Below are 64,299 nucleotides of genomic sequence, written 5' to 3' on the forward strand. Positions count from 1 at the left end.
ACTATACACCTAATCATTGGTATCCTTCACGAGTTGTCCAATACAAATTCTACAGCTTATCTTTAGCAACTACGTAGGAACAGCGTTAGTATTTCACTTCTTAGTATAATCATATCAAATAAATATTGTTTTCTGGTGTAATAAAACTTCTAATTAATCTATGGTTGAACATGGTTTCTTTTTAAATTATACAGTATTTTACACCTATGTTACACGGTTGTTAAATTTATACTTCCATAGTAATACATTAGAGTAATACTTCGAAGCCAATTTTATCGCATTGTACACATTTTGCGCGTTCTCCTTATTGCATTAGTGAAAATGACTTTATCGCAAATTCAGTAAGTCATACAATATTAAGGTAAAAAAAAAATGGTTTAAATGTTTTACTCTAGTATTACATCATATAGTCAGGCACGCGACTATATTTAGTCTTATATCGACTTATATTTATACATCGAACCTAGGTAGTGGATGTACTTAAAATGTGTGCAACGATTGAGTATTAAATTCAATATGCAAGTAGTTATTGGTAGGTAGGTAGGTAGGTAGGTAGGTAGGTATGTATTAAAATATTAATTTATTTAGTACCACAATATACCGAATATGTTATTACTTATTGTACAATAATGGAATAACTAATAAGTTTGAGTACAATGCTTAAATAACAAATTAAACTACCTACTACTATGAATTATGATCCATATTTTATATGTGATGAATGTTTACCACATTTGTACAATATTAATTATTGTCATATTATAAATTTAAGATAGTAATCATAATAATAATAACAATAATAATTTAATATTATAAATTTAATTTATTATAATATTGTTATTTTACAATAAAGTGCCAATCGTAGGTAATTCAAACATAAAACGGCAAGCTAAAATTACTAATATTAATATTAAAATAATATTAACTAATATTAAAATTATTATATTTGAATAGTATGAAACTATGATCATCAATTATCATCCATATGGCTTTAAATAGATTTCATGCATAAGATCGTTCTCTATTCTTCGTTGGTACCTATTATAAAGTAGTGTCTCACTATTAATTATTTCTTGAGGAAAATGACCTGCCTTAGACCCGAGGTCAACGTTTTTTCTTTAATTTATAAACATAAACATTTAATACGTAAAAGACTAGGAAATAAAACAAAGTGACCATATTATAAAATATAAACAATGTCCAAACCTGGTGTCAAGGTTGCTTTGGTAAACAAACCGCGCTATGAACTATGTAGTCAAATTGTTTTAGTCCCGATAGTTAGTGTAGTTGTCTCGGTGAGTTAGTGTCAGATAGAACTGATTTTTGTTGCAACAGAATTCATAATTTTACCACCATGTGGCTAAATTTATTTTTAATAAAAAATTAGTGTTTAATTTATGCGTGAGTTATCGAGGAAATACATGGAATTCAAAAGTAACGCCGGCGGTAATATATTGCACTCGATGTACTGCAGTAGGATAACTGATTCATTTGATGTAAATATGGGCAAATTGATTATTAATACTCGTGACTTTTTACTTGTTTTCGGGTCTACAGAGATGAGAGAGAGGAGCAGAAATGCGGCAAGGACACGTAGGGAGAACGAGAATGCCGAATTCCTAGAGTTGGCCAAACTCTTGCCATTACCAGCGGCCATTACTAGCCAATTAGATAAAGCTTCAGTCATCCGGTTGACCACTAGCTACTTAAAAATGAGACACGTCTTCCCTAACGGTAAGAATAACACGTGATTTATTATTATCTATATTCAGAATTAGTTTGCAATGTTAATACTTAAGTGCTAATAATATTTATTACACTTATATCATAATTTAGGTTTGGGTGACGCTTGGGGTGCGGCGACTCCAGCAAGCCATGCAAAAGAAGCTTGCATTAAAGAGCTTGGGTCATATCTACTACAGGTAAATATATTAAAGGTAATTAGATGAAACGGGTAAAAATTATATGTATGAGTGTGTGACGATTCAGAATTCAAATAACAACGTTTTGTTTTTAATGTCCCGATTATTTTATGAAGCCATTGATTGAACCTGTTTAATCAATGACCAAGCAAATAACAAATTAGATCATACAAATATTTAACAACACTTTTTTTATTTATAACAATACAATTGATCCATCCGCTTAATGACACCGGAAAAGCTATTGGCATGTGCTTTTCAGAAGCCACATATTCAACCCAAACATAATAATTTTTTTTTATTGATACAATATCCTCGGTGACATAGGCCATTGGGTTTACAAATAATATAAATCGATAACATATTATTATGTGTACTATTTCTAAATATTAATATTAATTTTAAATTTTGGTTTGAAGATTGGTGGCTGTGATGACATTGACTATGGGTTTCGGGCAGGTTGTAACTATAATTCTGATGTTGTGGTATATTCCGCATTCAGTGAGAATGTGGTTGATGATGACTTGGATACCTCAAGTTGTGCATATTGGGGTTCTTTTTTAATCTATGAAGAAACTGTGGAAGATTTGAGTATGTCCGATTCTGAGTCTAGATAGGGAAATGTCCAATTTTCGGTGTTATGTTTGATGTGATTCAGTTTAGTGGTGTAGGATGTCCATTTCTGGTGCCATCTTAGTTGGCATTTATTTGTTATAAACATTTGTTAATAATCATCAACTATTATATTGTATAGTTCATATTATATTTACCTGTGATTTTATTTTTAGAGTCTTGATGGTTTTATATTCGTCGTAGGCGGCGATGGTAAGATCATGTATATATCCGAAACAGCTTCTGTTCATTTGGGGTTGTCACAGGTATATACAATATATTATTGTTACATTACAATTTAAATTTATAATTTGAAAAAAGATGTTTCTAAAATACTTTTTCTTTAATCGCTATTTTAAATAATTCATTTTTAATGTCAATTGGTATTACTGCTTTAAGGTGGAATTGACTGGTAATAGTATATTTGAATATATCCATCAAGCCGATCACGATGAAATGATATCAGTGCTTAGTCCACCTCTTCCTCAAAATCTTCCAGCGGAGAACATGATGATGAGTGAGTTATTATATAATACACTATTTCTTCAATTAATTAGAAATTACGGACACTAATAAAAAAAAATTTAGATTCGACAGTATTTGAACTTCCACGTGTATTTTTTTTACGAATGAAATGTGTATTGGCAAAACGGAACGCTGGGCTTACAACAGGAGGATATAAGGTAAATTTTTATTACATAATAATATATATAATACATACATAGAGTTATAATTTATAAATAAATTATAATAAAAACTTAAACAAACAAAATTGGCGATTGGTATTATTGTATTAAAGTCTGATTGCTTGTATTATCTATGTCTAATGACAGAAGTCTGTAAATTAACTTGAAATTTCAGTTCTTCAGTTTTAGGACAATATTTAACTCGTTAATCAGTTATGTGATATAATAGATTTTATCACATATTATTAAGCCTTAAATATAAGAGTAATATTTTAAAAAGTATTTAAAATTTCATGTTTATGAATTTACAAAACATTTATTTTTAAAAGCTTAAAGCTTGAGAACTACCCTATGATAATATTCTGTAATATACTTGAACATTTAATAACTATCGGTAATTTATGGTTTATTAGATAATCACATACAATAGTATTAGTTAATAATTAATATAGGTAGATATTTATTGAACAGAGAGATTAGGTTGGTAGCAAAATGTTATATTAAAGATTATATTTTTCCATTGTACCCAAACTTAATAAGATGTAACTCTAATAGAATATTTTATTAATTAATAGTTGTATAGTATTATATCCACTACTTATTTGAATTTAAGCTAATATGTTTGGTTATTATTTTGCGCCATTTTATCGGTATATCTCAGTTAACAAAGCATTGATATCGTTCGTATTATTTCCTGTTGGTAATATGTTACGATATAATAGGTAATAATAAATAAATAATAGTAGGTTTATTATTATCATTGATCTAAAGACAAGATGCAAATTTAATATTGTACTTTCAACTATACAATTTTAATAACAATTATACAAAAGGTACATTGGTCGACATTAAAAAAAAATATTGAAATAGCTTCAAAATATAGTTCTTATCAATTTTCGAAGGTATTTCATCAATTTCGTACTTTTATCATATTTTATTAAAAATGAAACTTGCATATTAACACGTAGGCGATGTAGAATTACCTATCTTTGGTGTAGGTACGTGTGATAATGATAAGAAAAAAATAAAACAATGTAACATGTTATTTTTTTTTTATCATAAGGATAAAGAGTTTTAAATTATCACGACAAACACGAAGAAATAAAGCTACCTATAGGTTAATGACATTTAATATTATTGTTGTACTGAATCACTAACTACAGCCTAAACAATAAAACTATAAAATGGTCTGGTGGCAGTTTAAACACTTACTGCCAATACAAAAACCTGAACGTGTTTACTTTTAAAATTTACTATTCAGTCATCTTGTACATACTCATACATGATTGTAAAAGCTAACGAGACGAAAAATCAATATTTAAATTTATTAAAATAAATATTTGAATTATAAATAACCGCATTGCAGTATTAAAATTTTTTTTTTCGTTAAACTAATGTATATAGTAAAAAAAAATTATAATTTGTTTGAATGCAACTTTGAGGAACACAGTTTAAGATTTAAATAAATAACATGTGCATGGTTTATGATGTGAAAATGTGAAATTATAATGTAGTTATGTACAAAACATTATCTAATTATCAATTAAGAATTAATGTTTATAAAATATTATATTTTATTCATAATAATAATAAGTAAAGTTAAAAATAGTTTAATGTGTAAACAATAATAAAACGTGTAAACAATGTAGAAAATAACCTTCACCATTATTATACATTTAAAATAATTTTATAAATATAAGAGTTTCATTGTTTATTCAACTAAAAAATTTAGTGATATAAAAATTTAAAACGTTAATAGTTGATTTTCATTTGTTTTTTAGTCATTTTTAAACTTTATAAAATAACTATATAAAATAAAATTACATTGAGTAAAAGTGTTTTAAATGTATTGTTCAATAATGAATAATGTTTATGGAAATTCCAATGATAAAATGTTTTGTTTAATCGTAGTAACCAAATCTTTAGACTCAATTCATATTATAATTACTGTGATCAAATAATAATTATTATGAGGTTTTGCACAATCATTCTACACCCAGGGTACCTACTACCTACTACCTATAACTAAAAATAGTTTTGCTAAGTCTAATTTGTGTACATATTTTCCACGGTGCGTATAAAAACACAAATAAACTAAAAAAAATTGGAAAAATTTGATTTCGTTTAACACATATTCTATATAATTTATTCAATGATGCTGATGGATATAATTAGCTTATTTCCTAACAGAGGTTCAATTATAACCAATTAATAAAATATACCTATTGAGGAAACGCGAGTACCCATCGATTCAATAAACGAGCAAACCTATAATAAGTAATAACACAAATACGCTTAATAAGAAATGAGTGTGTTAACTTGCCTAGCACTTTTTCTTTGAAACAATTATTAAGTATTGTTTTATGCGTGTAGGTGTTCAGCATTTTATTTGATACGATCGGTTCCCTCAACAAACTATCCAAGTTCACCATCCGGAATACAAACAACCACTTATGTGAAAACGCCAATATATTTTGAAACGTCGTTTACTTTTGATATTACTACGGAAATAAATATTTTAGATTTAAATTCCTGGTGTTTGAATCTGAAAAATAATGAAGGCATAACACGGGGCGTGTTAAGAAAATATTTGTATCTAATTTTTCCGTGGAAGTTAAACCTAAAACACAACTCAAATAAATTCTCCACTTAAATTTTAACTTTAAAAAAAATGAATACTTATAGAATTCTGAAAAGTATACTGCAATCTATACTGTAAACGTGTATTATCACTTTTCAATCAGTGCAATCAACTAGTTTATGAAAATAATACTACGTAAACAACTATCTAATTGGTACTTATTAAGTCCATACCTGCTTGCTTATTTATTCTTAACATAATGATTGGGAACGTAACGATTAGAAATTAAGAAAATTATTAACACTTCAATTAATATTCACAAAATAATATTTTTTTTACATAATAATGTTACAACAATATTTTACGTCCTGCGGGGTTGTATAGGTGTACTATACAAAAAACATTAATTATATTATAGTATATTATGTGAGAAAAGGAGTTCTTATTTTGTTTTTTTCAGCGTTCTATTCAGACAAAATAGATATAGGAATCATGGAATACGCAGAAATATCTTTAAAAAAAACAATAGTTGGGTTTGAGACTCTGTACGTTATTTTCGATTTCTTATTACGACTATATTATATGGTCACTTGTATAGTTTCAAAATGTATTTTTTTACGCCGAGACGGTAGTATAAATTAATATACTTATAATTAGTGTATTATATGAGAATGTGTTAAAAATTAAAATTATTTTATATCGTTGAAGTTTTTATTATAAAATAGTTTATCATATTATGTATCGTGTTACCTGTATTATACATTATTTATACGTATATTATGGAATATTTTATATCACGCAATATACGTATAATTTGAAATACCCCATGCCGTATATTCTGCACGCGGTCAGTTCTAGGATTTATTTAATATTATACACATCCAATTAGGATAGCACCATTATGGTAGCTGAGCATTGGTCGTATACTATATATATGTATACAGTTATATATATATATATATGTATAGGTAGGAGGTATATATGTATTATATTATTATACAACATTATACGTTTTTCTTTCCCTATATACATAGAAAAGTTTCATATATTTGATTTATGATCTATATATGTACGTACGTATAATATATAACAATATATGATGTACATTTTTTTGTTGTTGCGGACGGCTTAAGTGTAGGAAATAAAAATCACTCGTGTGCCCTGGCGTGTGTTCGTGCATACATTACGGAGCTAATGCTCGCGCATATATAGGCTCATATAACAAACGGGCGCGTATTGCTGTAGCATTAAAATAAATATATATATATTATATTATACATGTATAATTATATAATCACACCGTACGCGCACGGTATAATATTTGTGCCGTGTCGATTGTTATAATATACGTAATAATATAGGATGTACAATATACGTACTAGTGGGCAGGAAATGGGATGAAAGGAGCGGGGAAAATAAAAAGGAGTAAAATAATAAAATACAACGGGCGGCGCCATGTTGCGGGGGCCCAGGTGTGCGCGCGAGTGAGTTTAATCGCCGCCGTATTTACCTGTATTTTTGGCTGTCCGTTTGCCATTGGTCGCGCTCGCCGCGGGCGTCCTTGCAACACTCTTCTAGAGTCCTCCTCTTTTTCAATGTTTTTTCCTCGCTACTTCTTTCTTCTCAGGACGATCGAGCTCGCGCTCCAGGATGAATGAAAAAAGCGCGAAACATCTGATTATCTGGCCGTACCAACTATACAAAGGCTGCGTATATTGCACGGCGGTATAGGTGCATGCCCTGCTCCAGGGTGGGCCAATAGGATATCGTATAATATTACATAATATTGATTTATCGAACACTAGATGAAGTGAAAAATCGATGGTTCATCTGGTAGCTGTGATCTGTATATGATAATGCTTGTATATAATAATAATATATAATAATTAAACATCATAAATACTTTATTGGACATCATAATATATTATGTAGTATAGGTACATGACGTTGGATTACCTAGATTCTTTTCTTCGTTTTTATCTACAGTCATTCCCGATTCTGTGGTCAAAATGGGAGGGCTAGACAATTATTCTCCAGAGCGGTCTGTTCCTGTTATAGGAAGACATTAAAACTTATAGTTTTCTGATCATTTTTGGGATGGATTGTACCTATATTTGTATAATATAGAAGACTTCAGTATGAATGTAAGACGTATATAGTTTATTGCAAACTTTAATGCAGGTGATCACCTGCACAGCATGCATACAAAATTACAAACACATACATTACGAAGATTATTATTACATAATCTATATGACTACATAGGATAAGAATAATTCAAAAACAGTGGTTTTCGTCAAAGACATTGTGTATTTGCGTATTATATTTTCCGACCATAATTTGTAGTTCATAGTTATCTACTGCCACAGTGCCATATATGATATTATTATAAAATTATAATGTATGATATTATGAGCATGTTTTCAATATTTTAAATGTATTATGTAGGTAATAGCTGGTATGCGTATATAGTACATATATGTATACCTACATAGATAGGTATAATAGCCTTGAAAATATCTACTAATATCAGTGTAGAACTGTTGTTATAGTTTTTTAATTTGTCTATGTATTATCAAAAAGATTTTCCATCACTTATATATTTTACATCGTAGATATATAGGTATTTATCTAGTATAATATTTTTGATTACTGTTGTAAATATATGGATGGACTACGCGTGCGGTTAAAATAACATATAGTACTAGCCAGTGGCTGCTGAGTGCATATTATAATGTAGCTTTAACAAACATTTTGTCATATATTGCTAAACATATACTCGCTAGTTTTCATAACATATTTAAGTATTGTATTATAAACGTATCATCACTGTAATCACAAAAACGTATAATTTCATATTATATTATATCAAATATTAAGATATTATGTTTTTAATGTACATTATAATCTTCGATTCTACAACTGTTTTAAACTTTTAACTAAACCAAAAATATAAAATATTAGATCCTGCGTTTTTATAAATACTGTGATCGGAATAAAAGCGTACTTGGAATTTAGATATATGGTATTTAAAAATGTCTTTCTTTTTAATTTGTTAAATATCTTAACATTTATAAATATTGTATGTCTGTATTGACTATTTGTTCTAAAACAACCATACAATATAATTCATTTAATTAATATAAATATGAATTTCTTTCTTTGCAATCGTTATTTGGTATACTTTGTTCAGCGGCGGAGGAAAGGCAGGGCAGATGCGCAGGCCCCCGCCATTTTAGGGCATTTTTTTCATGGAATTTGATGATTTTTAAGCCTATAATTTTGCTTTTCGAATTATAAAAACAAATCCCGTCTGCAATGGCGGCTTGTGGGTTTTTAATATAATGATTGGAATACCTATAATAAACCAGTGAGAGTAAAAATAAAATATAATGCCGACAACAACGTCCAAAACAATTTTGATGTTAAAATCTTGAAGTTTTTTTAAATTTTTGTGTAACACTTGTATTTAGTGTAGGTACTTAAACATTTAATTTTTAATTTGTACATATTTTATTTTAATAAATATTTAAAAAATTCTTACGAGTACCTAAGTACTAAGACGTGCCAAAACATTTTTTTTTTGCCTTACGAAAAAAAGTTTCTTGGTCCCATGAAAAAATCTACCCCCGCAAAAACTTCTCGCCGGCACTGACTTTGTTAGATAAATGAAAATAAGCAGATTTTACATATCACAGTACCACATATACACATACATGGGCAGTTATGCTACATTTTTTATGATAAGATAAAAGTAAATACTATTAAAGATTAGCCCGGATCAGATAATGTTGACGGTGATTAGGAGGAGTACAATAGTATACAATATGCAAAACTTTCTGTTATGACAGGAGTGAGAAATTATAGCAACATCGGCAAAAAGATTGAGCACGCTTACTTAATAGTATATAAGGTAATATAAATATTGTTAGTATTATAGAAATGTGATATAGTACAGTAAAATTGTGTACCTACTGCCAACATAGAATATAGATACCTATTACTTCTGTACTACAATGTTTATACACATAATATGTTATGAGTTATGACTTATGTCACTTATGTTCCCAGTACAAAATTTCATGAAGTATAAGAATTTTTACTATTTGCAACTATTACAAATTAAATAATTATATTATCATAAATATAGATTATAGAATATTTATACGCTATGTAAGTACTAAGTGGACGTTTATGCTACAAACACATCATACGTTTTCCGTCTTACAAACCCATAATATAACAAATTGAACTTTTTGAATAATATATTTAACTATATTATGTTTGAGTGAACAAAATTGACCTATCATCAAATATAAATGTAAGAATTTTATCCAAATAAATGGATTATCCAAAACTCGCAATTTGCTATTTTATGCGTTTGTAGGATTACGGAGTAAAGAGACAACGCACACGGTTTAGGGTCCTCTTAATAATGTAGTATATACAAATAACCGTATATAGTATAATATTTATACGTATAACGTATTGATAGTATTGATACATACTTGCAGGTGTAACATGTATTTATGTGCACGACGCACTAACTATACACGAAAATTCGAATCGCAATAGGTAGTCACGTTCTGGAGAATTATACTTCAAAGTAAAAATAACGTACAGGAATTTTCAAATCCTTTCTATTGTGTAACATAATATTACGAGCGTCCTCGCTATAGGTGAGTTTTCCGAAACGTGTCCAAGTCCAGGCATGTCGAATGCTGGAGTGAAAACGTTTTAAAACAACCTATACACTCCACATGTGGTGTCGATAGCCGAAGATTGATTACGCGAACCGGTCTCATTCGTCGTATGTACCACTACACAGTACCTACATATTATAATAGTCTCTAATCCCGTCCGCTTATTGATACCTCACGATCGGCTCCAACGTGTCTGAGCCACGGAGAACACCTATGATTTTTATTACTATTCAGAACCTATTGTCCCGGGTGCCGAAGGTACATTTTGGAATTTTTTGGGTATATTTTTCGAAATGAAAGACACAGAGAGGTAGAGGTGAAGAAAAAAATATCTCACACCTGTGAAGAGACCCGTATTTAATTTATTCTAATACTTAAATCTCGTATTTTTGGTTGTGGTCACGTCTCGGCTATTATGAATGGACTTCTTGACACCTTCTCAACGTGCACATTATATTACCTAGCCTATTATAACCCATGTGACTATATGATGCAGCTACGACCTTTAGAACAGGTCTTATGTTGTTGTTTTTTTTCGTATACATATATAATATAATATAATATAGTATATATAAGTAAACTTATATATATATTTTATAATGGTATTTTTTCAACGGCATAATATAATAACACACATTTTACACACACACACAATATATATGTATATAGTATTATTGTGTTTGTGAGTAGTGACTAGTGTATGCTGCAGTAGGTACCTACCTATATATATATATATATATGTGTATATATATTATACGACTCTATCAATGGTCGTTTTTGTTTAGACATGTAAGTATACATCCGTTTCGATATTGTCATATTGAATTTTCGTCGAACACCCAAGGGGATCATATTTCTAAAGTAAATGTAAACTATATTCATTTGCCGTCATATACACGAAAAAAGTATCATATATTGTATACACACACGACACACATCCATGTCATAGCGGTATGTGCGTGTGTGTTGTGTTCGATAATTGGCCTTAAAAAATGAAATCCTGATATGTTTGTTGTCATTTAACTGTATTTAAAAATTGATATTATTATCTATATAGGTAGTTCATCAGTTATCAACTATAGTTTAACTTGCATAAGATTATTATTCTCAATAAAGTTCATACAGTATGAGCTATGAAACTATGAATGCCATTTTGATTCCATATTGAGTCTTTATAGTATTTTATACTATAATATTTAAGTATTCATTAAAAAAATAAGCTACTATATAACGTATTTTACGATAAATATTTTTCAGCCAATCCATGATTATTATCTTTATTATAGTCTATATTACTATAATTATAATTTATAACTAAATTATTAATTACACCATATGTATTTATTTTGTTAACTATGTATAGGTTATTCACTGTTCTGGTTACTTGAAAGTGAGACAATACCCAGCCGGAATGCCTGGGATAGAAACCGTTGGCCTAGTTGCAGTTGGCCATTCGTTACCTCCACATGCCATCACAGAGATTAAATTGCATTCGAATATGTTTATGTTCCGTGCGAGTTTGGACTTGAAGCTCATATTTCTAGATGCCAGGTAAGTCAAGTCAGCTATTTTTAAAATCCCGATTAATAATAATATTTTCATTATGTCTATAGATAACATAGACTTTTGTTTTCATTTATTTTTTTACAACTAATGATAGCAATGGTTAAAAATATGTTATTAGACATTTTCAACGCACGCCTTTTGTTTGATTTTCTATACCTATTATTTTACATCGTGTAACTTTGTGTAAAAATAATGGTATTTTATTTCATTATTAAATTACAGAGTGTCTCAGCTGACAGGATATGAACCTCAGGATTTAATCGAAAAGACACTTTACCATTACATACATGGCAGTGATATTCATAACATGAAACTCTCGCATCACACGCGTAAGTACTAAAAACAAATCATTAAATTTGCAGTAAATTATAATTATTTTGTTCGTTCCAGTGTTATTGAAAGGCCAAGTTACCACGAAATACTACAGGCTGTTGGCCAAAGACGGTGGTTGGGTGTGGGTTCAAAGTTACGCCACTATAGTCCATAATAGTAGATCTTCGAGGCCTCATTGTATAGTTAGCGTAAATTACGTACTGAGGTGAATAAATTAAATATTTAATTGAAAACACAATTGACGGAACCATATAATATTAATTTACGTGATTATTCTTCAGTGAGTCCGAAATGAAAGACGTTTGCTTGTCCGTGAGCAACAACGGTTGCGCGACATCTCAGAACGGCAATGAAGACGCGGCAATACAAAACAAGCCCAGCAAAGCGCAACAAAACCAAAGACAATCGAATCAAAATCACAGGTATCACAGGCCACCAGTGGTCACCGACGAAGAGTACAGTGATTCCAGTGGTGGACTTTACAATGACTACGTGAGCAGTAATAGTGTAAGTGTGCAAAACAAAAAAAACATCTTAGTTATCGCCCGTTATAAGTTATTATAGGTATCGGTGAATAGCACTGTTTATGTTTTATTAGGACTCTCTGGCAATCGTGGGTGTCATAATATTAAACAGTTATATATATTATAGTGTTATACAATGACGTGATTCGTGATATATGATTTGTTAGTATTGCTACACGAGCGTATGGTATAAAATAATATGTGTAATGTATTGAAGTATAGGCATAAATATATTTTTTAACAATACAAGACCCTCAGTCGCATGGGTCATTGGGTTTAGGAAATATAATTAAATAGATAACATAACATAATGTGAACTTATTCTATATGATTTTAAATTTTGGTTTGAAAATTGAAGATTGGTGAAATAGGGATATTGTTGTTAACCTATATAGGTTCCGTTAAACGGCGGTTTATAATGACTATACATCTTAAACCAATTTGAAAGAGACTTGTGCAGTTGTGCGTCATAAACGCTGAGACGGATAACATTATCTTCTTTAATATTAGGTTGATTTGAGAATTACATTTTACATTCATGTATATATATATATTATATTATGTATATTTGTATTGTATACATCACATAAAAATTCAACTAAAATTTGTTTGTGACTCCGGTTTCTGTAGATTCTTATGTGTAATTGTAATACGATTTTATTATTGTTTATTTTTCCTACACAACCTTTACACAATAAAGTTATTTTTAATCTTGGACATTATTTATATGCATTAGCATAATATTACACCGTTACAAAAAGGGTAATGTAGTTTACGGTAATACCACAGATTATATAATAATATAATATTATATAATATAATATAATATAAAAAATAATAAAATAATAATAATATTATATAATCTGTGGTAATACTGTATACAACATTATAGGTATGCACACTTGAAGTGTTATCTTCATCTTTTAAAATGTGACAACATGTATTTACATATACCTATGTGATACAATATATTATATCTTGGTACATATTATGCAGCTTAAAAGAAAATCCTATAAAAATGTATTATTTAAATATGTTGTAGGTAAGTAAAAGATTTAAAATTTTAAACATACATGCGTTTTAAACTATAAATATTATAGCAGTATACAAACAAAATATAAGATCACCGTTTGTCGTTTGTGTAACGTGACAGCGATTTATATTCAGACATAAATCGAAATCATATTCGATTCGAGTGGAACCATATAGGCTATAACTGACGCCATGGACAAATTCTTATTAACTAAAAGTTATTAGATTCTAGTAAAGAAGACCCCGGACGGCGGACGGGTAAAGTTATTGGGTATTTCAACCTGCTTGTATCAATTAAAATTACAGTTAATATGTATTATCTACAAACTAGGAGTAGTGAGTGTCCTACGGTCGAATACTCATTCCATAAATATAATATTATAAATCATAATATATTTTATGAGCCTATATAGATATATTTGTACCTATATGAATATACGATATACCCACAACCTAGATTGATTATACACACAGCCAGTGACCGGTATAGGCGGTACCATATCATATTATTTTACAACGCTTATTCGAACAAAATTAACAAAAATAATGTTTTTATACAGCGCAGTTTTCCTCTAGGTATAAAAACAAAAATAATACATATTAGTATAGGTACTACGGATTAGGTATTAGTGTATTACGTGATATGTATTATATTATAAATTATAATACCATATCGTTAAAATTAATAGGCTACGTTCCTGTTGGTTTTTAAACATTTTGACACAATACGTATTACAAATTGTATAGGCACCTATATTTAAATGTAATGTCGTAATCGTCGTCACCACACTACCTACTATAGTCATGCCGCCACCGGTGATCCTCAAAGCGAAAATTCGTGAATGGAGAGCGTGGGTTGGAGGGTTGGGAGGAAACTACGTTGTTCGAGAGACAATATACCCTTCAGCGGTGACATTTCACGTGCTTATATTACAGGAGTTTCTAACAATTATGTTTTGGCGTTATACAAGTACGCACGTTAGAGACGCATTTCCCGCCCTTGTAATGGCTTGTACATAAACATAATATTATGTGCGTTCAAGTTTATAATATAATATTATGTTCTCGATAGTCCATGTTTCTTATTGTTATACGTGGAGCCCGTAGAGGTATATCATATGAAAAGAATAGTTGAAGCACGATTTCCGCACGTTAAGAAATTCCCCTACCCAGCCTACCCAAAATATTTAACATAAACTGTTATCAATTATACGGATACCCATTAGTTTTTAGTAATTGTTAAGAAATGGATTATTTTCATTAGTTGGATTTTGATGAGCCAATGCCTTTATTGAGCCCCAACTATATAGTTCTCATATAGTATGAATTATGATACAACCTACCATACAGACGACACTTTATAATACCCTGCAGTAATATGTACACCTATTACCTACCTTTAGGTTGTGTACAACACACATGCCAATGTTTTCAATATTTTCTAATCTTTTTTTCAAAAACATTACATACTAGGCGATTAATCGCCATACTTAAACGTATCATAAGTAAATAATAATATTCCAACACGCACGTCGTTTATCATATAATATTATATCGTAAATATACGTAATTGTACCTACATAATATATTAAACGATAATAAATGAACCGTTTTGCGTTTCTGATGCAGGAACCGCAATCGCTGGTCAACGGTCCCGTCGGCGGCGGCGGCGGTGACGGCACGGGTCACCATCACCCGCCTCACCTGAACATCATTCCCGCGGCCAACATGTACACGGTCGAAGAGTACAACATCTATCCAGAACTCTTCTACCCGTACGACCAGACGTGCCCGCGGCCGTTCAGCTCTGCCTCCAGCTGCTCCAGTTCGAACGAGAGCGACCGGATGCAGCTGGCGCATCAAGCCGGCGGCGGTGGATATACGCCGCCCGCGGCCATGCTCATGAGCGCCACTGGCCACCACGACGACCATCACGCCGCGGCCGCGTACCAGGCGTTAACGCCTATCGGCGCCTCGCTGCCCGTCACTGTCGTCGGTCACCACCACGGTGTCATCGTCGATAACCAGCACTACACCGCCGTCAACGAATACGTCCACTGATCGCTCGCCGCCGGACGTACACACTCAAAACGTCATGACACGGAGTAGCTGCAGTCTTTTCGTTCTAACGCGAAACGGCAGCGACTAAGTATAGGATATTTATATGACTATATATATAATATGTAAATTGTACATATATAATATATATATATAAAGTTAAACATGTATGATTACATACAAATATATATACCTATATATATAATTTAGCTTAGGTAATATAAAATAGTAATAATTATGTTGTATAAATAGGTATATTGTACGAGTAGAGCGATGGCGTATGAAATATCGCTATCGGACACTCTTGTTCTTGTACCATATACCTAAAATATAAAATAATGATGTGTTGTGCGCGGGATTGTTCGATCGGACGCCGCGGGCAGTGTTGTCATTCGTGTGTTGTAGGCGTGTGCCCCGCTCTAAGGGTTGGACGGGCAGTTCTGCTGGTTGTTCAGAGACCATGCGTGTTCGCCGCATTTATAATATTTCGAGTTCACGGCTACATGTGACGCTCGAGGCGTATATATGGTCATACCTATGTCGAGCAGCCAAAGACGTGACGCGAGCTATAGACATTTAATGTACAAAAATAACACCACGAGCACATATTTTTGTGCATAAATTATCTTCGTGCGTGTTCTATCATTCCACCACTTATAGCCAAGTCGTATTTGTGGGCCCATGTCGATTATATGAAATCATAAAAGTATAATCTACCTGGAATCGGGATTGACGTGTCAAAGTCGATAATAATATCTGCTTACCCACAAAAGTCATACCTATATATAAGATATTGTGTATCCGAAAACAACTTAAACTTTTTTTTACTTACCAAACATATACATTGAAATTTTTCAAAAAACTCAATGCCAGCGAGCTGGTATACTAAATTAATTTGATTTATTGTAAATTTAACTGTACATAATCTTTGCAATGACAATTGTACGTCATGATTATAATAATATTTACGGTATCGTATGAATAAGTAGATTTATACTTATTATTCCTGTTAATTCTGTAGAATATTTATTTATTATTTATTTGTACATTTTATGATAATTTTACCTGTATAATTTATTAATATAGACATACATTATAAAATATATATATATCAATATTGTGTTTGGTTGATATTTCCTATAATTGTATTATAATATACATTTCTTTGCTAATTATATACATAATATACAGGCACGGATTAAGGGGTGAAGGCCGCGCAGTGGAAGCCACGTTTACCAGCTAGGTCTTATAATGTTGTCAGCTTAAACGTTTATTAAGTGGTCACTTATTTTATTATTTATATTCTAAATTTAATAGAAAAAATATTACAACTTACATCAAGAGATAAACTAAAGAAAAAAAAAGGTGGGCAAGTTGATACCGCTTTGCTATAGGTTCATAAGGTGCCATTATGTGCTGCAGGATCACTGTATGTGTTAAATTTGAAGAAAATTTTTTTTTTTTAATTAGTATACGATTTTGAGCAGACTGTCTGTAACTTGTGACCCTATATTACTAAATACCCATATTATATATAATATATTTATATTGCTATCAAAATAATTTATTTTACTAGTATAGGTATATGTACAGTAGATTCATTTCATTTTTGTCGAAAAAATTGCATTTGAAAATGCCATTGTATGGAATATAATATTACTTATACCTTAAATTTTTCAAGTACCAATAATAATATTTTTTAATTGCAACTAAATAACTGAAATTATTATTCTTCTTCAAAATATCTAAATTCATTCAAATTTGAACTTAAAATATCTATGTGACGGATGTAAGTTTACAATTACTATGAAAAAATCTGATTTATGTATCTTTAATATTTTTTAAATGCTATAATTGAAACTTATAAGAATCATTGTGTAAAATTTGCCAGCATATTAAGTCCGCAATTTTTTTTTCCAAGGAGATAAAATCCCATATGATTTCAACGTTGTAGGTCTATATAATGAGCTTTATGAGATCTAAATCTGCAATTTATAAAATGATGTTATTACACCTATAGTAAAAAAAAAATTTTAAAAACATATTGCGTATAAGAGTCTGCAATGAAGTACCATACATTTTATGTCTTTGCTGTCCTTGCTATCATATGTAGCACATATCTAGGTAATATTTATAGAGTAATTGATAAAAAATAAAGACACGACTGCTATTGGTATACAATTTTTTTTTATTTATTATTTTAGATAATATTTATAAATTTTTTATTTTCATATATTATTAAAAATAAGTTTTCATTATCATTTACATTATCGCTTGAAGTAATACTCAGCAGTGATCGATGATGACTGAAGTATAGGATACGTAAGCGAGCGTCTGTACATTGGATATGTTTCTCGTGAAGATGCCATCAACACACGTCATATTTCGTGTCGTGGAAACGTCTACGGAATTATTTAGAGTACAGCCAAATGTTTCGGTCATAAATTGGCGGAAGCGCACGCCATCCTCTGAACGAAAGTTTAGCGGTTTCGTATCGCTTTGTGTAACGTAACGTTTTTCGATTCTATGTGCCGAAGCAAAGACATAAAATGTCAATATGAAAACTTAATCTTGAACAATCATAATGAACCCAATAAAGGTATCCAGAATTTACTCGAATGTTTAACATGGTGTCAAAATTTAACTATTTTATATTATGTACTCAATAGTTTAAAAAAGAGAATACATAAAAAGATTTTCAGGTAATTAAACTAGCACGATGGTCGGCGCATATTTTATACTTAATATAAATTATAATACATTTTAACAATAATAGATAGTTACACGGTACACCCATGTTATTGGTCCACGATAAATAGCAATACCCTCTATTTTATTGTAAATAAATCATAATAATAAATATATAACTGTATAGGTGGTAGGTACCTATGTATCATAATTATTAGCATTTTAAAAAATCATACAAACGCGGTGCTTTTACTTCTTACAGACTTCACTGAATACGTTTTCGATTTGTGAGTTGAAAAATGTAAATAATTGCACGATTTCGTTTTATTCTTAAGTATTATTTTTCAACATAGGCGGTAGGCATAAAAATTTCTATATTTTACAACTCGTGAAATGTCCACCTCGTTCTCTCTCAAAACATTTGGGACCCAATCACCCAAACATCCCGAACAATTTGTTTAATGCAATCACTGAAAAATAAATACATCAATGTATTTATAATAAAATAAATATATCTCATACTTTTCTTTTAATTGGTGCGCATAGCTATTAATATTATTGTGTAGAAAAACAAAAAAAATATACACGGCGCACAAACCGACTCCGCGTGGGCCGTGGGAGAAATCGAATAAGAGAGCCGTTTCGTTTTAACAACAATAATAATAATAATAATTTGTAAGTCGCGTGTGCCACAGGGTGTTTATAATGGGAACAATGTCAGCGGGACATCGTGTATAATTGACCGTCAGCGTCGGTCTGTCTGCACACGCGTTTTGACTTCACAGCGTGTCAACGCGAACAACATTACTACAATACGTCATATTCTACGTATTAAAATAACAATCATAATAGCGTGTAATAGCGGCAACCCTTTTGGATTCTGCAGCATTACAGATTCGCCTACACAATATAGTCGCCTCTGAATAGGGAATTTTTACAGATAATTGGAATGGTCGCGTATACGTATATGGTATAGGTATATTTATTATAATATTTGACGAATAATATAATCTGCTGCATAGTGTGTATACTTTTATTATTCCAATAATATAATTAAATATTTTTAATTCGTCTGTTTATAGGTATAACGTGTGCCATGTGCGAATTATTTACAGACCGCAGTTCATCATCGTATTCAATTAATGAAAATTATTATGGATTATTAAATCACTACATTCTGCTATGCAAGATGTATCCTAGTCGTACACTGGTTTTTTTATGATTATAATCATATATAATATGCATCGAATATCGATAATGTAATGCAATTTCAAAAAATTGGAGAAAGACGTATCATTATTTTAACCAGTCTTTTTTTATCCCAAATTCAAAAGTTTGAAGCACGCTGTTGTACCAACAGCAATATAAACTTTTTTTAATGGTACTTAACAACCATATTATGTTTAATAGATTTTGATAGAACTTTTTTTCAGAACATTTTTACGGTAAACTTATAAATTTTAGTTCACTTTAGTATATTAACTATACGGTCTTCTAAGGTTTAGTAAATTCATTAAGATGACGCTACACGCCTACCCCCGCATGCGTTGTCTGTTTTATAGACGCATAATTATAATAAATTGTACGTTCTGAATAATCGATTTAACTCAGATATTTTAACAAAAGAGCAAATTGACCTATTATTAAATTTAGAAGTAGGTAAGTGTAGGATCTAGTGAACATCAATGGTTTTTTTTAGATTTTAATTTTGAATCCAGTTATGAATATTTTAAAATGCACAAACAATTTACAATTTTGAAATACTCCTAACTTGATTTAAAATTAAAATATATAAAAAATCTTTGGGGTTCATTCGATAATATTCTTACTTTTAAATTTGATAATATATCAATTTGCTACAATATTACAATATCAAATATAATAGAGGGACAAATCATAAGAAATGAATTATTCAGAACGTACAATAAATTGTCCATGTTTTGAGTTTGTAAGACGGATGTACAGCGCATGGCGATTGTAAATATTTTTTAAGTGACCAATAATGGTCATGAGGTTTTTTTTGTTTTTTGATTTAGCATTATTGACATATTTAATTAATTGATAATATCGCTCATCAGTTAAAAATACACTATTTTTTAAGCCACATGAGTACATGACCCTTCAATAACTCTGAGTTAAAACGATCTTTCATATCGTTCTCTCGATTCTCCACTCACGACATTTTGTCAAAGACTGAAATGTGAAATGACTATAGTTAGGTATATAAGTATATGACTATGATAACGAAATGACAACCCCATTATCTGTCTACAGTAGAAATGTATTGATATTACTGCAGATTACTGATGGCTTTATATTAGTCGAAGTTACATACTATACATTGTCAAATATCAATAACGATAGGATGCATTTAATACATCACCTTTACATATCGTTTGTTATTTCATATAATGCTTAGCCTAATATATATATATATATATATTATTAAGCAGCTTAGGTAATTTAAACAATTTTACTGATTGCCGGCTATAGCATATATAAAAGAAAGCCTTATTATTAAGGCTTTCTAGCCTATAGTTGGTATTACATAGAGTTCCTATAGGCTAGAGACATTTTATGAAATACAATATTATACACATTGTTAAAATATTTCACTAAAAGTGATAATTTACAATTCGTGTGGCTGAGTATTACAAAAGGAAAAAATCATTTTGATAAATTTAATTTCATACAAATATTAAAAAAAAAGTTTTATGAAATGATCACATCGTGTATTAAGCTTCTTGTAGGTACAAAGGTTCAATAGAATTACGAAGTGAGGTTTTAAAATATAACTATACAATTTTGAATTTTTATAACAAAAAAAATTATTACATATTTAAAAAACACTTTCGTGAGATCAAATGTACAAGCCTATATAGCCGTATAGGTTTATTTCTTTAAATTATAACACCATTTTCAAACAAATTATTTGTCAGTAGTCGATACAGGCCCGGATTAACACACCGTAGGCCCTAGATCCACGTGCTAATACGTTCCTGTAGTGTTCAGTATTTAAATGATTAAGATACCTAATATTTGGGAGAGGTAGTGTTGAATCTCAGTGTTTTAAGCCTTTAAAAACGAAAATATTTACAACATAAAAATCATCATGATATTTTACATTTTAAGCACATAATGAGTTCTATTATTGTTACATAGTTATGTTATTATTAGTTATTACTTAATATTAGAATAGAAATATTATAAGTTTAAAAACAAGTGTACCTCTCATAAGTGGCGTCTCCCAATAAGCCACGAAACGAAGGACTATATTTAATAAAAAAAAAGTAATAATAATATTGATTGTGTGAAATGTTGCAACCCAGAAAGTTCACAAAATCGAAAATACACTCTCGACGCCCGACGGTTTCGAATAATAATAACCAAAAAAAATTGTTTTTAGCGAAAATGAAGTGAATCTACTGTAGTACTATTTCCTAAAAGTGAAATGAATTACTTTAATCATAGTAACATCATCAAATATACCAAGTAATATCATGGACTGATAGACCGTCTACGCTCAGAATAGTTTTTCATACACAATGATTTTATATCATTGAATTCAAATTCAACATCATTCATTACAGTGACCCACTTGGCACTTGTGACCTACTGTACAACAGAGCGATATCTCCTTACACGCTTTTTGAATGAATATAACAAACATGATTTTTTTTAAACAATATATTGATTATAATCTATACTTTATTATCACCGGTTTCATAATACTATGTACTATGTAGGTAAGGTGTACTTCTAAGTACACTTTGTTTACATTTAATATAATAATATATTAGTCATAACTCATAAGCTATATCCACAGATAAACATTTAATATATTACCTGAGATAATTCTTTAGTTCACGTTTTCACAAGTTGTAATTAGGTTTAATAATATGTCAATTAAAGTAAATCATCAATCAGATATTTTTAGTCTTGATCATACAATCAAAACGTTTTGTTTTTTTTTTTAATTTTAAATTAATGCATTTATAATAGTATTTATTAGGGTTCCTAATATGTTTCTGGCCGATACAAAATCAACACAACATCGTTACGACATATTTGATTAGTACAAATTATTTTTATAACTAGGAAATTATTTTCACGTATTAATCACTACCCACTAGCTAAGCTACCTTGAACTGTCTACCTGCGCACTGCGCATCGTGTTCTATACATTCCCAGTATTAATTGTTGTACCTATCAATCTATCATTGTACGCTGTTAAGTCATATAATAAAATATGTCTACCGTGGTCGAGGCCCGAGACCATTTTTTGATTCAAATTGTTAGGCCTGGCCTTCCCTTTCATAAAGCTCATTTTAAAAATAAGTTTGGAACTTTGTTACTTTATGAGACACCCTTGTTTGAAAATTTGTTCTCTTTCACGTATGTAGCTAGGTACCTGTATAAAAAACGGTGGTGAAATCAAAATTTGGTTAGGTTTCAGTTATATGATGTTTGCTATTTCGCAATTTTTAGGCATTCTCTCGTCACTCTAGCTTAGGGTTGCCATACGTCCCGGTACACCGGGACATGTCACCAGTTCATGACTTCGGTCCCGGTCGTCCCACTAGACCCTACAAAAGTCCCGGTTATGTGTAAATAATATTAGTACCAATAATTATATTAAATCATGTTTTTATAAAAATTATATTTGTATTCTAAAACCATTAATTTCACGTCGAATTTCATACGTATGCTACGGGAAAACTAGAGCTATTGAAACAGGTGAAAAAGTCAGGAAAATATAATATTTCAAAATAAATAAATAACTTTTATGGCAACCCTACTCTAGCTAGCTTACCGAGCCTATAATGAATATTTCATATTCATTTTTTTTCTAAAATGTATGTACTTTGACGAGTTAAGAACGTTGGTGCAATCAAAATTTATTAATCGAACTTAATCCCGAAATTAAAGGTTAGTGATTACAATGAAGTTTAGATTCTGCGATTTTTACGCATGTTTTCGCATAACGCTTTAACGCTCTATATTAATTAATTATTGTCATTATGTTATTCTATTTCACTACGTTATTATAAAATTACTATTTTTGAAATTATTTTCGGGAAGACAACAGCTATAATAATATACCTATAATAATATATTCTATTCGTATTTTGACTTTAATGGAACACGTGGTTCAGCCAAACAGAAAAAATTATTTTACACGATATGAGTACATGACACGGTATAGTGTGAACAAAATGTTCACAATAAAATAAAATAATAAAATATTGGGTGTTCATGGTGTATTGGTGTTATTACGTATTAGTTGTAGAAGATATTCTCTACATCGTTGTATATAGTAGGTATATTAACGTTGGTGCAACAGTTTACTTAAAAAAGTTTTGAGCTCCTTGGCGGCTTTTTAGCCAACAACTACCATGGTAGAATAGATAATGTATTTTGTTGATAAGTGATAACTGATATGGTACAGACTGATGGTGATTGAATCGTCGAGCGGCTCGAACTTAAAGGAAACTTAGGAAACGAATGCCTCGATTGAGATTTTGGATTTTAGAAATAACGAATTACTCGAGTTGACGAATTGTTTTTTATTTTCGTTGTTTAAGATTACTAAAAAAGGGTGTGATTTTTGTAATATAATATAGAAAACATCATGGATGGAATACTGAGAAATTTTTCTAAATTGCTTTCAGTGCAGAGCCCAATTCATCAGTTCAATAGGGTAAGATTTTTACATTTTTTTTCATTCAATACATTTCTTATTAAATTAGCACTTATATATTATGATGACAAAAACATTTAAAGAGTTTTTCGTTCTACTAGTATATGACTTGTATGCATAATTAATATTTGTTAATGATATTTTTACTAGACTTTAATCATACTTAAACGGCGCCATCCTGTTCAGTTACAAAAAAAAAATTCCAAACATAAACCTATCTTGAAAGGAAGACATTTTGTCTATGATATTGTGGAAAATCCAGAAAGAATGAAACAAGAAAAAATTGATGTAATATTAACTCAATATGTCGAAGGTAGGGACAATTTTATCTTCTAGCAAACATGTATTGAGAGGTAACCATACCCTCATGCGTTGTATGACATTCTTACTTCCAAGTTCTAAATTCGGTAATAGGTTAGTTTACTCTAATATTAAACACAATATAGTTAAACTAATTATTCAGAATGTGCAATTTGCTATGTTATGGGTTTGTAAGATGAAGACAACGCATGCCGGTATTTTGTACTCTTAAAAGATATATTAATATTATGATATAATATAGTTTATTAAAATGTTCTTATTGACTTAGGATTAGGGCATCAAGGTGAACTAGTTAGTGTTCGGCCAACATATGCATATGATCAATTGCTTCTGCCTAAATTAGCTATTTATGCTTCTCCTGATAATTTGGAACGTATGAAAAATAATTTATACCAAACCAAAGACGAAGAGAAACCTAGTTCTATTCATGCTCTTCAAGTATTATAAATTTTATCCTATTTCATTAATCTAAATAGAAGTTAAAGAAAAAAATGTAATTTTTATTTCTTAGACTGTGAAGTATTTAAAAAAAATGGTTGTAAGTGTAAGCATGAACAAAGATGAGCCTTGGACAATTGAACCTTGGCACATTAGAGTATCACTACGAAAAATGAATGTACATGTATTAAGTGATGATTCAATAGAATTGCCAGAGCATCCAATTAGTGGACCTGATTTCACTTTAGAAGGAAAATCCTTTGTTGTGTATATTACCGTGAGTTATGCTTAGTTTTCTATTATTTTAATTCTATTGTATAGAAATTAATTTTACATTGTTTTTCCTTACAGATAAACAAAAAAGAAAAAGTGCCTGTAGAATGTAATCTTCATCATTGGAGTACTAAACTTGCTGATCGATTACCTCGAACAAAATTCTTTACTAGAACTCCAATAGCTATTCTTCCTGAGCAGACTGAACTTTTAATGTCAATGAGAGGAGATACAAAAAATAATTAAATTTATCTAGTTTAATTTCTTAGTAGTATCTAATGTATTTAATTTTAGATGAATTATGATTTTTAAGATTATTATCTTGTTTTATTTAATTTGTATTAATTCAAAATTGTCCATTCTATATCAACTTTTTCACCATAGTGAAATTGTCCCCCTTTAAAAATTAGAAATCATGCAATGCATTGTATATCATTTTTAAAAATTAAATAAACCCAATTATAATCATAATATTATATTATTTAAATATTAATCAATTGGGTACTTAAAAGTATAAACATATGATTTTTCATAATTAACAATATTAATAATATCCTTGAGAACAAATCTTTTTTTAATAAAATTTGAAAACTGATAAATTAATTATCAATGTGTAATAAATGATTAAGTGACTAAGCCTATAATCATATGAGATTTAAGTTGAACCAAACAATATTAGTGATTTATTATGAGAATTGTAGCCTAAGCCATAAGACTAAAAATTTTTTTTCGCTTCTGACAAAAAAAATAAACACCTCATAATACTTATATGTTACATAGTAATAAAAAGTATGAACTTTAATACTTTTTTATGATATTTTTGTCTAATACAACTTAACTTAAATAACTAATAGAGTAATAACCATTTAAGTGTTCTTTCCTTGTGCTTAGGGGCAGTAATTTGATAAGGTCTTCAGTAGAGTATAATAGAAACTGTAAAAATATACTGAAACTAAATTTAAAAAAATTGCATTTATAAGGTATTCATTATAATTTATAATATTAGGTACAATTGATTTTATAAAATTACCTAGTAAAATCAATGATAGCACCTAATCGTATTCATATAGTAAAGCAATTATCCAGGTATATTCTATTGTATTTTGTTTTCTGTTTATCGGTTATCTTATCCATCAGAAATATATTATTTAGGATTTTTATGGTTCTCGAACATAAACATAGTTCGTTTTACTAACAAGACAAAGTGCAGTTACATTGTGCTTGTGTAAGAACCATAGAGTAAAATAAAGAATGAACTCTACGAACACCGTACAACTTTGTGGCCATGATTTTGTTCAGTGTCTAGATCAGTTGTAGATGTGTTTTTGTAGTTCACAGGCATATACAAATATATTTTTTATGTATTATTTGTATTAATATAATATATGTACTAAAAATATATTTATATATATACTAATAATGTATTTTTATAAATCTACAGTAATAATCTATTATCAGTTAGATACATTACACAGAAGATAATGTTCTTATCAATTGTTATCAACCACCTATCGGCTTACTTTTCTCAAAGACTCGAACACTAAATAATAAGCGAGTTCATTCAGGTTAAATATTAGATTCTTTTCTCAATTCTCCGTTAAACTATTCAACTTTCATCAAATACGATGTACAAATTACCTCAATTAAATACCGTAAGTGCAACTGTTGGATGTTTAAAATAATGTGTAGGGATTACAGTATAAGTAGTACAGTATCTAAAATACCAATACTTCTTTTCAGATCGGATCAATTTTGGCTAGGCAGAAAGCCTTAAATTTTAAAACTTTAGGCCATCGCCTACAAGCTATTAACACATCAACCAATGAAGTCAAACCCAAGTAAGACTTGACTAGGACAAAATTTAACCAATATGAATAGTTTAAGTTGACTTTTGATCATTACTTGCATTTCAGATCTCGATTTCTATTTTATGTAATGGGCACAGTCCTCACCGGTGTTATGAGCACAGCGGGGATAGTTGTCTACTCAAAAAATGATCCTAAGTTTCGGGAGCTTTTAACAAATAATGTGCCAGGTGCTGACAAGTTTATAAAAATCTGTTTATATGAAGACACAGAATTTGTTGACAAAAGCAAAAAAATAGGAGGCCGTGTGATTTGTAAGGTCGCTCAGCAAGTAAAGTCAATCAAAGAGAGGCAAGTCATATTTTAAATTTAATAAACAATCTTGAATGGTCATTATTCTTATAGTTTTTATATAAATGTAAGGTACACAATATGAATATGATTTTTTAAAATATTTTACAGTATCGGTGTTGATGAAAAACATAGTTTTGTGGACAAATCTATAGACCAAAGTAAGTCCAATCTTCATTTTATTTTTAATTAATAAATTATAACCAGATTGTTACAAGCTTATAAATATATAAATTTGATTTTCAATTGTTCTTTAAATAATATAGTTTGTTTTAATAAACAAATCGTAGATTATGGAATACTAATTTATTACTTTTTCATTTTTAGAATACAATCACATATCATTAAAATTGTATTCTTGTATTGTTTTTTTCTAGTTAAATCAATAACCAAAAGTTTTCCATCATCTGTTATTATGGATTCAAATAATGAACAAAGTATACCAAACAAAAAACAAGGTTATAAGTTAATATATATTACAATTTACTAATAACTAGGTGATGGGACTTATTGCGATAAAAGTCTATACAATTATTAAAATATGCAACTATAATAATTTTTATTTGAAAAACTCCAGAATATATAATATATTAATGTTAAGATGTCAACAAATTTTGAAATTTAATATTAATTAAAAGATAATTTATGAATTAATGATTTGTTAATATGACTATTATTTGACATTTTAGGCATTTTTATACAAAATAAATAAACGTAGATAAAAAAAAAGATTTAATAACATAAATAGGGTAGTTCCTAGGTACACATTGTAATTGGATAATATGATAAATAATTTCCATTATACTCAAATACCAGAACACTTACTGATGTTTAATTCTTCATGCAATATAGAATGTAGATGCCATTTAGGATTTAGATTGCCATTACAATACTCGATAACAATGTCGTTTAGGAATTATTTTTCCTAAAATGTTACATTTATTAAAATAATTAAATACAAATTATGCACTACCTAATATGCTAATACATTTTCAAACACGGAGTTCTCCTAAAATGTGCAAATTAAAATTGTATTTAATTTTACCATTTTACAAAATCAATTTATATCTTACCTAGAATAATCTAAGACCACCACAATTAAACATGCAAATGCAAGAAGTCCTGAATCCTACAATATTAACTAAATTAAATATCAATAATTTGGTATTTTTTGTCTGCAGAACCCCAACAATCTAAAAGCCAACCACAGGAGGACCCCGTCAAAACTAATTTTATACAGACTAAGCCTGCCGGTATATTTTTTTGGTTTTAATATTATAGTCTATTGTAGTTAATATATTTTTGCCCTAGTGCCTTACACATACATTCTGTCATGGTATTCTATTTTTTCAATTAAAAGCCTTATAATTTTTGTAGAAAAACAAGAACTTCCTCCAGCACCACAAAACGTAACGCCTCACCAATATACATTAGAAGAACTGGAAACTGAAATTCTCAAAAAATCTTCTTTGGGCACGAGTTCTTTAAAAATTGCAACTGCAGCAATAAAAGGTATAATATACTAATATTTGGTTTTCTTCTAACATTAATATTTTTTATGTGTTAACTAGAATATTCTGAAAATGTTTACAAACTTATTGATAATACTACAGAAAACATAGATCCTAACTTAAGTGTTAAACTACAAATCCTTGAAGATAAGAAAAATATTGTATATAACAAGGCATTTGAAGATGCAAAGAAATACAGGTAATAAATTTCACATTAATACATCATTAATAGTTTTGGCACAGGATGATTTCAAGATGCTTATGATTTAGGAAAGAAATATCTGATAATCAAAAATTATTAAGCAACTCTACATTTGAGGTAACTCCTGATAAATTAGCCAAGACTATGTACAGAACTAATGAAGCATTAGAAGAACTGAATAATGCCCGTGTTATATTGGAAAATGAAGAACATAAGTTGGGATATATAAACAAATATAAGTCAAATATCACTGAAGCACAAGCAAACTTGATTGTAATTTTTTTATAACTAAATATGAAAACAGTATTTAAATACTTATATTACATATTTTTGTCTACAGGATGAATTTGAATCATTGTTTCCTGGTTCAGACATAACTCAACACAAAATTAATGTTAACAATAATGATTTTGATGTATTTCTCCTGTATGCGTTGAAAAAACTTAACCATTATAAAGACCATCTTTCTAAACAAGAAGTGAATATATAAATTAAATTTCAAACTATTTAGCTGTGTAAAAAAGTTTTTTTTAACATTATATTTTTACTTAGGCAACTCTTGATCGTAAAATAAATAATGCGATGAATGCAGACTTTTTGAATGTTGAAACAATAAATGAGATAAACTCCCGTTTAAATTCAGAAATACATAAATTAGATGAACAATTTAAACATCAGGTTTGAACAATATATTTTTTTATCTTATTACTAAAAAAATAATTATTGGTTGACCGATAATACTGTTTAAAATGTAATTATGTAGTAAATTGTTATTGCTATTTAGAATTGTAAATTGTTGTGTTGAGAATTGCATATTGCTTGTAACATAAATTAAAAACATGAGTTTTTTTCTAGGCCCCTAACAATTTATTATTTGGATTATTTAAATGATGTTGTTTTATATAGCCATCTTATGATGATAACAAAGTTAATTTAGTCAACCTTTCACTGTACTCAATATGTCAATTTTAGGTTAAGTTGATCACTATTGTTTTGTGGTTAACTCACTATACTAATTTATATTTTAGTTAAATCAATTTAACACCAAAGTTGATGAAGACTTAAAGGAACAATTGAAGACACATAAGAAAGCACATGCAGACCTTATAACCAGAGCAGTAGACTTCACCAAAGAAGAATTTGAAAATAGAGTACGCCAAGAACTATCAGCTATAGAAAAATTAGAGCGTCAAAAGTACCAATCACAATTGGATTCATTGCAATCTGATCTTCAAAGTGTTGTTAATAATTTAAAAAGTACTTAAATATAAAATAACTTTTGTCAAATAATGTTAAAAGAAATTAAATTTGTTTATATATTATAGGAGAAGTTGAAAAAGAAAAGAAACTATTCGCTAATAAATCAATTTGGGAAGCAAGCAAATTTCTAAAAACTTCTCTTGGTAGTTCAGATAATGAACAACCAATCAACATAAAAGATCAAATAAATGCTATAAAAAAATTAGGAGGTAACGATTAAACTTTATTTTAATTAATTTTATGTTAATCATAACTCATAACACATAAGCTTAAGAGTTGAGTTTGTGGTTTGTGTTGTGAGTTATGTTTATGATGTATTTTTTAGCTTCAGATTCGATTGTGGAAGAAGTAGTGAGTGCTGTTCCAACCAAAGCTCTTGAAATTGGTGTTTTTACTAAAGGACAATTAAAAGAAGATTTTAATCAAGTAGAAAAAAGAGTATACGAGACTGCTCTTATACCGGATGACAGTTTCAGTTTACCTTTGATGGCATTCAGTTATTTGGCTAGCCTCTTTGTTGTCCGTCATTCACATATTTCACCCAATGAAGTGAACAATGAAGAATTTGATCCCCTAGAATTAAACACTTATGAAATAGTTGAAAGAGCGAGGTACATAATATGAGCAATTTAACAATAAATATTTATAAAACATTCATATAATATTATATAAATAAACTTTATTCTGCTGCAGGTACTGCATTGATAGGGACAATATTTTGCAAGCATTGAGATATTTGAACTTGCTGACAGGTTGTTCAAGAGTCGTTGCTAAGGAATGGATAAAAGAAGCCACAGTTTTTTTGGAAACAAAACAAGCTGTTGATCTATTAATGTCTTACACTACAAGCATATCGTATTCATCTGTACATGGAAATTGAAATGTATTTGTTGTTTTAATGCCTCCAGTAGCCGAGTAATTAAAGAGCATAATAATTAATGTTTGTTTGATAGGCTAATGTATTATCTATTTGTTATCAATTTCTGTTTATAACTTCAATCTGCGCTCTATGTCAAATTCCAATGTAAATAAATATTTTAATTATATAACACAGGAAAATGGTTACAAATTATTAGCTACTTCAATGATGTCGTAAATATTTATATTGTTCATTAAGTATTTCGAGTGTCACAGTAATGGATGTGCTAAATTTGAATTAATAATTTGTTGTTACAGCAAATGATTCTGAGCAAAGATGGTTCATATTACTAATTAAATTTTATGATATTATTGTGATTAAAGTAACTTATTATTTTATTATTAGGTTTAAGTACCAATGTAGGTACAAATGTTCAATTAATTTTTAGCAAAACAATTGCATGTCATAGTGTGTTTACTGTTTACTGTATACAATAAAGTAATGTACTCTTAAAGTATCAAGTATCCATAAATAATATTTTCAAGTTATAATAAAATTACTAAAATCGTTGTTCTACAGTTTAAATCAAAATTTTGTCCAATTTGAACTTAACATATCTGTAAAAATTAGCTATTTACATTTTTCAGATCATCAGACATCAAAAATGTATTTAAAGTTTAAAATTTTTTCTTATAAAAAATAATAATGCCAATGGATCTTTAATATTTATCAACTACCATTATAACAACTTATAAGGAACTTTTTATTACATTTTCAAGCTTTTTGACCCAACAAATACAATTGTATTGTTATTTAAATTAAGAAAAAACTAAAAAAATCTAAATTTCTATAAATATCTCAAGACGTGTCTTGAATCATGTATCATGTGAAACAAATGATAAAATGAAAATTTAAAGTGCATACAGTTAATATTTTTTGAATAACTACAACATTTTTAAAATTTTTGCAATTTACGGGTGAGTATGCAATGTTAACTTCAAACGCTCTTAAAAAAGGTTAACATATTACATATTTACAATGATATTTTTCACCAACTACCATGGTATTTGATATTGCAAACATAAGTACTTAACAATGAAAGAAAATATTTAAATATTACTGAGGAGTGAGGGAATTTCAAACTTGTCAGTCATAGCCTGTCAGTGGCATGGCGTAGGGAGTAATCCAGTGTTGCCCCCCTCCTGGGGGGGACAACACCAACGGGGTCTGGGGAAGGGTTAGGTAAGTGTAGACCCTAAGCATACATAACATCCTAACCTAACCTAACCTAATAAGTAAGTAGTAACAGGTGACCTATAACCTGTTATAGGGGTTAAGTTAAAGTATGTCAAGTAGTCGCTCCCTACGCCTACCAGATCTGGTCGCTAAACTTGAGGTCCAAGGAGGTCCCGAAAGCCCCCCGGAACAGTTAATTTACAAAAGAAGAAAAAAATTTTAATTTATTCAAACTATAGAGCGTTAAGGTTATGTGTAAAAACGGAAAAACATTAACTTCAAAAGGTTATAACTTTGAAACTAAGTTCGAAGACAAATTCTAATTGCTTCATCGTTCTTAAATAGTCAATATAGGTAAGTCCACCCCCTCCTAAATTGACGATAGTAAATTAAATAATTTAAAAATAAACAACCACCGCACACCGTAGCGTCACCTTAAGTATTTTATATTTTGAATTTGAACTATAATATTAAATAATAACAACCAAACCGGTCTTAATTAATTAGACATTTTTCAAACAAGTTTAGCATATTTAGCATGTTTATATTAATTTTGACTTACTGTGGGTGTTAAAAAATATAATATATAATAGTTATTATTAATTTTAGGAGTTTGTATACAATTTTAATACGAATTAACAAATCATGCTTTGTTAAATTTTATTTTTATTTTACTTATAAGTTAAATCATTTTTGAATTTTGAGCACCCCATGACAATTGGAAAACCGGAGCCCATGTTAACTAGTATTATAAATTCATAATTTTTAAACGCAACTTTAAAGCCAAGCTAACTAGCTTAATAAAAACCTAAATACAGTTAATCCTAAATTAATGTCTACCACAAAAAAAAAAAAATATTAAAATGTATGTAAAAATTAGTTAAGGTTGAAGGTAGATATTTATATAGGGTTTTTATAAGGTTTTCAATATTTATGAATCTGGAATCACTGTAAATAGAAAATGTATGAAATCGTAAGTTTTATTTTAAAATGTAGTTTTGTGTTTTACAATACTATTATGTCAGTGTTTGGAACGAACGTCGTTCATGAACGCACGTTCACGCGTTCACATTCATAAATAGTGAACGATACGTGAACGTCACTCGTATTTTTAAAATAGAACGTGAACGTGAACAACGTTTATATTTTTAATGAACTCGATCGATTTTTAAGACGTTTAATTTATTTACCATTTAATAAATATATTTTAAAAATATTTTAATTAATCATTATATAATAATATTTTCTATTATTGTTCCTATATGATATCGAATTTAAATTTAATTAGTAATTACTGGAGGAAAAAAATTAAATGAACGCCCAATAAACGCGTTCATTTTTTGAATGAACGTGAACGCGTTCGTTTGAAAAAAACAGGAACGTGAACGTGAAAGAGTTCATTTTTTTATTGAACGTTCCGAACACTGTATTATCTTAAAACACCCAAGGTTCCCTCCCACTTTTATATTGTACCTACTAAATCAATTTTTTTTCCCATACCTTCTCAGAAAAAACAATACAGAGATATTATGTTTATGTTTTTATTTGTATTTACAATTTTTGGTTCGTAGGTAATTCTTAATTGACTGTTGTCTAGTTTTAGTAAGTACCTACAACATTATTTGAAACTTTTTTCTTCTTAATTAAAATGAAAAATTAATTTTGTTTCCTCTCATTTTTAGTTCATTATTTAAATACCTATTATTTTATTATATTTTGATTAACTATTTGTAGTGCATAGTCAAAGTCTATTATATTTAATTGTAGTTAGTCTTTTTTGTTTGTAATTCAAAGTTGACTGCATTCTCCAGCTTATAACACAATATAATTTTAAATTAAATATTATTTTCTTTTTCCCCAGATTTCTTTCCATTTAATTTTTTGCATCCTCACCTCTGCATTCATTGTTGTACCTTTTTTAATACATGGAAGCATTGGGGATTTGGGGACCTCTTAACTAGTATTTGATATGTAATTCAAAGATATTACGTTTCTGGCTTATTATATAAAAAGTTTACCGGTTAGTCAAACATAATTTTTGTGAGCGTTACGTTATACGATTTTCTTATTTTGTTGTTATTCAAAAACTATTAATTGTAGTAGGTACTTGAAATTTTCATCAAATGTTTATTTTATCAGTTTCTATAATGATCGAAATAGTTTGAAGTTATTAATAGATACATTCAATTTTCAATTTTTTCAATTTTTTATTCTATAAATGTCAGTCAAATTGTATTCGTTGGATCAAAAAGCTTGAAAATGTAATATTTACCTACATGGTTTCTTATGAATTATGATAATAAAAGTAGATAAATTTTATAAGTATTAGTTTTTCATTTTTTAAGTAGGTAGGTATTTAAATTTCTATATTTTACAAAATGTTACAAGTAAATGAAACTGTGTCGAATAAATTACTAGGTACTAGTTATTATAGTATCTATATGGCCTACAACAATGTTTTACGAAAAAGTGTTAATCTGAGCCTTTCTTTGAACCTCCCCCTCCCATTTAAAAATCCTGGAAATTTGGGTGTAGGTATACATTTTTATAACTCTGACATGCAATCTCAGGAAGACCATGACAAAATATATGTATATTTTGTCATGAGGGAGACTTTTTAATAAATGTAATAAACTAATTATCGTGAATAGTTTTTAGGGTTTAAAAGTCTAGAGATATAGACCCCAATCTTCAGCTAATGTGCAATGTGGATTTAGGTACTAGGTAGATATAGGTACTACATATAATAATTCTAGTTTTTTGCTTTTTAGAATGTTTTTGCTTCTGGGCGCTCCTAGGTCAATTGGTTTTAAATTTATTAACCTCGTGTTAATTTTTTTTGTATAAATTGTTTAACGTTGGCACGCTAATACGCCAGGGAAACCTCTGCAGAATAATGATTCTTTAAAAAACTAATTGTTGATAGTAATTTTTTTAGAATTATGAATCTAGATATTATAATTTACTGCAGTCTTTAGCTCTTAATTCTTACAGATTTAAATTATATTTTTTTGATTCTAAAAATGCGTTTGTCTGCGGGCGCTCATGTATTCTCTTTACAATTTTTTTTTTATTATACAACTCAAGTTGATTTTTTAAACTTTGGCCGACTACCTCAGGAAGTCCTCTGAATAATGATTTTTTGATTCATTATTAGTAATTAAAGAAATGTAAGTAGGAACAAAAGTTAAATTTTGAAATCAATATCATTGGAAGAAGTTGGCTTGGAAAAAAATTTGTGGAACAAAAGGTAGTGATCCAAATATTATGTTCTTGAACCTTATCAGGCTGCCTACGTACGACTATACTACAACAAAAGTGATGAGATAACACTGTTGACTGACGGGCCACAGGCGACACTGCCAGCGACGGCGATAAGTACGATTTCAATTTTCAACGAACGTCGAACAGTACTTTACTATATACTTTCGTAGTTACGTGTTACGTCTTTCGTAGTGTCCGCGCCGTACTGAATAGTAAATACAGTCGTTAAAATTTCGACAGTTCGAAGGTCGTAGACCGTAGTTACGATTGATGTTTGAACGGTTCTAACTCTAAACTCGTAGTTCGTACTTCGTAACCGTCATACGCTTTAACATGACCATCATAATAATTAATTATGACGACAGATCAATAGATTTTAGAGTTTTCAGCTACGTTTTGGCGAGCTCCATTTGCTATTAGCATCCAGTCGAGTGCTTTCACTTTGAACTAATTCTCCCAGCCTTGCCGTATGATAATTTTTTTTTTATCAAACAATAAACATCAGTAGAATATTAAATTATATTTCATATATGTCCAGCGAACTCTACTCGCCACTATGGACGAAATCGGACTCGTCGCCTCTCCTATACTTGAGGAAACATTTTATGCATTGTCCAGGAAGCAGTACACATACAAGGTGTCGCTGACGAATGAAGGTCTGCATCTAACCAAGAATTGTGATGACGGCACTGAGAAGACCGACCTGATACACATTCGTGATATAATTGGCTGTAAGTGCATGCGAAATACTGGCAAGTCCGGCCACTGTGCCTGTCGTCCGGCTAAAGGAGGCACAGTGGAATCTGCCAGAGAAGCCACAACAGAAACCGACGAGTGTCAAGTGCGAGTGCCATATGTGGAGGCCGGTGATTGCAGTGCTTACCTATGTGTCTACGCTTTCGTGCTGAAAAATGTTGGGGCTAAAAACGAAAAGCGTGACAAGATGACCGTTACATTGAGGTTCCGCAACTGCAGCAGTTATGATGAGAACAGCCGGGTAGCGGCCAAGTGGAAATCGGCCATAAAATCACTACTGCAAGCCAGATGCGAGGATGGGACTATTGTTGCACCATCAGATGATTATTACCTAGGTAAGCACTATTGAATAAAGTATTCTTTAATCCAATGTGAATAATGGGTGCATATTAAGAAATTTAGAAAACCCAAAAATATTTGCTATAAGATGTTATTCAATGCTATTTTATATAATATTTTTCTAAACTATTCTGGGTTCCATATTTTAATTATTAACGCAATATTCTGTTTATATGAGTACCTATATTTTGATTTTTCAACAATATGCGAGTATAGGTAGTCAAATTAATAACTTTTATTTTAAGTTGCAATACATTTGTGTTCTATTTTCATAATTATTATTCCCTTTATTATTTATTTTTAATCATTAACCTAATAATTATTAGGAACTTTTTCTTGTGTAATTTTTTGTTAAACATTTTTTTCAAATATTTATATTATGGCATATTTTGATGTTCATTGATGATTTATGAATATTTTTCTTAGTTTTAAGAAAATATAGAGAGACTAGTTGTGGGATTGTTTTAGAGCATATTAGCAACATATAGACTTTAGAAATTTTAGACTTGTTTTGAACATGATAATTTGGATCCTACTCATAGGCATGTACAGGAATTTGGTATCGGGTGTGTGAAGCCACTTTTCCTTAAATGGACTCAAAGTTTGTAGCTTAAGTCTTTGTGTACACAAAGTCCCAGAATGCATTAAGTCGTATAAAAAGCCATAAGCCACGGGTATGCCACGGAAGACCTGGCACATTCTGTGCTCACTCCTATGATCCTACTTCTAAGGTTATCCTTAGTTATGTTTTTCCCTTAGTTTTTCCAGTGATACTGAATCAAAAATTTATTTATTCATTGGGTTCACTCTAACTAAAATGTTAACTAATATTTCAGTTGAATGATCTCAGATCAAAATGGAGTTTTCGGAAAGTTTAAAAAAAGAACCTAAGTACTTATACATTTTGAAGAAATTTTTACATTTTATCCCTAGTTAGGCTTGAATTTCAATTAATTTGCATATTTTTTCTATAATGCTGGACAAATTCCTTTTGTTACCTTTTATGCTATTATTAAACTTTTTTGGCTCATTTTTTGAGGTTTTTGACGTTTAAGTGCATTTTCGAACATTTTTAGGGAGATGTTTATTTGTTAGGTAATTTTTAAACTTATTTTTAGTACCCAAAATTAAGAGAAAATAACATAAAGTAATCTGGTTTTTACATAAAACTATTCAAAAATGTATCTTGATTTCTGAAGAAATCCGTGGTCCATTTCAAGTTTTGGTAGGGTCCTCCATTTGAAAAAGTAAGTTGCATTGCACATGGGCACCAAAGGGTTAAATTGTTGACATTTTCTCAAAATGTTTAGTTTAGTACTCTCAAAAACCCTATTTAAATTTGAATCATCCAATTGACATTTTTTTGTGATTGCTCTTAGCATGAATACTTGTATTATATTAGTTATAACAGCATTAACAAAAATATATTGAATAATATAATATAGGTATTTATTTGTTTCAAGTATATGTTGTTTAATTGTTAAACTGTTTTCAATTACCTTTATGAAAATTTAAAATATGTAACGTTTCTATTTTAAGTAGGTACTTCTGAAATAACTTTTGACCTTTGATAATAACCTGTTTAAAATTTGTACTACTGATTAGTTGAATAAAAGTTAGTTAGCAATTTATTTTTAACAATTCTAAATCTTCAAGAAATGTTTTTATTTTTTGAAATATTAAAATAAATTTTGTTAGTGAAAATGTCAATCAGTAAATCTATAGATTGGAAATCAAACACAGATTCTACTAACTATTTTCTACATTAATACCTACTTGTGTTAATGTATATATATATTTTTTAAACATAGTATACAGATATTAACTTATCATCTCCCACACTATTGTATAGATTATTATGATCATATGAATAAATACAGCTTCATTACAGAAAACTTCTTCTTAACTGATCACATATTTTATCATACAACTTATCAAGAATGACCTCTTCATTGTTAATAATGAGGTTAATAATTACCTATGATTATTTATTTTTATTAATTACCTAGCTTTTTTATCGTATGTTTTACAAAATTAATTACTATTAACTTGATTTTATGTAAATCTTGTTGTTTAACACCCTAAGAATTTAATGGATATTCATCATCAGCCTTCACTTAATTTAAATCTAGAAAAAAAATCCCCTTTAGCAACTACTTGACAATATATGAAAATTATATACCTATACTCTATAGGCTATTACTACCTTTCAAGATATTCAGTTGATTATAAAAAAAAAGTTAGTTGAGTCCCTTCCAGACGTTTTTTAAACAGCCGTTGATTGTTAAATTACTATTTTTGTTTAGTTTTTTAGTCTCTAATTCTTTTAGATAGATGTTAGTCATTTCATTGATTTACCTATAGCTAAGTTAAGTTAGCACAGATCATAATTATATTTAAAAAACAACATATAATAACTAATAAAATGTAGACCATGATACCTACCAGATAATCATTTTTGTATTTTTTCAATTCTATATTTTATTGTTAATGTAGCAAACATTATTTTGCAAAACATGTAGCTAATGTAGCAAACATTATTTCCAGGGATTTTTTGTTTTTGTTTTGATAACCTAAGTAGTGCTAATTCATACCTCATTAGCCAATACTTGTACAGGGTGCGGCATAATGAACTCCCACATTTTTAAGGTGAATTTAAAAAAAACTACCCAAGATATAGAAAAAAACATTTTATTTTTAAAAACTTTATTATACAAGGTTATTTAAAATTATATCGTCCAAATGATTGCCTTGACAAATGACTCACATATGGAGCCGTTCTCAAAAGTTTTCCATCACTCTTGTCAACATATCGAATGGAATACAGAAGATTTCTTGACGGATAGCCTCCTTTAGTTCTTCAATGGTTCTATGTAGATTTTAAGTTTTGTACCTAATTCAAAATCATTTCCTGATCAGGGACACTTTCGTTTGGATTCAAATTGAACCAAGTGCAAAATACTCTCTGTCGCAGTCACATATGCAGTGTTTCTAAAAAATGCCTTGATAACGAAATCACGCTGTTCACCAAAACACAGCATTGTGACGACTAAAAACCTTATTTATAACCTAATTCAGCGAAATAAACCGCATTAGTCTAATCAGTTGGATTACGTGCTAATGAATAATGATTATTTGAAATATGGGAGTCCATAACACCGCACCCTGTATTAGTATTATTTCTTATTTCTATAAAATATTGATTAATATCTATTACCTATTATTTATTTTAATAGTGTAGTTTTGCAATTTATTGTTTATAGTACAGTGGTAACTGAACTGTCTTAGAAGAAGTTGTTAAAGTATTTTAGTGTAGTTAGTAAGCTAATAGATACCTTAAGTTATAATGACACATATTTAAATGTAATATCTAATAATTGGCCTGATTTTTATCTATTAATTTATATACCTACTTACAATATTTACATTCATTAATATCATGGATTAATGATTATTATATTTTAAAATAAAAAAAAATATATTAATAAATATATAGATAATATATACCTACATTTCATTGTGTGAGATGATTTTAAGTTCACGCTTCATATTGATTAGTTATAGAAGTATATAATTGTATCTTAAAATGAGTACATAGCATATTTAGTCGTTTAGAATCAGAGATTGTTTCAAATAATATATTTTTCAATGAGTACCTACTATGATTGATTTGTGTTATTGTGTACCATAACAAATGACACCAAGTAATAAATATAAATCAGTACAATATGTTTTTGATCAATCTTAATTATGTGTGGCAACTAATTAATAAAGCTCAAAGGTTATGATGTCTAGTCAATTTGTAAATTAGTATTGATTAAAATCCTCTTGGTTTAAGTGTTTGAATTATTGATACCTCCTTTTTTAATGTATATGTTATTTAGAGTAGAAAAAATGCTTTTATATTCAATTTTAAATGGTAGTTTATGGTAGCAAATTGGATCTAGTTGGTACTTTTGGTAAGTCAAAATTGAAAATTTCCAGTATGGTTATTTTCTATGCATGGTAAAATTTGAATAATATTTTGATTGTTTTTGATTTATTTATAGATATTTCAAATTTTCTATTTTTTATCTTAGTTATTAGTTTTTTCTTTAAATGTTGATAAAAAAAATGTTTGAACATTTAATACAAGCATCCTCGTAAATTATTCATATGTCAATATTAAAAATAATGTCACAATATTTTTTTTATAATTGTTTATAGTTCAAATTTTAAATACAATTATTCAAAATAATTTTAAAAACAACAATTAATAAAATATTGGAAAAATATATAAATCAAAACAATTAATTAAAATGACAAATCAAGATCATTCAAAATGATTAGTAAAATCTTATTTATATTAGGGTGGACTGAGGATTATTCATTAGGTATTAGATACTTCTATACTAAAAACTAAATTTGGCAGATACCTATTAAATATTTTATTCATTCTTGATATACATATATTTATTTTATTTTAACTACTTATTGAAATTACTATTTTCATATGTTAGCTATTGACTTTTTGCAATTTGCTTTTTAAATAATAATAAGTGTAACTGGGAAAAGTTATAGACTAACAAAAGGATTACTAAAATTGTTAGTTTTCATTTAAATACTAGGTAGGTTTACTAAATCATAAAAATTGAACAAAATTTTGAAAAAGTTACTTTCACAGTTACTGTAGATACGTGTAGGTTTTCAAAAAAAAGTAGCAAAGTTTTTTTCATTGTTTTCAAATTGTAGCAATTTTCAAACATTTAAACTTAGTAAATCAATATTTATAGAAATAAAAGTACAAAAAAAAAAATTTTTATGTGTAAAAGTAACTCAAATAAATGAAAATATTATTCTGGTTTATTCTGGATTTTCATTCAACTTTTTTTTTTAATTACATTTTAAATGTACACAACTTATGAGAAACCTTGTATTAAACTGGTTTTTTTAATGAGCAAAAAATTATTTGTCAATAATAATTGATAAAAAACCAAGTAGAAAAAAAAATTTGAGAAAATTTCTCATGCCTATAAATTTATAGCACTTAAAGAGTCAATATATATACATGTTTAGAAAATAATCTTATCAACATTTTGTGAATATTTTAACATAAACACAAAATCTATTATGAATTAAATATGATTCTCTAAGTCCCTTGACGATCGTTTTAAGTGTATTCTATTGTAGTTAAATATTTGGTCGATTTAGTTAACTGTCAATTGTTTTTCATCCTAGTAAACAATAGTATATTGATGGCTGCACAATTTGAATTGTATAATATAAATGAATAACTTAAAGAATTATTTGTATATTTATGTTTCAGGTAACCATTTATTAGTAATTGTGAACCCAAAAAGTGGTGTTGGAAAATCACGTGAAATATTTCAACGTAAAATAGTACCTATTTTAAATATGGCTGATGTTGACTACGATTTGCATATTACATGCATGCAAAATGATGCTAGGTAAATAGATTTGAAGTATTTATAAACAACTATTTACTCGGAACTTGTTATAAATCTATATGTACATTTGTCCTCCATTCAATTAAAATTAATCCAGGATTTCCTCCTTTGACATCATCTATTGTTTTGCATTTTTATCCTCACTGCATTAGCCCCAAATTAAAATCACTTTACTTATTGCATGAAGTTACATTTATCAGATGTTTCTGGTTGAATCATAATATTTGGATAGACTCACCTTTGCACTTACAACTGTATTTTACATGAAGATTGTATGTAAGACCTTAATTATTAGGGAATAAATCATTAATAGGTAATGTTAATTTTTTTTATTTCTATAATTTTACTACACAATTATTGTACCTACTGTATAACTATATATTATTTCTTGGCATTTGTTTATTATTTTTGTTTGTATATATTACATAATATACATACATACTTTATACATTTTGAGAATGTATACATAATTTGATAGTAGTAGTACCTATATTGTAATGCTAAATTTTTATTAAACCTATTTTGGAATAACATGTGAAGGTCATCACTATTGTAATCATACATATTTGCTTGGTTATTTGCATTTGTTAAAATATCATTGAGTTAGATAATTAGTGATAATGCAGTCTTTTTGGTTTCGTTAAATCCTATTCAAAAAAAACCAATTATTACAAAAAATAACTAATTTACACACTATACACTTGCACAGAATACCCATGGACATAATATTTTCTTTTCACGTTTTATTCTTATAGTTTTTAATCCTTGTTTAAAATGTATTTTTTGTATTGAATTTACAATAATGTATGTTTTTTTTTATGTGTATACAATTTATTTCTCTTGTGTTACTCAAAAACAAATAACTGTGGGTTTTTGAAATTATCATCAAATTATGATTTTCCATACATTTTTCAAAATATTTAGAATCTTTTTGAGCTATTTAAAGAATATTTTTTTGCAAATGTCAAATAGTTTGAAAACTTAATACAAAATTCCTTATAAGTTGCTTATTTACTCTCAAAAAAAATATCTAAAATAAATACATATTGTAGTCACAATATTTTTTTATAAGATAGAACTTTTTTTGAAAATCTCGAAAATGTAAAAATCATTTTGTAGCTAGAAATTCTTAAATATTTTTTATTTTTAAATCTAAGATTTGAAAATGTAATACAAGATTCCTCGATTAATTGTTCTACCTATAACATAAAAAAAGTTAACTGGAAAGTCACATTCACTTTTTATTATTCAAGTAAGGAATTTAAATTTTTACAACATTGGATTTTCACAATAATTTTTCCTCAATACATTGTTGAGAATTTGCTGTAATTCAAAAGTGAATAGCCCTAGATATTTCTGTTAATGTATATATGATAAATATATCTTTTTCTGTAATTGATAAAATGTTCAAAAGATTCTTGAGCAATTTATAGAAATTAAAATTTTTTTTTTCTATTAATATTAATAAAAACATTTAGTTCAAAATGTAGCCAATTTAAAAACTGTATCTTCAAAATTTAACACCAGGTTCCTCAGTTGTTATTCAAAATTTGTAAAATATTTAAGATACGGAGGCGGATTGTTTTTTATAAGGATTTGAAATTAAAATTTGACTTATAAAATTATACACATAAATTAATATAAGATGATATTTCTATTTTCCATATCTGGTAGAGTATATTATTTGTTTTAAACCATTATTATAATATTATTTTTCTGTGAATACTTTTGGTCGGTGAAAAATGTCTGAAGGTCTTACGATCAAACATAGTTGGTACTTATTAAAAAAGGCAATTTCTCAATTGTTATGAATTATGATAATTAATACAATCGACATATTTTCGATTATAACTGGAGCTTGGAAATCGATGCATATTAAAACAGTAAAAATATACATCCAAAACCGAACACATATAGTAATACAATACAAGTACAACCTACAGTAATATATGCTATGAGATATATAAAAATAATTATTATAAAAAATAAAAATATTTTACTTATTATTTCGTTGATTTTTGTTATATGCTTGCTTATAATTTATAAGATTCTTAATTATATTTTATCGTAATTCATTGTGCGCAACAATGAGTATTAGATACCATTGATTATTAATGTACGTATACCAGAATCAATGGTATTACGATATTTCCATGTCTGTACAATGTACATACATACTTTCTTATGCTTACTCGAATTTCAAATATATTTCTAGGTACAGCTGTTTATTTTTAGTCGGAATACTTTAAACCGACAATGATTTTGTATGATGTGGTTTTGTAGATTTAGGGAAATTTTATATTATACCTATTACTTAATAACATACTTTCCTACGATATTTGATATCAAATTGTTTAATTTAAATTTTCAATTGTAGGTAACTATTAGTATTATCACGAGGCGCTTAAGTTTTAAATGTATTAGTAAAATGTTATGTACTTGTAAGAATGTAAGATAAGATATCCCTGTTGATAATTTCGATTTATTACCTACAATTTAGCAATTATATATATGTGTGTCCTCCTCCGACCACCGTTGTCTTATATTATGTAGGTTACTAAACGCGCATTTATTGATATATATTGTAAAGTTTATCTTAATTTGACGTTTTTACGTAAGAAATCTGTATTATCGGTTTGTAAAAATGTATATTGTGTACGCGAGTTATACCGGAATACCGGATAAACACGTCCATTCACCGATGTGCGGAATAAACACGTTTTTGGTTTTCTATCTATCCTTAAGAATTCACATGATGACAGATAACGACGATTGGTGATGTCCTATCCCCGCAATAAATTATAGTGCATATATATATTAATATAATTCACTTTGCTATTTTGTTGGATCAAAATTATTAGCAACTTTGCGAGATTTAAAAAAATTGTAATTGTAAGTGTAATTGTTAATGCGTATACAAAAATGTTGTGACTTAGTATTTGTGATACTTTTGAATCGGTATATGAAGGATTTTTATTAAATTTTCAAGATTTTCGAGAAAAAAATTTTTTTTGGCATTTATAAAAAAAATATCCAATATGTTAAAATCTAAAAAATAAGCTCGATAAGATGAGTCAAAATTATATTATATGTATGGAAAATTTTAATAATCTCGCTTGTGATGCTTTCGTCTGTTATCAGGAACTTGATGAGAACGAGTAACATCTATAAATGGGGCCGTGGTGTGGTAGTACTTGGCGGTGATGGGCTAATGTTCGAAGTGATTAACGGCCTCATGGAACGGTCGGACTGGCAGAGGGCCTTCGAGTACCTGACTCTAGCTGTCATACCCGGTGGTTCCGGCAATGGGATGGCCAAGTCGATAAGTTTCGAGACCAAGTGAGCTCGAATTTTAATTTACTCAAACTGCAGCACATTGAATGCAACCAGTTAAACGTTTATAGCGAACCCTACAATCCGGATCCCATACTCATATCGGCGCTAAACATCGTCGGCGGTAACAGGTGTCCAATGGATCTCGTTAGAGTCGAGACTCTTACACAAGTCGTATACTCTTTTTTGTCGATCGGTTGGGGTTTTATTGCTGACATTGATATAGAGAGTGAGAGAATTAGGATGTTAGGTAGCCCCAGGTTTACTATATGGAGTATTGCCAGACTTATTGGTAAGGGCCGCCGATCTTACGCGCAAGTTAGCGCATTTGTCGGTGGTTGCTGTACGTAAACGTTGTGTTCGTGTATATAATATAGGTCTGAGGAGTTATCCCGCCCGGTTGTCGTATTCAAAAATCAACGATCTGGAAACCGAAACGAGAATGAACAATTACGCGAGAGGGACGTCAGGCGATTTTCAAGAGGTCGCCGACGATGAACCGGTGTCGATCGAATTTGGAATGGACCCGGTAATTTGAATATAATGTGATTACACGCTCATCCTTGTTGTTATTGGTTTTTGATAAATTATCTTTGTTATTTTCGCGTAGTTAGAGGGATTTGGTACACGCGAGCGGGTCGAGAGTTTTTCATCGATAATATCCAAGCGCACGGCGTTCATGTCTGTCAACGAAGCTCCAAGCTTCTCATCAATACCAGACGTGATCGAGGGATCCGAAGTTTGGGTGCGGGGACCTCTATCTAAACTACCTCCGCTTTCTGATCCAGTTCCGTCGGACTGGATAGTCATTGAAGGTAACAACTATGTTATTAATATAATTAAACGATTTAATTCTCTCTGTGAATATTGTATGCATGTACTTGAAATATTCCATAGCTCGTTTTTTATTTTAAAATCTAATTTTGACTAATAATTATTTCTATGTATCAGTGTACAAATATTATAGGTATCAATTGATTTTACTGTTGAGATCTCACTTTCACACTATATTCTAAGAATTCGTACAAATAAAACTTCTAAATAAAAATAAAAATAAAAAAAAAGCCAGAAAGAAAATGATCTATATTACAATGTTTTGATGGCAATGGTCAGAACGCATTGTACACGAACACTGACTTATACAGCTTACCTTTGTTTATTTTGTAGACGAGTTCGTAATGATACATGCTTCGTATCTATCTCACATAAGCGAAGACGTAATAATAGCACCCAAATCGAAATTGAACGACGGTGTAATTTGGCTGTTGGTTATTAAAAATGGAATATCCAGAACGACTTTTCTACAAGTGAGTGAATTATTATTAAATAATATATTTGAAAGTATTTTCAATAACAACCCGTGTTTAGTGGCTGTAACGTCGGCATTTACACTGCAGTGACGCCCTTATATTCATCGTAAAAAACAAAGTACTTTACTTACAAGTACAAATAAATATAAATAATATGTGATTTTTTAATGGCAAACACTTGGCCCTAAATCAACCGTTCTGTTTTAAAAAAAATTATAGTTTTATTTATTTTGCCATGTTAGTGAAGAAAATAAAAAATAAAATATAAAATATCTATTTTGTTCATATTCAACTAAATTCACTTACCTACCAGATCATCCTCAAAGTTTAAAATTGAAGAATTTTTACTACCACAAAAGGCAATAAAAGACAAACAAAAAAATAAATCATTGTAAAATCAATACACAACTCCATTCAAAATCTTTAAGTAATAGTAGAAGTGCTAAAAAAAAAAAATAGAAAGAAATGATTATGTGGCTTTCACTTTAATTATAAATGTATGCTTACATAATCTATCACTTGGGTTGAATGTGAACATTGTACATACATTCTATAAATTAAATGTTAAAATATGTTAAAACCCATTCGAAGTTTATTGTTTACAAACGTCAAAAAGGATATTGTAAAGTCTGAACCATATAGGGTTTTAAAAAATAATAGATACATTAGGAACTAAAAATTAACTTATATCTTAGGTACCTATTGTTGTAAAATGTAAAATAAATTAATGATTTTTTAAAATTTGTTTGGTTTTACACTTATACAGTGAACATTACATTTAATGAGTTGTACATTTGCAAGCTAAGCTATAGTAATTTTTCTATGGGATGGCTCTACTTAAAATTTCTTGCTAGACCAAAAATGGCCTATCTGTGCTTGATCTGTGGTATAAAATTTTGAAAATTATTGTTATTTTTTTCAGGCCTTTACAATCATTTTAGTATCTCACGTATTGAATAGATAAACTTAAAAACAATTTTTTCTTGGCTATTGAAGAATTTCTCCAAATACAACAGTATCTAGATGGTTGTCTCAGATATAATAATTATTTTTAATTATTTATTTCTTATTTTAGTGTTGGCTATTTGGATGGGAAAGTTAGGGGTGAATACATTTGTGTAACCCAAAACTCCAAAACACTATCTATCTAGCAAGTAACAATAGTATTATGTTTTCACTAACATTTTGGTGAAAAAAATATGTGAACACTAAATTTGTCGTGTTTTGCACGCTATAATATTATTAGGAAATAGTATGTGGACTATGTGATGAATGTATCATAATAAAACTAACTGCATTGTGAATGAAATGTACCTATTAAACACAATCATTAATTACATTTTGTTTAAATTAATCAATTAACAAGGTGGTAATTTTTTCATTTATTGTAGTTTTTGTTGGGCCTGTCGTCTGGAAACCACTTGGCCGTACCCAACGTAGAAATGATCCCTGTGCGAGCATTCCGGCTAGAACCACTATCACAAGGTAGTCACCTGGTTGTAGACGGTGAACTGCTGAAGCACAGTCCGGTACAAGCGGAAATCATGCCCGGTATCGCCAATGTGTAAGCACGGCAAAAGTTCTCCTGATGCCTCATCTCGAGCATTTACAGTCAAACACGACACAAGAGTGATGAATACATTATTTATGCTAATGTAGCTTATGTAATTTATTATTTGTTTTTATTTTTTAAATTCAGAGAAAGTTTATCAATATTGTTACCTCGCTCGTATATTATATAGAGTTGTTGTTTTGCCTCTTTAATTACTTGAGAGGCATATTTATATTTAATTTATTATCATTATTATTTAATATTATTAATATTTATTTTTAATTATTCATTCTATCGCTACCAGCGACGTTACCATAATAATAATATAATATTATGTTTTTTCTCTTTATAATATCCTCGTGTTATGGGACCATTTGTTTATTAAGTCAATAGGTTGTTAAATAATGAATTATAATTATTAAGGTCAAAAAAAAAAAATAATAATAATTAACATACAGTCATAAACACATATTACTGTCTCGGTAAATGAATAAATTTGTGATTTTCCTTTGCTCAATCTTCATTGTATCCAGGCTTTGAACTGAATATTTTACAGTACAAGCATGTCACACATCAACTAATATTATTATTTTTATATTGTAATAACTAATTTATACATAAAAATAAAAATATAGGATGGATATTTGGTGTTATGAACAAACACTGTATAGAATATGAAGACATTTTTTCTTAAAGACATGTTAAAGTGAGGGCCTTCTCATCCGTCCTTGATTGTGCCTAATCAAGAATAATAGAGTTATTCATTTTTACTCTACAATTAAAAGTCAATTACATATGTCTAACATTGTGATTTTACTTTTTGTATTACTATTAAGTTTAAAAATAATAATAATAAAGTTACCATGAATTTAATTTGCTGTTGTTCTTTGCAAAAATTGTTACACACAATTTGGTATTGAGGTTGAAGACTAATTAATAAAAGTAATTTCCATATTATCTATGTTAAGTTCAGTGTAGATTTAATTACTAACAAATACATCAAGAAGAAATGTATAACTTTTATAAACACATATATAGGTATAAATTCTGTGCACTTGACATTTAGTTTTAATGTTAAATAGATATGTAAACGGTGAAGTTAGTGTGTAAATTGTACTTCCAATAGGCGGGTTCACCACTGTCTCCAACTTTAAAGTCAATTTCAAACATAATTTTTTGAGGGAATATAACACATCTTTAATATAACACATCTTTAACAACATCTTGTCACAGTCATTTATTTACAAATTTGTAGCTTAAACATCATCCATTAGGTTGAATATAAGAATCATACGCAAACTTAGTATGATATACAAATAAACGTTAGGTAAAACAATAATTTTTTTTTTATCTTTATTTTTAAATGTTTCTACAAATTCAAATGTATACAAGTTAAAACAATTTAAAATAAATTAATAATCAAAAATAACATAAAAATTTAAACATAAAAAAAAAGTCACCACCATAAATTAATGATACAATATAAATGATAATCAAAATCCACAAAAAGTTACAAACATAATATTTTACATTTTTCTATGGTTATCAGTATTTATTCTTAAAATAATAAACTAACATTTGTGTTCCTTAAAATTACTAAGATATTGCCTGTTGTTACGATAAGAGAATCACTCTGTACATATTAATTTGATAAAAGCTTATAAAATGTCTATTAAAAATATTTGACCTGCAGCAGTTCACTAAAATATTACATCAGTTTATTCATCATGAGTACAACTACATAATTAAAAATTCAATCACTAAATATATTCGCATAACCGTATACATGGTTTGCAGATAATGAGTTTTAATCAATAAAATGTATAAGGCCTCTGGATGCCAGGTACAAAATAATTGTATGGTCTAGGTTACGACTACTTGAATATCAATTGTTTTTAAATAAATGACTTATTTTGTACGAAACAAATAAAAACTATACAGTGCGCGTCAACTTTTATTTTATTTTTAAATCCTTTAAGTCGTTCATTGCTATGCATAATTTTAAAATCGTTTTAAATAAAATATGCCTTATTAAAGAATAAAACAAAATAATTAATTTCATAAAATTCATAATATCTAGCATAAATATATTGATGGAAAACTAAAATATTAATTTGACAAATAGAAAAACATAAACATTGAGGTTAAAAATATATTGTATGAAATGTAGTCATTGTTAAAATGTATACCTATGTGCTTACTGATTTATTTTGGGTAACACTCAATTATTAGGCCAAATTAGGTTTGATTAAATCAGGAATTTTTTGAAAAGGTAAATATTTATTTGTAGGAGCATTACTAATTATAACCTTTTATACAAGCACGCTCAGTAAAAATTGAATTTTTTTTATAATAAGCTTGAATAAGCTTTATTTTTAAAGTTATTTTTACTGAAACTAACATTTTAAAATCAAAATTGACAAAAAGATAGCAATTTTAAATTTCATCAAAATTTTTTTTAGATGTATAAAAATATTAAAATTAAATTATATATATTTGTTCTTAACGTTTTTGAGTCATTTTTTTTTCAACAAACATTCTAAATTGTAACTACCTTCTTTATCAAAAACATTATCACTTCATTCAATGTAATCCAGCCCAGAAATTGAGTGTTCCTTAATAGGACGCCACACCTGCATATGTTGTCAATATCTTACAAACGTCAAACATAGCAAAAACTATTTTGAGCAAATTGAACCACTCGAGCTGTAGTCCAAGCTATCAAATTTACCAATTTCTAAGCTACCAAACTATTAAGAAGATAACATTAACTGTGCAACATAGTTTTTATTTTTTTGATATCACAAATACTAAAAAAGTTATTTAAGTTTGAAATAATGAATTTTTAAACAATAAGTACTTGTTCTTGTATTTGTGACATCGAAAAAATAAAAACGATGTTGCACAGTAAAAGTTCTTTTGTTAGTAGTGTGAAAATTCGGTAGCTTAGCTTGGACTACAGCTAGAGTGATTCTATTTTTCAGTTTTAGCTATATTTTACATTTGTAAAATGGAGATAACACATGGTATATAATATTATATGTGTACAAAAGACTACAGAGTTTTATTTAACAAGCTTGAACACCCCCCTTTTTTAAACCTTCAATAATGTATTTATTCAGATTCTTATTTTTGACATTTTTTAGTACTTACTACTTGGGGACTATATTAAGTACTTAGGTTTTTCATACCATTTAAGAAGAGTTCTAAGGTATGTATACATTATTAAGAACTATTTTTCTTAGTCCACAACATTTAATAATTCAGTACCTAACTAGTTTAAATTTGAATTATATTATATACTTGAAAAATATGAGCTAAAAATGTACAGGAAAAAAAAATGTTCGGTACAGGACACTTCTTAAATGGTTTACAAAATCAAAGCATTTAAAAATATGATCAAGTAAACTTAAAAATTCCAAAAGTCAAAATAATAATAAATGCATAATGAAATATTAGATTGAGCATTCATGGTGAATCCCTATACAGTATTCAACAACCTATACTCAATTCAGGTTAAAAAGGAACCAAGTTGTAAATGGAAAGTGAATAAAACCATTTTCAATAAAAACTTGTCACAACATGAAAATTATTTTTAATGAATACTTAAGCTTATTTAAAAAATTATTATTTAAACACTTATGAAGTCTGTAGGTTTCTTAACAGGACGCTATACCTGTATGTGTTGTATAGTCTTACAAATGTACAACAAAACATAATAGAACAGGGCTGTAAAATGTTATAACTAATGATGAAAATAAAAAAACAATATTTTTTTAAATTTAAGCCTTGTTTTGGGAACCCTATTTAATGTTAACTTTAATATTAAAGTGAATTATGGTACAGATCTATTTACAAACTTAAAGATAAGAATATTAACTGTTTGTAAGTTGGTTTTCTACAATATTTTGAATAAGCATTTTTATATTATAATATTTTATTCCTTAATCACTGTGTTGTACATTTATAAATCGGAGACTACACAGAGAGGTAGAGTCCTTTTAAAAACTAAAAATAATATAACATGTAACAATATAAAATTATGATCAAGTAATATTTTTTGTTGTTTTAAATAATATAATAATGATGATTTTAAAGTGTTATTAACTTATTACTTATTTAGTCTTGAAGTAGAGCAAAAAACTATTTAAATAAATCAAAGTTAAATATTTTTCTATTAGACTATTAATATTACTAATAATAAATAAAATTAATTTACTAAATATAACCTATCCAGTTCATATTGTCACTTAGCAAGGTTACAATTTAAAAAAAAAAACTGGTCCAAAAACAATATTGTATTTAAAAAAATTATCATGGTCTTACTATATCTTAGTCTGTGAAATTATGATATTTTTTTCAATATAGTTTTCAACCATTGTTTTTTTTTTAAATGTAACAGTTGCCAAGTACCGAGATGAACTGAATAAAGGTATAACTACTTATTTTTCTAACTTTCAGCAGATTTTTATTTCATAGTTTCAAAAATTATTCTCCCAAAAAATGAACATCCTTAGATTATAATTACTTATATCTACAATCAATGTATAGCTCAATAATAGAAGAGTTCAAATTATAATATTAACTTAAATTCACAAATCTAACTGAAAAAAGTTATAATTCCATAAGACAGTAACCAATAATATAAATATAAAATGTTATCGATATAAAAAACATATTTCGAATGATTTCAGGTTTATTTATTTAGTTTTAATGTTGATAAATTGTTTAAAAGGTCTTGAATTTCAGTACTAACCCTTTCTCCTGTATCTGATATTTGTAATCTAGTTTGAAAGGCGTTTAACAGTTCTGCTTCATCTGAGCTGTTTTTTTTGTCAAAATATGCTAGCAGCATTTCAATTACCTGTAATACTGTCTGTTTGACAGATGTGCAAACGTCACTTTTGCAATGAGTTAACAGGCGTAATTTTGATTGGGCCAAGTGCAGAGGACTTCGGCCTTGGGCATCACAGCTACTTACATCTGTTCCTAATAAAACAAAATATAGAAAAAAAATTAGATCATCCTCCAGGATTTTTAAACATTCATTTTTTTATATTTTGGTGAATTATAACTTGACCATTTGCCAAAAGTTGGTTTTTACTTTTCAGGGATAGTGACATTTTTTACATATAGTATATTACAATGACTGATGAGCATGTTACATTAACTTTTTTTTAAAGTAAGATACAACTTCATGCAAATTTTTACAAAACTGTTAAGTCATATTTATTAAAATTAAAGATCTAATGAATTTTGATATTGAAAACTTATTTGAATATTGAAATAAGTATAATATAGATCCTGCATACAAATGTTTCTATTGATTTATCTAAAAAAGCAAACTTAGTTGTTGAATATACAAAAATGTATAAAACATTTTTGAGTCAAATTTTGATGGTCGGGTATCTACATTTAAGGTTGTTAGTAGGATCTAAATAAAATTACAAAGAATACTAAGTTGTTTTCAAAATCCATACCTAAAATTTGAGCAATCATTATGTTGGAACTAAAATAGGTCTTTTTAGAAGGGAAAGCAGTCTGTTTGGTATCCCTTAAGTGATCTTTCAAAAAATGTCCTATTCTTCAGGTAGCAATTGACTAAATATCCATTTTTTTACCTCCTTTTAAAAGTAATGTTACTACATCCATGTGATGTGTACAAGCAGCCAAATGCAATGGATTGTTTCCCAAAGCATCTTTTATATTTGGATTGGCACCATACTTCAACAACAATCTAAATATCGAATATTCATATGAATTTTTAACAAATAACACCTATTTTGTAATACTGATACTAATGCAAGAACTAAATTTACCCCACAGCCTCTGCATATCCTTTGCTTGCGGCCAAATGTAAGGGCGTACGTTTTCTACTGTCCCAACAATTTGGATCAACACCGTTCTTGAGAAATTGCTCCAGTAGTTCAGTGTTATTCATGTTTGCAGCTCGACATAGTTTGTGACTGTCTACAACCATTGAAAAATCCAAAATGTTAACTATCTGTACTAATAATAACCAACACAGCACTGTACACTACCTCTAGACTGAAAAGCATTTGACCTCACGTAACCACGACATGCGTGGACACGGCACGGGCCAATATTGTTTCTGGTCTGAGTAGAACCATCCTTCTTCTCCATTTTCAACAGCATTTCTGTGTACTCTTGAATGGGTGTCAGACACTGGGTGAGAAACAAAAAACAACCAACAATTACTAATCACAAATGTATCAATAACATTGTGGGAGAGGGGTGAGGGAGTGATACTCACAGATTGGAATCTATCCAGTGTGCCGGGAAACGTGGGGTTGGCCAATTCAAACAGGCACTTGAGCTTACGGCCAGGAATCTCGTTGAGCATGGGCCGCGCGAACACGATCGGAGGTTCGGATATAGAGTTGAGGCACAGGGATAACGGAAAATCTTGGTTCTTCATCCTACGAACCGGCACTAGAGACATCTCAGCGGATGACACAAGCCTTTTGTTGAACTTTGGCTGTGCACAATCGTCGTTGTCCGTACTGCTCTCCACGCCGGAATCGTTGGACGTCATATCTTCGAGTTCACTGCCTGGATCACTTGTCCCAGCTCGCATCGCAGACAACCGAAGACATATTCCTGGACATGGATTTGACAGTTGTTATTTTAAAATTGCTACACTATTTAACACAATAATTGAAATAGTTGAACCGTACACAAAACTATAAAAGCGAAATGCGAATACCAAAACAAAATGTGTATGGTACTGAGTCTGACACTGTCTACATAGGCTGACAACTGCAGTACTGCACTGTTATTATTTATTATTGTTTTTATCCCGTTAATGCATTATCAGTCTCACAGTTTATCATCCGTTGACGTTCAGTATTTGTAAATACGACGCGACCTCAAGGTTCACAGCACTCACGCAGCTGATCGTATAATCTCTTCTTAACAATTACAGACTTTCGGTTGATATTAAATTTAAATATTTATTATTTAACGTAATATTCTGTAATATTACTCAAGTTATAAGTAGCATAATATACTACTTATAATTTATACTATACCCAGGGGGCCTATACCTACTTATCTGATATCTATGTTAACTGTAGTAAGTAATAACCAGTAAGCACGTAACTGATTGTTCGTTGTACATTTGATATTTGAATTTGCGAGTAAGTGAGTAGGTAACTAATTATTATGCATAATATCTTATATATAAAAATCTCGTGTCACAGTGTTTGCCCGGGATGAACTCCGAAACTACTGTATAAATGAATAAAGTTTATTATTCTCATATGTTTTTAGTAAATTGCCGCCAAAAAGTCTAATTTCAACAATGCGTATAGCAATGAGGCACGACGCAAACGTGTTGTAAGACATCGTGAATCGACTGATGAAATTATTGCAAGAAACAACGCAGCTCAGAGAATCAGGGCAGCACAGAGTCGTGCACAAGAATCTCGAGAGCAGAGTGATGAACGTCTGTGACAAAAAAAACTTTTAGAACAAGAACGGTGCGTGAACAGCATATACCTAGACACATTTAGAGCCCGAGAGCGAACGAGACAGCAAACCAACACCATATTAACATATTGATGTATTTTAAATCAATCGACACTACTGTCAATGAAAACGAAACAGTAAATTGTCCTACTGAATTTTTAAATTCTCTGGATATATCAGAAATGCCACCATACAATCTTCGATTGAAGATTGGTTCACCAGTTATTCTTTTGCGTAATTCGGGCAACTTTATGTTGTAAGCTCACGTGTGGGGAAGCCATCAAATCTATTTATATTAGCAAAGGACAGGTTAACCAAAAATATTGTGCACCATTTCTTAGTTAAATTAAAATTATTATTATAATTATATGTTGTTGTAATTCAAAATAATATAAGTAATTATTAAAAATAGTTTAAAATGTACATCAGCGGTTCCCAAACTTTTACGACCACGGCACCCTTAAAAAATTATTTGTGTTTCACGGAACCCTAATGTCTAATCCAACTCAACTACAATTTTTGTGAATTAAAAAAGGAAAATCAATTCCTTAAACTCTCAAGTCTAAATAATATTTTAATGATACTGTTAATGACTTTTCATTATTAAACTTAGTTTCAAAAAAAATTTTCAATCAAACATTTTTTAAACAACAAACATTAAATAAACATAATTTTCTCAATAAACTCATACATCTAACGGAACCCTAAGGTTCCGCGGAACACACTTTGGGAAACGCTGATGTACATCATTTATAATATTATATTTGTTTACGTTATCAATGAAGAACTTTGTAATTTACTCATTCATTGCAGACTATGTTTTATCCTTCATCCCGTGGGTTATTATTAGTGACATTATATGAATATTAATTTGACATACCTACTCAATAGTTTATTAATACGCTATGAGCTCTGAAACTACTAATAAACTACAAATAATGAAAAATATATTTTCTCATACATAATAGCAATAATACACGGCCTACGAAAATGCCAAAAAACAAACTTATACGGGGCAACACCATGTCGGGACAGCTAGTAGTATTATAAATAAATTATTATGCATAACATTGACCTGTTAGCATCATTAAACGACAATTGTTTTTTTATTTTTTATAAGGCAACATTTCTCAATCTGAGCCCTGAGGTGTTTCCCACTGCTGGTACACAGGGGCGGCGTCATTTCAGTTTTTTTTCTGGGTGTGCAAACTTTTAGGCGGGCCAATTTTGACATTTCACCAAGCCATTAAAAGAAAAATGTATTTATATGGTTTATTGATTATACCGTATTTGCCTTTTTTTTCAAATAACAGTGAAATGGCTTTAGCTGGTTGCTTTAATTGCTTATAAGCTTTTAATTCTTTGAATTGCTAGCTATTTATAAGTTGCATTAGTTTTTGAGTTTTAATTAGAATTATAAAAGGGAAAGAAAGAATATTTATATAGGTTTCCATAGGTTACTTACAATTATATAGGTTTGCATAGGTTACCTACATTTATATATAGTCAATAAACCAAAAATATACAAAAACTTGAAAAAAAAAATATTTTATTTATATTACCTTTATATGAAATCATAATGTAAAGTTAATTATGACGAAGCATTCGAGTATTAATGGCAGGCCAATTGTTAACATTGTATAAGTTAGTGGTGCCGTTGCCATAGGGTCATTATTTTTTAAAATAAGACTAAAAGATTTTAATTTTTGTACAAACGGCAAAACTTATTTAGTTTATGAAGCGGCTCCATCGGCAACCTTTTGGACCCACTGGTTATATCTATTAAATTATATTATGGAGATTAAGAGTGGATATGTTGTGCATTATGGTTTATAAATGTTCAACAAGAAATATAATTAACGGATTATGATATAATGATACACATGAATTCAATTGTTGTACACCGAATTTTAAAATTATCTTAATTTATTTAATACATACATATTACGAATAAACAATTATCGAATATAAATTTAGGTATGCTGATTAATTAATTGTCGAATAGCAGGTATCCAAGTGTTGCACTGACGTGTGTGGTCAACCATTAATGCCATTTGTAATCTATTTGCTTCATCATAATCATTGATTTTGATTGCTGTGAAAATGAAATATAATTTTAGAGTGTTATTAATCGATAATAAATGTTTACTTGGATATATTTTAACCTTTGACTAATGCAATAGTTTTTTGTTGTACTATATCTGTAAATTGACTATCTTTCCAACTGATTTCCAGTCTTGACAACCGTTTACTAATATCCGATTTTTTGGACTAAATTAAAATAAATTAAGATTGCATTAGGGATAGAAAGATGAACTAAGTTAATAGTTATTATACTTGGCAACTCACATCTGATAATGTTGACTTTTGGATTGAATCACTCAGAGACGTCATCACATATGATAAGCGTTCTTCCACAGGAATGTCACATAATACCAATGATGAAACTGCAGGGATTTTTGAAGTATTATTGGAGTTTTTATTGGAAACTTCATCGTTGTCTAATAGTATTTGATTGTTAATTGACTGCACGCTAGGAGCATTTGGAAAGACTCGTGCAGGTATTCTATCAAATATTTTAGGGCGATTTTCATGTTGAGCACTCACTGTGTCTTCAAATGAATATGAGGGTGGATCATTCCATCCAGGCGTGTAAGCTAAACAAATGTTCAGTATAAATAATAATATATACATAAGTTTTAGTTTTCTTTAGGTAGTTATTAATTTGTACAAATAAAAATACATTATCATACATATCAAGCTGAAAAACTAAATGAATAACAACTAGAGCACGGATTGACCATATATTATCATCAAATAAGCAAATATGTATAAAAAATAACCATACCAACATACCAAAGTATGTCTCTATATTACATGAAACAAATTAAGGACTTAGAATGTATTGTCTTAGATCACCAAAAAAACTTATGTAGGTAGGTACCTACTTTGTATTGAAATCTGAACCCTAATAATAACTATGACAATTTAAAACAATATGAACCATAAAAATACAAAAATTTCAATTCTATCTGAAAAATTATAGTTCAAAATATCTTTTGGAAGTTAATTTAACAATTTACTAGACAGATATAATATAAATATAATATTTCATTTATCTGTAGTATACAAGGTACATACTATCATTAAATATTTTACAAGTAAAATCAGAAAAAACTTACATTTATATTCTTCACTCATTTTACAAAAATAAAACTTGGATAAATAACACAAACGACTTCAACGATAATGTTTTTACAATTAAAATCAAATGTTCAAACACCTATATGAGTAGTCAACAATATAAGTGTTTATTGTTGGGAAAAATTATTATAGAGTTTCAAAAAATAATAAGTACCTACATACTAGATGTAACAGAACAGTAGGGGGGTCAATGTATAACAAATTTGAAATTCCAATAAGCAAAGGTTATCAAATCACAGAATATAAAAATAAACAAATAAATTGATACAATACAACTGCAAAAATTGTGCTAACAAGTACATATGACTGTTATGAGTTACAACATTAAAAGGATAAACTATTGAACGTTGAACTAAAAAGTTATATGCGAGAGGAACAAGAGCAGTGAGCAGAGAACAGTAGCAGACAGCAGTACTCACTAGTCAGTACTCAGTAGTCACTACTCAGTTGTAGCAAATACTATAGATTTGGTTGTAGGGACCACGACTACAGTCTGCTGATAGCACGATAATTTAATTTATCATGGCTGATAGTACGGTCACAGAATACGAGTAGATTAAATTTAATCTATTCTGTGGTACGGTCGCCGCTGCTGTGATTGTAGCACGATTTTAGATGTACACTGTAGTACAACAACTGTACAGGCTACTCAACGCAGCAATATTTTTGTCGCCCAGTGCATATACTAGTAAACATCTATATCTATAGTTGGTATAACCACTTAGGAACATTGGGGCCCAGGACTAATTTTGTGGTGAGGCCCCTCGACCTGAATTATAAATTCAATTTTCTTGCAATGTCTTTTTTTAATATTCAGTTTATTTTAAAGATTATAAATAAACTGTACCATAGGTCTATAAGTAATTATTTAATGTGAATGAATAAATAAAACAAATATGACCATATTACAGTAATATATGGGGACGCCTAATTATGTCGGGGCCTGGGGCTGCAACCCTCTTAACCCCAGGTACGTAGACTCTGGTTATTATCTATTATTTTTGTATATTTTAATTTATTTAATTATTATTTAATAGCCATTGATAATATACCTACGTATGTAAATTTATCACATAGGTATTTTTGTTTTTTTGTCGGAATAGCGAAACTATTCCGACAGTTACATTCTTGCAGTAGCTATTTGACAAAAATATTTTAATTCTAATTAGTCGTCGTTTTTAAAATGCATTGTTATTTAAAATACATTTACAAAATTAATAATGTGTTGAACAATGATTATTGTCTTTTATGGTTCTTAGGAAATTGCACTACCTACACGTTTTCTTCATACTTCTAAGACAAAAAAGCACTAATCGGTAGTTTATTTTTATTTTTTATTTAATTAGCTTTTAGTTGGTGTAACTATGATAGCTCAAAAAACAACTAAAATTTGCTTTGATTCGATCTCAAACGGTAATCTTTGCTTGATATTCGATGTTTTATTGAACATGGCTTTATAGACAGCATTCCTTCAGCCTTCTATGTGTGTGAAGTCCCCCCCCCTCCCAACGTTGTCCGATCAATTTGAAAATGTCGCTTTTTGACCAAATAATTTAATACTACTTTCCCTTTTCGCCTAAGAATGTTATAGTACTTTTTGATCACATTTTTATAATACACAATTTGGGAAACACTTACTTGAAGCCATTTAGCATTACCCATTTGTACCACGAGGAGGCGGCTTTTATTACTCTCCGAAAATGTATTTTAATTTTTTTCATTTAATGAATTTAAATGTACATTCAAATAATTCTTATAACATTTATAAGGTCGTTAAAAAAATTGTTTATAATATTGTATTTATAATTGTGTCAATAATGAAAGAGAATGGATTTGTGTTAAGAATACTTTAAGCTCAAAAAAAAAATTTAAATAAATCGTCAAAACATAATTATTAAATTTATAATTTATAGTAATTAAATGCCATCGATTTAATAATATCATACCGATTGATTGTTCCTGTTTTATATTGTTGTATTTTTTTCTCATTTTTTCACTGTCTATCTATATACTATTTTATGTTTGGTACAAGTTTGTAAATGAACACTGTTTAGTTTAATGTATAGAATGTAGACCTTAGTTTGAATTTTATTTATAACACTCAACCAGGCCCAGATCATTATACATAAACTGGACATAAATAATTTTAAGTAAGTGTTTCCCAATTGTGTATTTTAAAAATGTGATCAAAAAGTACTATAATATTCTTGGGCGAAAAGGGAAAGTAGTTTTAAAATATATTTGGGCAAAAAGTGACGTGGGCGAAAAGCAAAAGGTCATTTTTGGGCGAACGGGGTCTTGTCCAGTTTCTCGTACCATGTCCATCAAAATGCAGTTTGACAATAGGCATATGATGTCAACATATTATGTGTCATATGGATATGACATATGAGAACCTTTGGATCTTAACCACTGTACTATGTCCTCCTTTTTGAATGGTATGAAGTAGTAGTGCGTCTATCAGGATTATAGAGTTTTCTTTAGATTTGGCAAAACTTCTCAAAACCAGTCATAAAATGTGTCGCCTTTCATTTCATCGAGATAGTCTGCTGTATTTTTTTTACAGTAGACACAGTAGACCACCCTCGACAAAACTCTCTGTTGAGCCTATTATACCATAAATCGCTTGTCCTTTTCTGTTGGTTTTTTGACCCTGTAGGCTGTAGACAGTTTTTCGAAGAAAGTATATTGTTTGACTTTTTTTGTGTAACATCGTATGTAGTATGTCCATTATTTACTCTAAAACCATGCATTTTTTGCCTGATAGCGTTTTATCAAAGTCATGGATTTTGTCGTTGATTGTTAGACGAAATTTTTTTTTCATTGAGTGACTTTGTTATATTTCTGTAATATTTGACAGTTTTACAAATTTTGTAATATCCAATGCCGATTTCCTTGGATATTGATACAATTAAATCTTTATACTTTATATCAGGCTGTTGATGAATTTTTGATTTATACAGATTTATTATCATTAATTTATGTCGGATTCCAACAAATTGAATTAAATGAAAAATATATTTATAAAGAATATAGCTAAAAAATTAATGTACCAGAACATTTTATGATTGTTTTAAGGCGCTATATATCAAATAAAAAAATTCTGTTTATTACATTATATTTACATAATATGGAATTTATTTCCGAAGTCCATAGCGTTATAAATATATAACATAATAATAAATTATACATTATATATCATAATACATTTAATACTTAACGATTAAATATGATTAATTATTATTTATTAGGTAATTAATAACAGACAACAGTATTAAAAAGTTAAACTTAATATAACCGTGCAACACTATAATATTTAAATTAAAACGTCAATTGACGTATTTTTCCTCGTTTTTTTGAATTTGCATAAGTACCAATAAATAATTACATCAAAATTACAATTTTAAAAGTTTTTTCAATATGTAAAATAGCCATGTTAAAACATACACTCGTGGTTCTTACCATGGCTAAATAATAGTTATTAATGTATGTATTACATATATGTATGTAATTTATGTACCTTCATAATTATATCATGATAGTGAAAAATAAATAAATATAAAAAATAAATATATAAATTAATTAATATTATCTTAATTAATTATTAAGATAATATCTTACTAATTACAATAATTTATTGCACAAGTTTCCTCACCACCTTAGCACATTAAATGAAATTCGATATCATATCAAACTACTTAATGATGCATGATGAGGTACTGTACGTGGCGCGTTTTTTTTAACGTGGTTTCTCCGAGTATATAAACTTTAGACATATTCCACGTAGAGGAGAATGGGCGAACTGTCGGACATTTATAAGAAGGGAAGCAATCGATAATATTATCCTATTATATTGTGTATTTTAAGCTAATTATTGACTGATAATTGTTTTATAATAAAACTTTGATTTAATAAAATATAAGTATTATAAAAATAAGTATTCATCTTCTGACCGACATATCCCATTACCCTCTTTGCCAGTGTTTAATTCAAGACGTAAATATTATCTGCAGTCCGAAGAAACTGGAATATTAAGATTTATACTCCATACTTTATTTTTATTTATATTTTTGTCTACTGAATTCAACGCTGTATGCATATAACTGAGAATTTAATATATAATAATTAATAATGTAAGATATGTATACATGTATACGTAACCAAAATTAAAATGTCTTATATTTAATTTTAAAGCTATAATAATTGTAAATAAGTACAATATTATTAATAAAATTTCTAAAATAACATTGCTTAACTAAACTTACCCATAATTTAGTGTACTATTACCACTTTTATTTTAATATTCGTTTAATAATAAATCCCTAGTACATCCAACTACATTCTTGTTTGCCTTACTTGAATATAATAGCTAGAATGATGTATATAAATGCAAGGATGATTTGTTTTATCACATTGTTTGTATATCCTTCAAAAACTGTTCTCTGAAAATAAACTTTGGCAATTAGAATAAAAACATTTAAGGTTTAAACTAATTTTCATAAAACAAAACTAATAAAAAACAAATAGTGAACTAAAAATGAAAACAATTGACAGTTAAATAATAAAAAAATATAAAAAAAATAATAGAACTCATTCGTTTGAATTAAAATAACAGACTAACTGTCGTCTGTTGGTATAAAAATTAAACATTCTATTATTATATATGGTATTTTAGTTGTAGCCAACAAAGTTTTATTTTTTCACTACCTAGTCATTATATTACATATTATTATACTTTTAAGCCAACATAATATTATAATATTATGATCGTTGTTACCTAATAAATCTATATATATAAAAATGGAGCCAAAACTGAATAACAATTCGTCAACAATTGAGAACGGCTGGGCCGATTTGGCTCAATTTTTTTTTTAGTTGTTCGTATAATTGCCAGGAGAAGGTTTAAACAAAAAAACATTTTGGAAAAATCCTTTAAAAAAA

General features: G+C 28.9%; 6 protein-coding genes and 2 long non-coding RNA genes across 11 annotated transcripts in view; 5 read left to right on the forward strand and 3 right to left on the reverse strand.

Moving 5' to 3' along the window:
* The window catches only part of LOC111035996 (single-minded homolog 2-like), a 17,921-nt gene extending 1,042 nt beyond the window's left edge, over positions 1–16,879 (forward strand). The window contains exons 1-11 of one of the 3 annotated variants that reach the window (XM_022317859.1): positions 1,269–1,446; positions 1,558–1,734; positions 1,837–1,922; positions 2,711–2,800; positions 2,934–3,051; positions 3,123–3,217; positions 11,868–12,055; positions 12,293–12,399; positions 12,461–12,608; positions 12,685–12,910; positions 15,589–16,879. In XM_022317859.1, coding sequence (XP_022173551.1) covers positions 1,398–1,446; positions 1,558–1,734; positions 1,837–1,922; positions 2,711–2,800; positions 2,934–3,051; positions 3,123–3,217; positions 11,868–12,055; positions 12,293–12,399; positions 12,461–12,608; positions 12,685–12,910; positions 15,589–16,020 — 1,716 coding nt within the window. In that variant the 5' untranslated portion in view covers positions 1,269–1,397 and the 3' untranslated portion in view covers positions 16,021–16,879. Of the gene's footprint in view, positions 1–1,268; positions 1,447–1,557; positions 1,735–1,836; positions 1,938–2,710; positions 2,801–2,933; positions 3,052–3,122; positions 3,218–11,867; positions 12,056–12,292; positions 12,400–12,460; positions 12,609–12,684; positions 12,911–15,588 lie in introns of those variants that run through there. The other 2 variants (XM_022317857.1, XM_022317858.1) reach the window with 2 other exon arrangements.
* LOC111035997 lies at positions 927–1,322 on the reverse strand. The gene is made up of 2 exons (XR_002604695.1): positions 1,207–1,322; positions 927–1,038 (listed from the first exon to the last, which is right to left on the reverse strand). It is a non-coding gene; the product is annotated as an uncharacterized LOC111035997 (long non-coding RNA).
* Positions 16,880–24,132: 7,253 nt separating the features above from the next.
* On the forward strand, positions 24,133–25,909 carry LOC111036003 (39S ribosomal protein L9, mitochondrial). The gene is made up of 5 exons (XM_022317865.1): positions 24,133–24,406; positions 24,557–24,719; positions 24,996–25,165; positions 25,239–25,442; positions 25,517–25,909. The coding sequence occupies exons 1-5, from the start codon at positions 24,338–24,340 to the stop codon at positions 25,682–25,684; spliced, it is 774 nt and encodes a 257-aa protein (XP_022173557.1). The 5' UTR covers positions 24,133–24,337; the 3' UTR covers positions 25,685–25,909.
* Positions 25,910–26,944: 1,035 nt separating this feature from the next.
* LOC111035999 (MICOS complex subunit Mic60-like) lies at positions 26,945–31,943 on the forward strand. Its single transcript, XM_022317861.1, has 15 exons — positions 26,945–27,090; positions 27,179–27,276; positions 27,352–27,594; positions 27,706–27,755; positions 27,972–28,052; positions 28,776–28,847; positions 28,972–29,106; positions 29,166–29,304; positions 29,376–29,580; positions 29,648–29,785; positions 29,860–29,985; positions 30,336–30,564; positions 30,633–30,776; positions 30,893–31,178; positions 31,261–31,943. The coding sequence occupies exons 1-15, from the start codon at positions 27,064–27,066 to the stop codon at positions 31,445–31,447; spliced, it is 2,160 nt and encodes a 719-aa protein (XP_022173553.1). The 5' UTR covers positions 26,945–27,063; the 3' UTR covers positions 31,448–31,943.
* Positions 31,944–36,053: 4,110 nt separating this feature from the next.
* LOC111035998 (sphingosine kinase 1-like) lies at positions 36,054–49,536 on the forward strand. The gene is made up of 8 exons (XM_022317860.1): positions 36,054–37,017; positions 42,327–42,468; positions 45,610–45,807; positions 45,873–46,093; positions 46,179–46,330; positions 46,412–46,616; positions 46,969–47,108; positions 48,503–49,536. Exons 1-8 carry the CDS (start codon positions 36,483–36,485, stop codon positions 48,677–48,679), a joined length of 1,770 nt encoding a protein of 589 aa, XP_022173552.1. The 5' UTR covers positions 36,054–36,482; the 3' UTR covers positions 48,680–49,536.
* A 3,488-nt stretch (positions 49,537–53,024) lies between these two features.
* LOC111036000 (ankyrin repeat domain-containing protein 54) lies at positions 53,025–55,474 on the reverse strand. The gene is made up of 6 exons (XM_022317862.1): positions 55,362–55,474; positions 54,938–55,284; positions 54,705–54,849; positions 54,483–54,633; positions 54,285–54,400; positions 53,025–53,652 (listed from the first exon to the last, which is right to left on the reverse strand). Exons 2-6 carry the CDS (start codon positions 55,259–55,261, stop codon positions 53,360–53,362), a joined length of 1,029 nt encoding a protein of 342 aa, XP_022173554.1. The 5' UTR covers positions 55,262–55,284; positions 55,362–55,474; the 3' UTR covers positions 53,025–53,359.
* A 153-nt stretch (positions 55,475–55,627) lies between these two features.
* On the forward strand, positions 55,628–56,521 carry LOC111036001. The gene is made up of 2 exons (XR_002604696.1): positions 55,628–55,823; positions 55,957–56,521. It is a non-coding gene; the product is annotated as an uncharacterized LOC111036001 (long non-coding RNA).
* Positions 56,522–58,005: 1,484 nt separating this feature from the next.
* LOC111036002 lies at positions 58,006–59,965 on the reverse strand. 2 transcript variants are annotated; one of them, XM_022317863.1, is made up of 5 exons: positions 59,517–59,965; positions 59,337–59,437; positions 58,504–58,811; positions 58,320–58,425; positions 58,006–58,249 (listed from the first exon to the last, which is right to left on the reverse strand). In XM_022317863.1, the coding sequence occupies exons 2-5, from the start codon at positions 59,353–59,355 to the stop codon at positions 58,128–58,130; spliced, it is 555 nt and encodes a 184-aa protein (XP_022173555.1). In that variant the 5' UTR covers positions 59,356–59,437; positions 59,517–59,965; the 3' UTR covers positions 58,006–58,127. The 2 variants fall into 2 exon arrangements, with proteins under 2 accessions (XP_022173555.1, XP_022173556.1); XM_022317864.1 differs by having other exon boundaries at positions 59,513–59,965.
* Between the last annotated feature and the right edge of the window lie 4,334 nt (positions 59,966–64,299).

The sequence above is a fragment of the Myzus persicae genome, unplaced genomic scaffold, assembly GCF_001856785.1.
Source record: "Myzus persicae strain clone G006 unplaced genomic scaffold, MPER_G0061.0, whole genome shotgun sequence".
Taxonomy (NCBI): domain Eukaryota; kingdom Metazoa; phylum Arthropoda; class Insecta; order Hemiptera; family Aphididae; genus Myzus; species Myzus persicae.

What these genes read in the sequence shown, in the direction of transcription:
- LOC111036003 (XM_022317865.1), top strand. Translation starts at nt 24,338, where the DNA reads ATGGATGGAATACTGAGAAATTTTTCTAAATTGCTTTCAGTGCAGAGC. An exon ending in CAATTCATCAGTTCAATAGG is followed by an intron (nt 24,407 to 24,556) that starts GTAAGATTTTTA and finishes TATTTTTACTAG; the next exon opens with ACTTTAATCATACTTAAACG. An exon ending in ATTAACTCAATATGTCGAAG is followed by an intron (nt 24,720 to 24,995) that starts GTAGGGACAATT and finishes TTATTGACTTAG; the next exon opens with GATTAGGGCATCAAGGTGAA.
- LOC111035999 (XM_022317861.1), top strand. Translation starts at nt 27,064, where the DNA reads ATGTACAAATTACCTCAATTAAATACC. An exon ending in ACCATCTTTCTAAACAAGAA is followed by an intron (nt 29,786 to 29,859) that starts GTGAATATATAA and finishes ATTTTTACTTAG; the next exon opens with GCAACTCTTGATCGTAAAAT. An exon ending in GAAATAGTTGAAAGAGCGAG is followed by an intron (nt 31,179 to 31,260) that starts GTACATAATATG and finishes ATTCTGCTGCAG; the next exon opens with GTACTGCATTGATAGGGACA.
- LOC111035998 (XM_022317860.1), top strand. Translation starts at nt 36,483, where the DNA reads ATGGACGAAATCGGACTCGTCGCCTCTCCTATACTTGAGGAAACATTT. An exon ending in TGCATGCAAAATGATGCTAG is followed by an intron (nt 42,469 to 45,609) that starts GTAAATAGATTT and finishes GTCTGTTATCAG; the next exon opens with GAACTTGATGAGAACGAGTA. An exon ending in TCGAATTTGGAATGGACCCG is followed by an intron (nt 46,331 to 46,411) that starts GTAATTTGAATA and finishes ATTTTCGCGTAG; the next exon opens with TTAGAGGGATTTGGTACACG.
- LOC111036000 (XM_022317862.1), bottom strand. Translation starts at nt 55,261, where the DNA reads ATGCGAGCTGGGACAAGTGATCCAGGCAGTGAACTCGAAGATATGACG. An exon ending in GGATATGCAGAGGCTGTGGG is followed by an intron (nt 54,401 to 54,482) that starts GTAAATTTAGTT and finishes TTCGATATTTAG; the next exon opens with ATTGTTGTTGAAGTATGGTG. An exon ending in AACATTACTTTTAAAAGGAG is followed by an intron (nt 53,653 to 54,284) that starts GTAAAAAAATGG and finishes TTGTTTTATTAG; the next exon opens with GAACAGATGTAAGTAGCTGT.
- LOC111036002 (XM_022317863.1), bottom strand. An exon ending in AAAAGTCAACATTATCAGAT is followed by an intron (nt 58,426 to 58,503) that starts GTGAGTTGCCAA and finishes ATTTTAATTTAG; the next exon opens with TCCAAAAAATCGGATATTAG. An exon ending in AACTATTGCATTAGTCAAAG is followed by an intron (nt 58,250 to 58,319) that starts GTTAAAATATAT and finishes TCATTTTCACAG; the next exon opens with CAATCAAAATCAATGATTAT.